This window comes from Cryptomeria japonica, chromosome 10 (assembly GCF_030272615.1).
Source record: "Cryptomeria japonica chromosome 10, Sugi_1.0, whole genome shotgun sequence".
NCBI lineage: Eukaryota > Viridiplantae > Streptophyta > Pinopsida > Cupressales > Cupressaceae > Cryptomeria > Cryptomeria japonica.
In genome coordinates this window covers 205,373,319-205,445,407 of record NC_081414.1, presented here as the reverse complement: position 1 = coordinate 205,445,407, position 72,089 = coordinate 205,373,319, and positions in this window count along the sequence as shown.

Sequence of the window (72,089 nt, the reverse complement as noted above, 5' to 3'; positions counted from 1 at the left end):
ATTAGCTCATGGGAATTTATGTATACAAAAAATGAATATAGAACAATTCGTCGACGATTCATACAAAATTCTCAAAATCATTCTACTCTAAACCATAGAATCAATCAAGTGAGCCTTCAGGATCGACTCTAACCCATATTGTGTCAAGTATTGCCTCATGGTCAGATTCACGAACTTTCCATAAAATCTTGTTATGAGGTCTACCATGATACTTCATCAAATGAATATTTGTTGCAACAACAAGGTTAGAGAAATGAAGAATATGTCTATGTGTTTCAAAGTCCTCGAACAACAAAACATTAGAATTCTTGATAGGGTATCTCCAAAGTCATGTTCTTGTCATGACAATAGACCCTATTGGGTACTCAATACCTCTCCATCAATGATTGTGGTTGTCAATTTTCTTTTAGGCTCAACACAACGACACAAATAGTAATCTGTTCCTTCATTGTTCTCTTCTGCAACAACTGCATACACATGACCTGCATTTTATAAAGTGTTAATTAATACCAAAAATAAAGTATGATGTACAACAAAATGAATCAAAAAGAATACTTGCAAAAAAATTAACTCAAAAAATCACATGAATCCACTAGGTCAGATACATGATCAAAATCCACTAATGTCTCCATCTGGCTCAATTGTAGTGCTTTGGGAATTTTATATGAATCAATGGGAACCAATAGTCTACAAGACCATTTGTCAACCCACTCTTGTGATTCACATTCTTCCCACAAACAATACATGCATGAAGAGAAAAAACATACCATCTGTCTCGTATAAATTACCAATGAACTTGAATTTGAACTCATAAATGAGTGCATGTCACTCGATCCTGTAATTGTACAACAATCTAGATAGTTTTCAATGTTAGATTCAGTGATCAACCAAAAATATCTATGAACCATTGACGTACCTGGATTACCTGGACCCATCGTAGACTTACACCATCGCACAATTGTTTCTGCATCTATCAACTCAGCACCACCTTCATACTTCAATTATTCCCTAGCTAGGGCTCTTTTCACACATGCTCCTGCACCATCGTGCTCTCCCTTACCATGTCCAGCCTCAGTGAAATTCCAAAAATGTTATACACCGCTTATCATATGCATCCTTGTCAACCAATAAAACATCCTTGCACTCTTGAATTGTGCGGTGCAATTATCTGACCATATTAAGTGTCGGTTGTATCGTATGTTCCTTTCCCTTAAACTATCATAGAAAAATTTAAAGTATCCTTGTACAAACTCCAATGAATGAGTATGATCATCACTTATGTAGAAGTGATACTCTCTTACAACCTTTCTATCCTCCTCTGTGCTATCATCTGCATGCATGAATGCTATGTGTACAAAAATAGAAACTTGTGTAGAGTGATAATACATGGATTGCACTTCATTTTGAGGTTGTAGTGTATAATTTTCAGCGAATAAATGATAGAGACAATGGTTCCAAGAGGAAATGTGTCCTTACATAACTTGAATTGCTCATCTAACCATCGAGCTCTATGTGTATGCATTATGTACTCATAAACTAGTTTCTCTTGAAACATTTTCATAAATTGAGATACACATATATCATTTTTCACTAGCTCACATCTCTTCAGATGTTTTCCATCTTTAACTCCATATGTGACTGTCTTGTATTTTTTGAAAGAAACTAGTTTCGTACCAATTTCATGTGTGCTCTCCAAATGTACGCATCTTGGTAAACATTGCAAACCACCACATATAGCACAAGAATCTTCCAAATAAGGCATCTTATAATAAATGCAACCATCATGTCTATTACATAGCACACTTGAAATAAATTCTCTTACTGACTTAGGAGGTGCTTGTTTATTACATTCCTGCAAAACATCATTAGTGTGCAAAGTAGAATAAATATGATGAAAAATATCACAATGCATGGAAAATTCAATATGCATCCTACAAAAACACGTGGTGCGTACATGATTAATCTTAATATAAAAAGGTTTTGCCATTCAAAAAATCTTTGAGAAATTCTTATTTGAGGAAACTTTTAAAGGAATCTTTCATAAAATTTAGTTTGAGTCATATCCAAATAGTGTTTGGCATGTGGCTCATGATTTGTAGACCCAATTTGCCTTCTAACAACATCTCTTTGGTTGGGCGAAACTCTTGTGTTGTCATGCCAAAAATTTTCAATTAATGTTTTTAGTGCATCAACAACAACCTTGTGTTTTTGTGGTAGTCTACCTGAGAATGCCCAAAGAGAATTATTGTTAGGTTCCTCTATTTTTTTCTCGCCTCTTTAATTCTTTACTTAATGTTGTTCTACTAATGTTTAATGACTTACTTGTTTTTCTTATCAAACAATCTTTTTTTATTTTCTTGCTCATTATGGTTGATGTAATGACACGTCGAGTAGCATTAGAATATTTAGTACGTGATTTTGAACCAATAGCATGATATGCATCAAATAGATTTCTCACAATAGTTCTTTCACTGTTACTTTCATATGATCTTAGGCCTAGAATATTAATTGTCTCTCTAAAATTCAAATTTTTAATCATTTGATCAATTAATTGACATCTTGCAGTTTGATTTAAGTTTTTAAAATAGTTGCCATATTATTTTAACCATTCTCCTACAAGTTCGTTCATTCATTTTATTGGGCATTGGCTTCAATATATTCTCATCAATGTCAATAAGATACTTTGGTTTCCAGCGAATGATTCTAGGAGGTGTTAACATTGGTGCATTATGTACATTCAATTCATCAAGTAGAGAAGGTGTAATATGTTCATCATTTAATTGATTATTCAATGCGGTATCTTCTTCAATTGAATTAGGTTCAAACGGTAAATCAAATGTCTCTTCTTCAATTGCATTAGGTGCACTATATTCGTTCAGTAAATCAAATTGAAATGTTGAGGATGACATACCTTCTTCTCCCATTTTTCTTATGTCACGCAATTTCTTCATATGCTGCCTTTGTCTTTCCTTTTGAGCCTCTCGTTGTTCCATCATTCCTCGCTTGTTCTTTCCCATGGTTGATATCGGTTGTACTAAATAGAATCATATTACATATATATGTAAACAAAAGTTCATAAACAAACAAATAACCATAAGTATGCATCTTATCACTATTTTTTGGAATCAAACTATTAAACAATCACAATACTATTGACAAAAACTAATAAGAACCAAAATTCAATCATTTGAAATCATGAAAAAACAAAAAATTCACTTATTTCTATGTATAAAACAGTGATAGAAGTGCAGACATAGTTCCAGTGGGGCCTTCAACGACCTCAAAAACTTCTTTTGAGGTTGTTGAGGCTCTTGGGAAACTAAAACTATGTCTATAAATCACGTATGCACTACATTAATAACCGTATACATGCTGTTAGTCCATAAAAGGTTGACAAGCCCAACGATATTCTTTTTTCCCATTCTGGACTAATAAGTAGCGCGTACGCACTCCTAAGCCTAAAAAATATTATCGCAGGGTAACGAATAATGGGATCAGTACCCCGTACACGCTTACAAGTAATAAGTACCGCATACGCGCTCCTTTGCTTTAAAAAAGTTATGGCAAGGCAGTGAACTAATAGTTTTAGTACCCCGTACATGCTATTGGTAGTAGAAAAGATGTGAATGAAAAGGGAGGGAGGGAGAAAGAGAGAGAGAGAGAGAGGGAGAGGGGGGAGAGCAGGGGGGAGGGAGAGAGGAGGGGGGGTAGAAGGGAAGGATGGATGGAGAGAGGGAGAGGAGAGAGGAGAGGGGAGAGGGAGAGAGAAAGGGGGGATAGAGAGGGAGAGGGAGGGAGAGGGAGAGGGAGGGAAGGAGGGAGAGGGAGAAAGAGGGAGAGAGAGAGAGGGGGGAGGTAAGGTAGAGAGAGGGAGAGAGGTAGAGGGAGGGAGAGAGGGAGATAAGAGGGGGGAGGGAAGGAGGGAGAGGGAGAGAGAGGGAGAGGGAGAGAGAGAGGGAAGGAGGGAGAGGGAGAGAGAGGGAGAGAGAGAGAGGGGGGAGGGAAGATAGAGAAAGAGAGAGAGGTAGAGGGGGGGAGAGAAGGAGAGAAGAGGGGGGAGGGAAGGAGGGAGAGGGAGCGAGAAAGGACACATAACACCATATGACTGATCTCAATTGTGATTATATGAATTATAGAAGAAGAGAATGAGGGAGTGGTGCAGGAGCACCTAGGCCTCATTTTTCATCTAGGTTTGATAGTAAGTTGGTTTTTATTAGTTTTAAATTGGAAAATTGTCTAAGATGTTTTTGAAGTTGTTCTAGGTTGTTTGGATGAGTTTTGAACTCATTGCGTGGTCATGTTTCCTGTTTTCATCTTTTTGCTCAAAGTTACCAGTTTGGAGTTGCCTAGCAAAATATCGTCAAAAGTGAGTTTTTAGTGTGTTTTTGTTGTGAAAAGTTCTTAGACATGTTTGGTGTTTGGGTTTTAGGTGTGAATAATTTTTTTAGTTGATTTGTAGTTTTTGAGATCAACCTTGCATCATCTAGGCACCAATAGTTGTCATTTTAGACATGAAAGTGTCAAATTTGTGTGCTCTTGGACATGTACTTGTCTATATAGGAGGATAACTGATATGTGGAGGTATTTATTCTCTTATTTTTACCATTGTAAGGGTTGATCATTCGAAGTTATGAAGCATTTTGCAAACTTGCACTAGTTTTTACCTTGTTTTCCCTATGTTTTGACTCCATTTGAGCAACAGTCCATACACTTGTTGTACGTGGCCATACTGTTTTCTCATTTTTTAGTACTCTCATGTCTCCTGAATCTTTTCCCTTTGGTGGTATTTAATTTCATCAAGTTTTGAGTTTTGTGCAAAAATATTTGGTTTTGAAAGTTTCACTACCTTGTCTAGGAAATTGGCAAGGATGCTTGACCAACTTGGCTTCTTGAGGCCCTAAATGCTCATGGCTTCCCAAGAACCAGTTGGTCAACTTGTAGGATATGTACATACTTGTTTTGATTTCAAAATTGCAAGTGTAAGGATTTTTGTGGCCATGAAGTCCTAGGTAAGTGTGCCATTTGGCTAGGGTCTTTGAAGAAGTTTGATGCTTTGCTCTACTATAGAAAATGAATTCATCAGGTGGACAAACTTGTCTTGTTGTCCAATATTGTAGATGAAAGCTAAGAGACTTTCTAAGCCAAGAGAAGGAAGGTTGCATTTTCAGTTTGTGTAAATTGTAACAAAAACAATGAGTCACTATTTTGGAGTTTGTATCCACTCAATTGCTTGCTCTCCACCATATATTGGTGTGTGTAAAGCCTGGTTTCTTCTCAATTTGTTTTTAAACAAGGAAAAGGAGTGGTGTTAGATCCTGCCCATGGGTTTTGTGTTTGCCAAGATCAAGCAATGATCTCTTTAGGCAAAGTTGTAACGCCCAGCAGGCTGTCACAGTCATTTATGACTGATTTTAGCATTTTAAATGAAGATGTTATTGCATTCTTCCTCTTCCAAATAGTAGGTATGAAGGACTACAAAAAACCAAGGATAGAGCAGTGATAGAAAGGCACCAATCAGACCTTTGCAAAGGTGTTTTGACAGTGGTAAAGTGCAGGTCAAAGTGTGAAAAAACAGTGAAAGGGCAAAATGTAGTGATATTTAGATTTGACAGTGAATGAAACAATGTTTGTAAATTGCCTAATGCTTTTGTGTAGGGCTAATGATGGTTCTCTTTTGTGTCTAACAACAGACATGTTTACATGATTGAATGTAATTTGTATTTAAGCAAAGATGTGTATGTAGAAAGCAAGAATGGAAAAGTTGTCAATTGTTGCACTCTCCTTATGTGCATTTTGTGAAATCTTGTTCTTTAGCCTTTGAAGGTGTCAATTTGCTTTATTATGGCCTAGTTGGTATGTGACATGGTAGGACTAAGGTTTCCTGACTCACCTTTGAAGGTTTCTTTCCTATAGTTGATTTTGCCATTAAAACCCTTGCAAACCCTCCTTTTGCACCCATTTCTTGGGATAGTCACGGAGAAGGCCTAAGGGACCCTGAGACTTAGAAAATATTCAAGAACTCCCAAAAGGGTGTCCGAATATCAACTTCTTTTTGTTTGGAAGTCCATCGCTGGAGCAGGGTGAGCACAAAACCCCGAAAGGAGGGCTAATTCCTAGTAGCCCGTTTTAGGCCTAAAACTTGGATTTTGTCAAATCAGGTATGACAAAGAAGGTTGTAAAGAAAAAAAACCCAACAAATGAAGTTGAAATAAGTGAACCTTGCATGAATCCAACACATTTGGTGAGTTTGACTCCATAAGTCGGTTTTGTAGCATTTGTGAAGGAATACTAAAATAATGGAGTTGAAGCCCTTCAGCAACCAATAAGTGTTTGACTTAGGGAGGTGGAACAAGGAGAGTTGCTAGGTTTCCTACTAGCTTGTTGCACTTTGATTTTGGTGTCTACACCGTGAAACAACAAGAACCTTTCATTTAGTAAACATTCTAGCCACTTGGTAACCACCTTGCCCTGCCTCCCTATCATAGTGGTATCAGAGCTCAGTTACACTTGGGAAGAAGTAGCAATTTGGCAACCATGGTGACAAATGCAGAGTTAGCAAAGAAAATGGAAGAGCAGGAAGAAGAAAATAGGTTACTCGGAGTGAAGCTAGACCTCCTAGAGCAGAAGTTGGGAGAAGTAGAAGTGAAGGCAGATGAAGCCAACAATAAGATAGAGTGAACAGAAGGCAGGGGTAAGCTATTAGCTATAGAGGATGAAACCCCTATACTAGACCCTGTGATAGAGAATGAACCCTTTTTGAAAGATTTGAAGGCTATGAGTGGGAGAACACTAGAAGGAGTCCCACTATTCAGTGGTAAAATGGACCCAGAAGTGGTCATGGAGTGGATTGAGGGTTTTGAGAACCATTTTGAATGTGATGGTGTGACAAAGGCCCAAAAAGTGAAGGTGGCTAAGTCCAGGTTGAGTGGAGCTGCCTTAACATGGTGGAAGTTCATTTAGGATGAACGTGAGAAAGAGGGCCAAAAGCCCATAGCAACTTGGAAGAGAATGTTGTCCAAGATCAGAGAGACTTACATTCCAAAGGACTATGAAATACAGCTTCATAGGAAAAGGAAAAACCTTAGGCAAAAAGAGTTAGATGTCAGTAGTTACACCGAGGAGTTTCAGAAGCTATGCCTTAGGTCAAATATCCAAGAGGATGAAAATGTCAAGGTTGCTAGGTATCTCAATGGTTTGAGATGGAACATACAGGAAGAGTTAAGTTTGTTGTGCCCTACAATAGTCCAGAAGTGCTATCAACTTGCACTCAAGGTAGAGGAAAGGAGTAGGAAGAAGCAAGAGCAACATAATAGAGGTAGAGGAAGAGGTAGAGATGGTAGAGGCCATCGAGGCATTTTTGGGGGAAGACCAATAGATCAAAGGTCCCAGGGAGAATCTAAGCTTATAGAGAAAAGCGGGGATTCTCAGAGCTAGTCCAACTATAGGGGTAGGGGATCAAACAACCCAGGAAGGGGTCGATCTAGTGGCCCAGGTAGAGGGTCTTACTTCTCCACAATGAAATGCTACAACTGTCAGAAATTGGGTCATCCTGCTTATAGGTGTCTAGAAAAGCCTAGTTCTTCCCATGGAGGTGAAAAGAGAGTGAACTATGTTCAGAAGGAAGGAAGTAGTACAAGAACTCCAACAATGCACCTAGCACCCAAAGATGGTGAGAGTCTAATGATGAGGAGAGTATTGATGCAAGAACCTAACAAGTGTGAAGTGTCTCAGAGAAGAACATTGTTCAGGATCAAGTGCAAAATCTTGGGCAAGGTATGTAAGGTGGTTATAGATTCAGGTTCCACAGATAACATTATCTCAGAGGAGACAGTTGGCAAATTGAACCTACCTAGAATGAGGCACAGTGAACCCTACAAGGTAACCTAGTTAAACAAGGGGCAACATGTCCTAGTTAATGAACAAGCATGGGTAGACTTCAACATAGGTGAATACAAGGATATGATACTATGTGACATCCTTCCTATGGATGCTTGCCATCCACTATTAGATAGACCTTGAAAATTTGACAGAAGGGCACACCATGATGGTGAAAAAAACACATATTCCTTTCAAAAGAATGGCATTATCTACAAAATTCAGTCCCTTAGTGAAGAGATAGAGAACAACAAACCACAGGCACCTAAAGTGTTACTAGTGAATGAAAAAGAGTTCATCCAAACCATGAAAGAAGGAGATGGGATTGGTTATGCACTTGTAGTGAAACCTAAGGAGGAGAAGAAAGAAAAACAAGTTGAGATCCCACAAGAAGTGCAACAAATTCTTGATAACTTTAAGAGCATCATTAGTGATGGACAACCAGCAACATTACCCCCTCCTAGAGCCATTAGTCATCAAATTGACTTTATACCAGGAGCTTCTTTGCCAAACAAAGCAGCTTATAAGATGACTCCTGAATAGAACAAAGAGGTAGCTAGATAGATTCAAGAGTTATTGGATCGAGGATTAATAAGAAAGAGTATAAGTCCTTGTGCCGTACCCATTGTGTTAGCACCTAAGAAAGGGGGCACATGGAGACTATGCACAGACTCCAGAGCTATCAACAAAATCACCATAAGGTACAGGTTCCCTATTCCCAGGATAGAAGATTTGATGGATTGTTTAGGGGGTGCGAGGTATTTCTCCAAAATAGGCTTAAAAAGTGGTTACCATCAGATAAGAATAAAAGAGGGTGATGAGTGGAAAACTGCTTTCAAAACAAATGAGGGTCTTTATGAATGGTTGGTTATGCCTTTTGGACTCTCTAATGCTCCCAGTACCTTTATGAGGTTAATGAATGAAGTATTGCAGGATTTTATCAGTAAGTTTGTGGTAGTCTACTTAGATGACATTCTCATTTTTAGTAAGACTAAAGAGGAGCATTTGAAACACTTAGCTATTGTTTTGCAAAGATTATCTGATGAGCAATTAACCATAAACCTTGAGAAATGTGATTTTATGCAGCAAGAGCTAGTCTATCTTGGTTTTGTTGTGTCCAGTGGAGATCTTAAGATGGATCAATCTAAAGTTGCAGCCATAACAAGTTGGCCAACCCCACAATCAGCCAGTGAAGTTAGAAGTTTTCATGGTCTAACCTAGTTTTACAGAAAGTTTATCAGAGGGTTCAGTGAGATTTATGCACCCATGTTAGATACAATAAAGGGTGGTCATAAGGTCAAGTTTCAATGGACAGGAGCAGCCAATAAGGGGTTTGAGTTACTCAAAACTAGAGTTGCTACACAGCCAGTGTTAATCCTTCCTAGCTTTGATAAACTCTTTACTATTGAATGTGATGCCAGTCATCTTGCAGTAGGTGCAGTCTTGAGTTAGGATAATAGACCAGTTGCTTTCTTTAGTGAAAAATTGAATGATGCAAAGAAAAAGTATTCATCTTATGATTTAGAGTTATATGCATTGGTGCAGGCACTCAGGAAGTGGAGGCATTACTTGCTTCCTAAAGAGTTTGTTGTGTATACAGACAACCAGGCAGTCAGTTTCTTGAATTCTCAAGATAAACTCAACCATAGGCATGTGAAATGGGTAGAATACCTACAAGCATATACCTTTACTCTTAAGTACAAGAAAGGCCAATGTAACAAAGTAGCTGATGCTTTAAGTAGGAGATTGTTGACTATTCAGGAGATTCAAGTTAAGAGTATTGGTATTGATTGCTTTCAAGATTTGTATCCTAATGATGATGATTTTGTAGCTGCTTATAAAGTTTGTCTTGCTTTTAAGAATCATTTCCATAGTCAATATGTTGACTATACATTGCAGAATGGTTTGTTATTCAGGGGAGGACAACTATGTGTTCCTAAAGGTTCCATGAGAGAGAACCTTATCCAAGAGAAACACAATGGGTGTTTGAGTGGCCATTTTGGTCTCAATAAGACCTTAGAGTTGGTTCAATGCTTCTATTACTGGCCTAAGATGCAGAGAGATGTCCGGAGGTATTTTGAATAGTGTATGGTATGTTAGAAGGCCAAAGGTAATAGCACTAATGCTGGTTTATATCAGCCACTTCCCATTCCTTCTAGGCCATGGGAGTGCATCAGTATGGATTTTGTTGTAGGTTTACCAAAGACAAAAGCAGGGTATGACAGTATCTTTGTGGTTGTTGACAGATTTAGTAAAATGGCTCACTTTATACCTTGCAAAACTACTAATGATGCTAGTCATATTGCTTTCCTTTTCTTTAGAGAAGTTGTCAGAATACATGGTTTGCCATCTAGCATTGTATCAGATAGAGATGTTAAGTTTTTGCGTCATTTTTGGAAGACTTTGTGGAAGAAATTGGGTACTAACTTGTCTTTTGGCTCAGCTTACCATCCACAGACAGATGGCCAAATAGAAGTGGTGAATAGAACATTGGGTAATCTACTCAGATGTCTCACCAAGGAGTATGGACAAAGCTGGGATTAGCTCATCGCACAAGCAGAGTTTGCCTATAATGACAGTGTAAATAGATCCACTGGTAAGAGTCCATTTCAGATTGTTTATGGTATGCATCCAAGAGGTGTTTTTGAGTTACATGATGTGACTAACTTGCAACATGTTAGTGGGACAATAGAGGATATGGCACAGTCTCTAAAAGAGATACATGAGCAAGTTAAGCAGTCTTTGCAAGACACCACAACAAGAGTCAAGGCAAGGGTGGATGCTTCAAAGAGGGATGTCCAGTTCTTAGTTGGAGATTTTGTGATGGTGCATCTCAACAAGTCTAGATTGCAAAAGGGAGTTCCTACCAAGTTACAGATGAGAAGAATTGGACCTTGCCGGATTTTGGCCAAGTATGGTCCAAATGCTTATAAGATTGATTTACCTGCTGATGTTTCCTTGTCTCCTATCTTTATTGTTGCAGATTTGGTACCTTTCAAGGGGTAACCTCTAGAAGAGACTCAGAGAGCTTCAGACATTTCACATTCCCTTTCTGATCTATCTCTCCCCTCTTCTTCTTCTCCCATTCCTGAACAGGTACTTGATTCTAGAATCATCAAGAAGACTCGAAAGCATGACTACCTTGAACATTTGATAAAGTGGCAAGATCAACCAGCTTTTGAAGCCACTTGGATACCTGAAAGTGACTTCCACAAGGTTGGTATTCCTCTCTCTTTTCCGCCCAAAGGAGTCACATGACTTCTTTGTCACCGAGGGAGTATGGTGCAGGAGCACCTAGGCCTCATTTTTCATCCAGGTTTGATAGCAAGTTGGTTTTTATTACTTTTAAATTGGAAAGTTGTCTAAGATTTTTTTGAAGTTATTCTAGGTTGTTTGGATGAGTTTTGAACTCATTGTGTGGTCATGTTTCCTGTTTTCATCTTTTTGCTCAAAGTTGCCAGTTTGGAGTTGCTTGGCAAAATATTGTCAAAAGTGAGTTTTTAGTGTATTTTTGTTGTGAAAAGTTCTTAGACATGTTTGGTGTTTGGTTTTTAGCTATGAATAATGTTTTTAGTTGATTTGTAGTTTTTGAGATCAACCTTGCATCATCTAGGCACCAATAGTTGTCATTTTAGACATGAAAGTGTCAACTTTGTGTGCTCTTGGACATGTACCTGTCTGTATAGGAGGATAACTGATATATGGAGGTATTTATTCTCTTGTTTGTACCATTGTAAGGGTTGATCATTTGAAGTTATGAAGCATTTTACAAACATGCATTAGTTTTTACCTTGTTTTCTCTATGTTTTGACTCCATTTGAGTAGCAGTCCGTACACCTGTTGTACGTGGCCATACTATTTTTTCATTTTTCAGTACTCTCATGTTTCCTAAATATTTTACCTTTTGTGGCATTTAATTTCATCAAGTTTTGAGTTTTGTGCAAAAATATTTGGTTTTGATAGTTTCACTACCTTGTCTAGGAAATTGGCAAGGATGCTTGACCAACTTGGCTTCTTGAGGCCCTAAATGCTCATGGCTTCCCAAGAACTAGTTGGTCAACTTTTAGGACATGTACATACTTGTTTTGATTTCAAAATTGCAATTGTAAGGAGTTTTGTGGCCATGAAGCCCTAGGCAAGTGTGCCATTTGGCTAGGGTCTTTGAAGAAGTTTGATGCTTTGCTCTACTATAGAAAATGCATTCATCAGGTGGACAAACTTGTCTTGTTGTCCAAGATTGTAGATGAAAGCTAAGAGACTTTCTAAGCCAAGAGAAGGAAGGTTGCATTTTCAGTTTGTGTAAATTGTAACAAAAACAGTGAGTCACTATTTTGGAGTTTGTATCCACTCAATTGCTTGCTCTCCACCATATATTGGTCTGTGTAAAGCCTGGTTTCTTCTCAATTTGTTTTTAACAAGGAAAAGGAGTGGTGTTAGATCCTGCCCATGGGTTTTGTGTTTGCCAAGATCAAGCAATGATCTCTTTAGGCAAAGTTGTAACGCCCAACAGGCTGTCACAGTCATTTATGACTGATTTTAGCATTTTAAATGAAGTTGTTATTGCATTCTTCCTCTTCCAAATAGTAGGTATGAAGGAATAAAAACAACAAAGAACAAAGTAGTGATATAAAGGCACCAATCAGACCTTTGCAAAGGTGTTTTGACAGTGGTAAAGTGTAGGTCAAAGTGTGAAAAAATAGTGAAAGGGCAAAGTGCAGTGATATTTAGATTTGACAGTGAATGAAACAATGTTTGTAAATTGCCTAATGCTTTTGTGTAGGGCTAATGATGGTTCTCTTTTGTGTCTAACAACATACATGTTTACATGATTGAATGTAATTTGTATTTAAGCAAAGATGTGTATGTAGAAAGCAAGAATGGAAAAGTTGTTAATTGTTGCACTCTCCTTATGTGCATTTTGTGAAATCTTGTTCTTTAGCCTTTGAAGGTGTCAATCTACTTTATTATGGCCTAGTTGGTATGTGACATGGTAGGACTAAGGTTTCCTGACTCACCTTTGAAGGTTTCTTGCCTATAGTTGATTTTGCCATTAAAACCCTTGCAAACCCTCCTTTTGCACCCATTTCTTGGGACAGTCACGAAGAAGGCCTAAGGGACCCTCAGACTTAGAAAATATTCAAGAACTCCCAAAAGGGTGTCCGAATATCAACTTCTTTTTGTTTGGAAGTCCATCACTGGAGCAGGGTGAGCACAAAACCCCGAAAGGAGGGCTAATTCCTAGTAGCCCGTTTTAGGCCTAAAACTTGGATTTTGTCAAATCGGGTATGACAAAGAAGGTTGTAAAGCAAAAAAACCCAAGAAATCAAGTTGAAATAAGTGAACCTTGCATGAATCCAACACATTTGGTGAGTTTGACTCCGTAAGTCAGTTTTGTAGCATTTGTGAAGGAATACTGAAACAATGGAGTTGAAGCCCTTGAGCAACCAGGAAGTGTTTGGCTTAGGGAGGTGGAACAAGAAGAGTTGCTAGGTTTCCTACTAGCTTGTTGCACTCTGATTTTGGTGTCTACACCGTGAAACAACAAGAACCTTTCATTTAGTAAACATTCTAGCCACTTGGCAACCACCTTGCCCTGCCTCCCTAACAGGGAGGGAGAGAAGAAGAGAAAGAGGGATGGGGTATGGATGAAGGGAGAAGGGGAGAGAGGAAGAGAGAGGGATGGGGTATGGAGGAAGGGAGAAGGGGGGGGAGAGAGAGAGGGAAAGGGAGATAGGGAGAGAAGGAGGGTGAAGGGAGGGAGGGGAAGAGATATCGAATCTAGGACACAATATGACCCTTAGAATGCAATATGACCCCTAACAACATCTAAGGGGTCATAGGGTGTCCTAAGGGGTCATATGCCACTATATTATCCCTTAGCACACCATAGGACCTATAACGACACCAAATGGTCTTCTAAGGGGTCATAGAACACTATAGGACCCTTTAGAACCCCATATAATGTTGTTATAGGCCATTGGTATCTTGAGGGGTCTTACGGGGTCACAGGACACCATATGACCTCTTAGGAAACAATACGACCTCTAATGACACCTAAGGGGTCATATGGTGGGCTAATAAAATGATATATTAAATTTAAAGTTATGAATAGAACATCATATAATGAGACTCTAGGCGAACAAACAACGAGGCTTCGCTAAAAAGAAAGTTTAAGAGCTTGACCTAACCCTACTTGTACTGCCTAAGTTCTAAAACATATGATGCTATTAAATTTTCAAGGTTATAAGACTGATCTCGATTGTGACTATAGGAATTAAACACTTTATTTCTTTCATCGGTATGTACCGTTCCAAGCTGTTTGACAAGTGATGATCATCATGTACTACCACTGCCATGTATACAACAAACTTTAATTTCTTTAGGTGACAGGCGTTGTGTAACAACATGGGAACTCTCACATACCCACCACTATCATTCTACAAGACATCATATGTGTTACTCTCCCTCTTTCTCTTCCTACCTGTTGTTTCCTTCTAAAAACATATTGCAGGTACTCTGACTCATCATGTTGCTTTGTTTCCACTATTTTCTACATCTGCTCTGCTCATTAAAAACACATTCAAGAATAATATTGCTGCAGGTTTCCTTGTTTGTCATAGTAATACACCCGTGGTTCAATTTCAAACCCTATTCCTCCTATTCAATATACACACATAAATCCATTAGTCATCGAGACTCCAAGTGAACAAACAATGAGGATTCGCTAAAAAGCAAGTGTAAGAGCTTGACCTAACCCTAAGAGTACTGCCTAAGTTCTAAAACATACGATGCTATTAAATTTGCAAGGTTATAAGACTGATCTCGATCGTGGCTATAGGAATTACACACTTGATTTCTTTCATGGGTATGTATTGTTCCAAGCTGTTTGACAAGTGATGATCATCATATACTACTGTAGACACCCAAAATTGTCATGTCTAATTAAATAAATATTTTATTTATTTAATTATCTAAGCTTAATTCTTCTATTAATTAAATAAATCTTTATTTATTTAATTAATTCATTTATCCTCTTCTAGCCTTATTTCTCATTTAAATAAATACATTTATTTATTTAAATTATCCTTTTCCTAGATTAAATAAATATCTTATTTATTTAATTATCCCATTTCTTCTATTAATTAAATAAATCTTTATTTATTTAATTAATTCATTAACCTTTTCTACCCATGACACATGTCATTCATCTCTTAATTCATACACTACCTACCCCTTTCATTATTTTATTATTTCTTTTACCTACCCTCTAATCATAGCCGACCTCCTTTTACACCTCTCAATCTTATCCCTCCATTTCATATAGTGTCTTCTATATAAGGAGATGTTTCCTTCATTATCAACCCTAATCGTTCTATGTATTCTAATGAATGATCTTAAGGACTTGACTACACTACGATCCTACTTGCAACCACATTCCGTTCTTTGTTGAGCTCTTGTGCACATAAAATCTGAGAGCAAATATATCAAGCAACATCAATGGAGATAGGAAGAATGGAGATCCAAACCCTATTGGACATGTGATGGTATAATCTTTGTGATTTTGTTTGATTTGCATTGTCTTAGGTAATCTTCATATGTTATGGTGGATCTTTGTTGTTGTTAGGCTAGGGTTTTGTGGTTGAATTCATTTAGCCTTTCAATATTATCATTATTGTTATCCATTTTCACCATATACATTTTGGCACGCCCGGTGGGACTCTTGTCCCTTTTTGCATTAACATCTTTGTTGTAGATTTTGTGTTTGAAGTTGCAGATCTGACATTTTCGACAACATTTCTGACATTTTCGCGTCTGCGCACTTTCGGATCGCATTTTTGATTTTCTGGCGCATTTGCGACCTCTGGAATCATGCCTGTGTTATTGGCAATGTTTTATTTTGCAGGTTCTAGGAAAGCGCGTTTGTGTTCTAAAGTCACATTTGTGATGTTTTTAGCCGCGTCTGTGTCCAGAAGCCGTGTCTGTGTTCTGTAGTCGCGTCTGTGCTTCACAGAACCACGTCTGTGTCACCCAGTCGTGTTTGTGTCGAGGGTAACCGCGTCTGTGTTCACCAGTTTCAAGTTTTCGATTTTTATTGATTCGGTTTTTTGGATTTTGCATTTAGGGTTACAGATTTGGTTTATTTTGAGTTAACATTTTCAGATCTAGCTAATGAAATTGGTGCAGCTTGTCTTAAAAGCAAAATCGTTTGGTTGAAGGCCCCTATTTTCACAAAGTCTTTTGGGTTTAAAATTTACCTAACTTGTTTGCTTGCAGGAAGGGGTGGTTATTTCAAACAATCCAAACTACTAATAAATCTTTGTTACAGTTCCTTGGCAAGGGTTTTTGGATTTTTATTGCGTGCCTTGTTTTCATAGACTAGCAAACACTTCAATTGGTGCACTAAAATTGAATCATTGTCTTTTGTGTCTTGAGCAATAGGCTCTTTTTGTTTAATCTTTAGAGGACCTGTCTTCCCGTGTGGTCATTAGGACTACTAGTGAGAAGAGAACGACCTAAGTGGTAGCGAGGAAAACCCACCTCTTCCGAACCATTATAAACAAATGTATTCATGGTGAAAACTATGGATAACGTGTGCTAATTAGTTCATACCGACACTATGTCTCCCCATAAACCCATTTGATCAAATTTATTTGATTAGTTGTAGGGTGTAACCCCTACCGGCTGGGAGCCTTTTGTATTTACAGAGCTGAAAGTGCCACATGTATGGCCACATGAGCGAATGCCCTTACTAGCACCTTTTTGTTTTACAAGCCCAAATCCTTCTAGTTGTTGGGGTAGGAGGTCGGACCTCTGGTAGCGGCCCACACACATACGGTTCTTAGTAGAGATACAAAGTTTGCCACGGGGAGTTTTCGTGGGGACTGATGCTTGGCTGACCCGAGAAGTGAGTACCGAGGGTGGAGCCAGTGAGGTCAAGCATCTAAGTATCCACTCTGAATAGCGTAGCCTTGGGGGTAAAACCCCATGTGGGATCAACAACTATTGTCTTGGCCAGTCATAAGAATTGTGCTTGACTTATGTTAAACATTCAAAATATTCAAGACCGAACAGCAAAACATTGTGTCTTTTGTGTCTTCAAGTGTATGCAAAACATTTTTACATCAAACAACACACTTTTCTTGGAGTCATTTTGAGTCTAGACACTTGCAAACATTGAGTCCTCATCAACACTGTGTCCTCTTGTCACAAAAAATAGTCAAACAGTCAGATTTGGTCACAACAAAATGACTTCATAGATTGGAAAAAATTGCACAAATTTTATAGAAACGCGTCTGTGTCGGACATAATAGCATTTGTGTTGTATAGCCGCATCTATGAAGGGCAGAAACGCGTCTGTGTCCACAAAAATCAACATTACACTTTTCAAAAAAATCTCAGAAATGCGTCTGTGTTGAACAGAGCCACGTCTGCGTTGGGAAACCGCGTTTGTGAAGTATACAAGCGCGTCTGTGTTCAGAATTAAAAAACTGTTACAGTCCAGCAAACAAACACAGTCAGTCTTGGAATTCTTGAGCTTCCTAGGTCATTTTCTCCAGGGTTCATCTAGCATTCAACCTGTCTTTGGGTCTCACAAAGTCCATCATTGCTTCACATCTCTTATTACATTCACAATTGTCTAAACTTGAGTCAAAAGGTCACTTGTTTGTCCTCACTATACTTTGTCTACACACTACATACAACAACACTTTGCTAAGTGGTCCCTCATCAAGGTTTCTTACCTTTGGGTCTCATTTGGTCTTACTTAGAGTCAAGGTCAACTTACCTCATCAAGAGAAACTATCCTCTCTTTGGAAGTCACACCTACTCTACTACATACATACTTGGTCTTACACTTTGGACATTGCAAGTACACCTCAGATTCATTTACATTCCATCCAACTCTTGGTTTTCCATACTTTTTCCATTTTTCATCTAGTCTCACACATCTTGGTCAATACCTAGTTCATGGTTGAAACCCGCCTTCAAAAATGTAGGAGAGAAACTAAAGAGGCTCAAGAGTCCGCAAACATGAGTTCTTATGAGTATGCCAATGATATCTTTTTCAATTCTGATCATACTACATTACCTGACATGGATGCCTATAGAAACATTCCAAATGTTGAGAACATGGACACTATAAACAACAATGCTACACATAATGACAATATGGACAACTTTTCCGTACATTCAGCAGATGTGGAAGAATCCATTATGAATCCCCATTTCAATCGATTGGTTGAGGAAATAATGAGGAGGGATAGACAATACTTTTTACAAATGATGGCACAAAGTGGAGCCAAGATACCTCATGATTTTGACATGTCTCAAATAATGGAAAATAGACCTTTGCAACAACCTCACTCCAACATGGATCAAAGGAGACCTAATAGTGGAGGAAATAGAGGACCACATATGGTACCTGAATCACCATTAGCTTTGCTTCAAAAACCAGAGGTCCCACATACACAGGGTCAAACATATGATACTCACCTTCGTAGACCATTATGGAAGTCTTATGGAGAAAAATATGCTCAATCACATATCAATGCTAAGGATCAACCACCAAAGCAATGGGATATTCAAAGGCATGCTCAAAATTTGGACATAAGGAAACCCCGTATCAAATTTGGGGGCAATACAATAGAACATGACATGCCTGTAGAGTATGGTATACATGCACAAAATAGATATGGTATTCCTCAACATGAATCAATACCAAGTGGTCCACATACGTAGCATCATTATAGACCTCCTCCATATGAACATGTGTATGATCAATATCATCCATATATGCAACATGCTCCCCCTCCAATTGGTGCCTCAAGCATGGGGTATGGTCCAAGAAGTTGATCTCCACCTAAGAGCAATTTGGAACAACAAATCAGGGACTTACAAAAGAAAATGGAGGACATAAATACACCAAAGCCAACATACACAATGAGAGACATATGTCCTTATCCATTTGACAAGAGCATTCCAATGCCTCCATTTCCTACACACTTTGTGATGCCTAAGTTTGATACGTATAGAGGAAAAGGGGATCCTAAGGCACACATAAGACAGTTTTTCACAGCTTGCATTGAGGTAGCAGTAGAAGAGACATATTTGATGAGATTATTCCCACAAAGCCTAGGTGATCAAGCTATGGAATGGTTCTCCCAACTCCCACCTGGTATTAAGTCATGGGGTGATATAGAAGAGGCATTTATTCAACATTTCTCCTACAACATAGAGACAGACATATCAGTCACTACTTTGTGCAATACTAAGCAAAAAGAGGGAGAATCTTTTGCATCATTCTTACAAAGATGGAGAAATCTAGCCAGCAGATGCTCTTGTGAAATTCCACAAAAACAAATGGTAGAAATGTTCACCCAAAATGTTAACAAAGACATTGGCTATGATCTAAGGAAAGCTTGTTTGTCCACCTTCAAGGACGTTATTGAAAAAGGCTTAGCGACAGAAAAGGTCCTAATTGAACAAGGAGTCATTAAGATATTCAAGGAAAACAAAGATGACTTTAAAGGAAAAGACAAGCCAAGATTTTGGAATAAAAACAAGAACACAGTCAATGATGGTGTTGTTGATGCCAACACAATGCGACCCAAATTCATTTTTTCTGGATCAAGTTATACAAACAATCAGGTGAATACTCAAACAACTTCCAGATCACGAAGGAAGTACACTCCATCGGGAGAACCACTTGAGTCAGTTTTCAAAAAGCTAGTGGCAAACAAGGTAATCACAGTTCCAGATTTTCCTCCATATGAACCAAAGGTTAAACCAAATTGGTGGAATGATGATGATTATTGTGAATTTCATAAAAGAAAAGGACATAAAATAGGGAATTGTCATCGACTAAAGAACATCATACAAGATCTCATTGATAGAGGTGACATTGAGATTGAGGGACACTCATCTAATCAAGAACATGAGATGTTTAAAGAACCATTCCCAAAACATGACAAGGGAAAAGCTAAAGCCACAGAGGATCAAACCAACTATACCAGAGCATCTTACAACTATGATTCAACCATCAATCACATCTCGATGGACAATTATGTCTCTACCATTATCATCAAGGACAAAGCGTCTGAGAATTCTACTCGGAGACCCAGGATTGTCCTAAAAGGTCTTGGATCTTCTTCTGAACCTACCTCTGAATGTCATGTTACAACCCGCCGAGGTAAAATCACTTTGCAAGGTGCTCCAAATAAAAACACCGCTTCTTCATCAACCAAACCTGAATATGACCTTGTAGAACAACTAGGAAGACACCTGTGCTCATTTCAATCCTTGAGCTATTACGCATATCTCCTGCTCACAAAGCCATTCTTGACAAAATCTTGAGAGATACTACTGTTCCTACTGATTTGAATGTGGACCAGTTTCAAGCCATGGTGGGATACCTTTCCGTTCCACACTCCCTTACTTTCATAGAAGCCAATGACACCTCCGTAAGTCAGCCACATAATGCACCATTACACATTGAAGCCTTGATACACAAACATCGAATAAAAAGAGTCCTGATAGATGGAGGAGCAGGTCTAAACATTTGCACATCAAGCACTATTACACAATTGGGATATTCTGATAAAGCTGTGAATTCTACAAATCAAATCACCATTAAGGCATATGATGACGAAGAGCGTTCATCCAAGGGCACAGTTACCTTACCTCTCAGAGTTGGGCCAGTTACAAAGGATGTGGTTTGTCAAGTCCTAGATTTAAATCTCACTTATAACATATTGTTAGGACGTCCTTGGATTCATGAAATGAGGGCAGTCCCATCCACATATCATCAATGCATTAAGTTTCCTCACAATGGCGTGGAAGTAACAGTTAATGGTGATCCTAATCCATTCATATACTACAATAACCTAAAATAAAAAATCGAGACCATCATTCCCAGTAATCGTGAGGCTGTTCCTTCATCGACATACATTGATCCTGAGTCGTTAAAACCCTCGACCTCAAAACAAGGTGAGCTTAAAGGCAAGTTTTAGGACAAAGGCATGGGGGAATATACTTTAAATCAAACCATGTACTTACGACAAGTCATGAGTTCCCCAAAAGAATATGGAAGACCACATCCTAACAAACAAATCTCCATCATGATGCTCAAATGGGACCCTACTACCTTTCAAAGATGGGGTGAACTAGAAGAGGAAGATTTATACCAAATGCTTTTCAGGGACAATGAAGAGGAAACACAAGACCACATCAACCTACCATGTGAGAAATATGGCAAAGGCTTCAAAATTCTACAAAAATTCGGGTATGATGGAATTGACTTTCAAGAAGGAACACTCGAAAGGACTTGGTTTCTTAACTTCCAAGGTCCACACCCAAAGGACGGAAGAAGCATTACAAATCAAAGCTACCAAAATGCAACAAGAGGATAGCTATTCCACAGATTCTAACGAATGGGAATGGGGTTCAGACAAGTCTTCCAGTGACTATGAGCTCAATGAGATATTCAGAGAGCCAGATGAACCCATAGAAGAAGAGGAATTTTATAACAAGTTCAGAGTTGGTCAAGAAACAACCCATGAGGATTCCACACAGTCCTTGTCTCAAGATTCTAGGTTGAAATCACATAGGATGAGAACACCTGTCCCATAATGTGCTACTAGTGATGACAATTTGGATTCACTTGCGATCGAGACTGATGAGGAGAGTGCCATCGATGACCTTGATAATTACCTTGACATACCTAAATATAACTACATCTTCACTCTTATCTCCCCTAACTTTGAAGACATTAACGACCTTCCCCTTGTTCACCACCAACTCATTGACTGGGATCATGAAGGACCTACACAGTTTGACACATTCCAAAACGATGAGGCTTTTATTGACTATCTGGGCATACGGGATGATCTTCCTCCTGGAGACCATAAAGCGGGATACACTATAGAACTCAATAGCGTGGCATATTCTGGTGAGGGTGTCAGACATTCCAGTCACAAAAATGTGAAAATAAGAACAAATCAAGGGTCTTATGGCGAAAACCACACTATGGCGCTGTTTGACCCCAAAAAAGTAAAAAGAAAGGACGTATCTAAGGGTGAAAACCTCTCTGAGGCACCCAAAGATGGAAGGCTCGACATTCTCCCAGCATCATATGAGGAAAAGTCATCCATGTTGGTAGAGGAGACTATCAAAACAAACATTGGTACAGAAGAGGTTCCACACAACATATTCCTAGCTCAATCATTGACAGAGTCTGAAAGGTCAAAATTCATAAGTTTCTTCAAAGAGTGACAAATTAACTTCGCCTGGTCATACGCTGATATGCCTGGATTAGATCCGGATTTGGTAATGCATCATTTGATAGTCAAACTGGGGGCAAAACCAGTGAAACAGAAATTAAGAAAAATGCATCCACAAGTGGCATTACTAGTCAAAACAGAACTTGAGAAGTTGTTGGATGTCGGATTCATACGCCCAATCGATTATCCCGAATGGATCTCCAACTTAGTGCCTGTCAGTAAACCAGATCGCAGCATCAGAATATGTACAGATTTCAGAGACATCAACAAAGCTTGTCCAAAAGATGACTTCCCATTGCCAAATATTGACTTGATTGTCGATCTCATAGTAGGTCATGAAATGTTATCATTGATGGATGGATTCTTTGGTTATAATCAAATAAGGATCGCACCCGAGGATCAACACAAAACATCATTTACTTGTCCATGGGGAACTTTCTGCTGGAATGTCATGCCTTTCGGGTTAAAGAATGCAGGTGCGACATATCAAAGAGCCATGACTACTATCTTTCATGATCTCATGCATGTAACTATGGAAGATTATGTTGATGACCTCTTGGGCAAATCAATAGACAGAAATACACATTTGGACATACTTTCAGTCGTCTTTGATCGGTTGGAAAAATACAAAGTAAGATTAAACCCCAAGAAATGTGTCTTTGGAGTAACCTTCGGGAAGCTCCTAGGATTCATTGTATCCAAAAGGGGAATTGGAGCTGATCCAGCAAAAGTCAAGGCCATATTGGAAATGCAACCACCAAGAAACATCAGTCTACTTCGATCTTTACAAGGCAGACTCCAGTCCATCCGAAGATTCATAGCACAACTGGCAGATAAGTGTAATCCTTTTCAACACCTGCTACATAAAAACATCAAATTCAAATGGGAGGATAACAGTCAACAGGCTTTCCAGATGCTCAAAGATTATCTTCTAAATCCCCCAGTTCTGATGCCACCAGTTCTAGATCAACCATTGTTACTATACATATCAGCTACTCCAATAGCACTGGGGGCACTCTTAGCACAACAAATTACTGAGGGCAAGGAAAAATTAGTATACTACATCAGTCGCACATTGGTGGGATACGAGATAAACTACACACCAATTGAGCGTGCATGTCTCACCGTGGTCTTTGCTTCGCAGAAATTATGACATTACATGCTCACTCATAAGACTAAGTTAGTTGCAAGGATAGACCCATTGAAATACCTTCTCAATAAAGCAACACTTACTGGGCGACTAGCCAAATGGGTAATGATCCCGAGTGAATTCGACATTGAGTATGTGGACAGAAAAGCAATAAAAGGACAAGACATTGCAGATCAATTAGCAGATGCTCCCATGATAGATGATGTTCCTCTAAGTTCAAAATTTCTAGATGAATCCATTTTGACAATGTCACATGCAAAGCCATGGCAACTGTACTTCGACAGCTCCTACACACAGCATGGGGCAGGAGCTGGCATCCTCTTTATAACTCCTCAAGGGGATTCTATACCAAAATCATACCGCTTATCATTTCCTTGCACTAACAATATAGCGGAATATGAGGCATTAACAACAGGATTACGAATTGCAGTTCAGTGGAAGATCCAGGAACTTCGTGTTTTTGGGGACTCTCAACTTGTCATTTGTCGAGAAAATCATGATTACCAAACAAAAGATGAAAAATTAATGCCTTATAAACAAATGGTGGATGACCTAAAACAACACTTCACAAAGATAGACTTTGAGCAGATACCAAGAGAGCAGAATCGCACCGCAGATGCCATGGCTACAATTGCTTCCTTGATTGATTTATCTCCAAACGAGACCTGCTATGAGTTCTTGGTGGATAACCTTTTGGTCCCTTCATATGAGATCATGCCTACTGAGACTATATGTGTTGTCGGTCCCGAGTCCTAGTTATATGGTTCCATTTTCACATACCTACGTGACAATACTTTACCTCCTGATCTATCAAATAACCAACGTCGCACTTTCATTCGCCAATCCTCTCGATATGTCATTTTAGATGATATCCTATACCGGCAAGGTCTAGATGGCACTCTTCTTAGATGTTTAGAAAGCAACGAAGCTCAGATTGCATTACGTGAAGTGCATGAAGGGATATGTGGTCCACATGCTAGTGGTCCTACCTTGGCTAAGAAACTCATCAGGACTGGATATTACTAGCCCAATATGGAGAAAGACTCATATCAGTTTGTCAAGAAATGTAAGCAATGCCAAATTCATGGAGACCTCATACATGCGCCAGCACAAGAACTTCAACCACTTGCATCTCCTTGGCCCTTTTGTCAGTGGGGACTCGATCTCATAGGCAAGATTCACCCTCCTTCTTCCAATGGTCATAAATTCATTATCACTGCCACAAAGTATTTTACAAAATGGATTGAAGCCGTGCCTCTCACACAAGTTACTGGAAAACAGATTGCTACATTCATCCTTAACTATATCATTTGCCGATACGGCATTCCTGTTTCCATTATCACTGATAACGGGCGTCCCTTAAAAAATCAAGATGTTCGTGAACTCTGTGACCGCTTCCATATCTCTCATCATTTCTCCACACCATATTACCCCCAAGGTAACGGCCAAGCTGAGGCATCTAATAAAACAATCCTTAAAATCCTAAAGAAGACAGTCGACGATGCTGGTCATAATTGGCATATCCAACTTAATCCAGCACTTTGGGCCTACCGCACAAGTGTCCGCACACCTACAGGAGCTACACCCTATTCACTTGTCTATGGTACTGAAGCCATCTTGCCTATTGAGGTCGAGCTACCCTCTTTACGGGTCTCTTTGCAAAACATCATCAGTGATGAAGACTATAGGGTCTCTCGCTTACAAGAGCTGGAACTACTGGATGAACGAAGACAAACTGCTTTTAATCATCTCAAGGCTTACCAACAACGAATGAGTTGTAGCTACAATCACAAGGTTAAGCCTCACACATTTGAGGTAGGGGACTTAGTTCTCAGAGAAAATCCTAAAAATCAACAAGACAGAGAGAAGAAGGGCAAGTTCGAACCAAACTGGCTTCGTCCCTACATTATTACAGCAGCATATGGATCTGGTGCATATCAGCTCTCAACTACAGAAGGCGAACCTTTGGAGGATCCTATCAATATCATGCACCTTCGCAGGTTCTACATATAGCTCTTCGGAATACCCTAATTCAAAAATACAAAAAAATCAAAAATTTCAAAAATAAAAAAAAATTATTAAAAAAAAAAAAAAAAACATTGAAAAATAAAAAAGAAGAAGTAAAGAGAAATAATTTCGTCCAACGGTGAAAACCACTTCGGTGGTGCCCTGGGCAATTACCATGGTGAAAACTGGGTCACCAGCGCCATGCGTAGAGACATTGCTCCTCCCTCCTTCAGGATTCACTTTCATCCTTTCACTTTGCACACACTCACAACCTATTCGTTCATAATAAACTTACCCATTTCCATCATGGCTTGTTATTGATCTCCCTAAGATTGGTTAGCCATTCATAATAAACCTCCCTTTTCCTCCCTTTCCATCCATAATAAATTGGATCCTATCTGTGGCTAAGGCAAATCCTACATCTAGTGATGGGTGTGGAATTGAGAGCATCACATGTTTCGAGGAGTACAGTTTCTTCCAACTTCCTTCAGTCTATCCGCGCACAATCCGCAATAAAGCAACATTTGCATCACAGATCCACAATAAAGTTTCATCTTCTCCACAATAAAGTATCAGTTTCATGGATTCAGTCAGTTTCAGATGAGACACAACAGCAACAATGGGCTTCAACAAATCAAATCTTTCAACAGACTCAGACAACATATGGTTCAGTGCTATCTATCCTTTCTGTGAAAGTAAACATTGTGACCACAATCAAATAAGACTTATACAAATGACAAGAGACACTAAACTTGAGGATTACAGTGGATGTTGGTGTCGAGTCTTGGTTTTCTTTTGAATTCATCTTTTTTGGTGACATGTCTTTTAGCTTTTCTGGGATGTCTCTGACTAGAGATTCTACCTCCAGGATGTCTTTGACTAGAAAGGCGAGGATGGGGTATCGTCACCTATTTGTATCGGCTGTCTGTGGATTGTCTCTTAGTAATGCTATGACTTGTCCAAGGATATGAGGACACTATGAGTCTAGTGTGAACTGGGGCATTCCTTGTTTGTGATTGTCTTATCTCCATGCAAATAGGTACAATGATTTTCTGGGTCGAACATATGCCTCGATTGTCATAACCTACTTGCCATAATAAAGCTCAATGATGATAACGCACAAGAAGCTCTTTCACTTTCATATCTTCTGTCTTCCATCCCCCTTTCTTGATTGACTTCCATCGTCCTTCTTGAATCCGCATAGCCTGCTATCACATGACTAAGTATAATGACACACCAAAAACACTTGCATTTCATGTAGTTACACCTGCATTACCACATATAAGCATTTCATACATACATATAGATATCACATCCTGCACACAACACATGTTAGAACATTTTATATTCTCATCATGTAAATAGTCATTTGCATTATCATATTCATTGGCATTTTATACATTCACATTTGCATCATGCATACACATATAAACACATAAAAGAACAAAAATATTGCATTGCATCATATACATATTTGCATCTATATCATAAACAAACATCACATAAGAACATCTCATCACATAGGTACGCATGCATATAGCTACCGCAAAAATGAATCATCTCATATATATAATCATAAAGTGTCATGATACAATGATGTCAAAATCATATGGCTACAAAAAGCACCTGTAGGTGTCTACAATACAAAAATGGTACAATACTGATACATAGGGAGCCCTCTATGGCTATGATGAACTCCCTCCCTTGGAGCCGCCTGGCCTCGACAGAATCTGAGCCCCTAGAGGACCCACCCCAGGATCATCCCTCCTGTCTCCTCTATCTGGTGGTGGTGGAGGACCCATAACCCCACCACTCGATGCCTATCTCCTCCGACTCCCTCCCGTAGCTGTCGCTGTACGCGACGGTCTATGGAAGCTCCTCGCCCGCTGATCTGCTGGCACTGCACCATAGTAGAGATCTCACCAGTAGGCAATCTCCTCCCCTGCCTGCAGGACATAAGCATATCTTGCCCCTATATCCTCCGCTGCCTGTCTCCTGGCCCTCAGTGCTATCTCAGCCTCTGTATAGCGTTGAATAGCCTGATCCCGCTCCCGCTCAGTATCTCTGAGCCTCGTCCTGAGCTGATCCCTCTCCCTCTCTAGCTCCTGGATCTCATCTGCCTGGCCCTGGCAGATCTCCCTCAGCTCTAGTAGCTCATCCTCCACTGGGTCAGCCCCCTTCGCCTTTGCCTGTGGCTCCCCCTATACGGGTGCCTGCCCCTGTGCCTGTACCTGTACCTGTACTAGTCTCTGTCCCTGTCCTTGTCCCTATACCTGTCTGGGACCTTGTGTTGCTGGCACCTGTAGTGGCAATCCACCGTGACCCCTCACCACCTGAGCCTGTCTCTCCTCTCCACCCTCCATCCGAGGTGCAACTCGCCTCTCTCCAACTGCTCCCCTCCTCCTCCATCGGCCTCTGCCCCCATCACCTCCACCGTCATCATCATCTCCACCCCCATCTCCCTCCAATGGCTCTCTTGGATCCATCAACCATGGGAATGGATGCTCTGCCCAGTATGCTGTGTACTCAGCATCCATCTTGGCATCCTCAATCTCCGGCCACATATCCCAAGGTACTGGCATCATCTCTACTAGCTGTGTCACTGCCTGATCATATGACAACAAAGGCCCAAACTATGCCTGATCCCTGACTATCCACGCATACATGCCTGAGCCCTGTGGCATCCTCTGGATCCGGCCAAACTGCCTGCAAACCCTGTCCACAAGTTGTCTCTCTAGAACATAGGGTGCCCGCCCAATTAGGTACGTGCTTCGAAAGGTGTAGGGAAGCTCAACTACATCATCCTCCCATTGCTCGCAGCCTAGGTATGGTCTCCATATGACCATGTCGATGTCATCTATCACTCGCTGCCAGTGCTCCAACCTGCTAATCCGTGGCTGTGATGTGATCATATCATACAAATGAACAAAACTGCATCCATGACCCCTACCCCTGAAGTGTATCGGTTAGGTAACTGACAAATGCTCATAGGCCCATACCTGCAGCAATGTCACTCCACAGCCCAATCCTACGGATCCATGATACACAAACTGATGTAGCTCGTAATAGAGGTGTGCCAACACACATGGTCCCCAAGCATATCTAGTGTGCTATGTCACCAGTGTCTCCAGTGCTCCTCCCCAATCCATAGCCAACCCCCGTGTCGCCCTATCCGGACACAGGAACCCACTGATCGCTCCTCCTATCACTATCGACAGCGCTAGCACTGTGGCTATCATGGTGTCCCATGCCACGTGTCCTGCGCTCATCTCCAGTCTAGGGTCCTGGAATACTCATCTCAGGGCCTCCCTATCTCCATATCGATCGTATGGGATCAGCTCCCCATCGATCGGTATCCTCAATATCCTGTATACATCCTCCAGGGTGACTGTCATCTCACCCATCGGCAAATGGAACGTGCACGTCTCAAAGTGCCATCTCTCAGCTAATGCAGTCAGCAAATACATGTTCGCCCGAAACTCAGGCACATACAGAACATATCTCAATCCCATCTCCTCGATGGCAGCTCTGTCCTTGAATGACAACTTAGGTCACAACCTCTGAGTAGATGGGAATCTCTCCCGTGACTCCAACATCGGCAAATACTCCTGTAGTCAAGCAAATCACTCATGTCAGTCATAGTGGCATTCCCTGTTCATCACAAAATGCTACTTTTTATCTAAATGCATCTGACATTCTATCCTAGTGACACTCACTATTCATCATAGTGTTACTATTTATCCTAGTGACACTCACTGTTCATCACAAAGTGTTGCTATTTATCCTAGTGGTACTCCCTGTTCATCACAAAGTACTATGTGTGTGACACTCACTGTTCATCACAAAGTGTTACTCACATTTGCACTCCCTGTTCATCACAAAGTGCTGCTCATACTTTAGTACTCCCTGTTCATCACAAAGTACTCTATCTTGGTACTCATTGTTCATCACAAAGTGCCTTGATCTATCCTAGTCTTCCTAGAGGACCTGCTTCAGTGTATCCTCTCAGCACCTTATCCAATCGACAACGTATGTTCATCACAGAACTGCCGATTTGACCTAGAAGATGAAACTTAACACAAACGCGCTTACCTGACATAAACGCACTCAAAGACTGCACAGACATGCCTGAAAAACACAGACGTGCCTGATTAACATAGACGTGCCTATGCTCTGCATAGACGTGCCTTCTTGGCACAGACGCGCCTGCACATCACAGACGCGGCCGCAATTGACACAGACACGAGTTCAAACGCAGACGCGCCTGGCACAAACATAGACACGCCTTGCGAGCACAGATGCACCTGGCACCAATGCAGATGCGCCTGGACGTTTTTTGACACTTTTTGGACCCTAGTCTAGGTGCATTTATTACCCTATCTAGCATGCATTAATGACAAAATTAAATGCGTCAAAGTACGAGGAGGTTTGGTGGTACTTACCGGCTCTCCTGCCTCTGCTGGCCTCTGGAATCGGCAAACGCGGTCGAATCTGTGAGTGAAAGCCATCCCTGCTGACTACTGCTGCTCAATTTTCGCTCTGCAATCTGCTCTCGTGGATGTGTAGATGACAATGAGGATTTATTTTCCCCCGTGGTCTATCTTATAGCCTACCTTATCCCTCGCCTTTGTTTCCCGAGTCAGTCTTCTTTATCCCGTGACTCTGTCACTTTATCCGGTCAGTCCATTCTAGCCTCTCTTCCTTATCGAGAGATTGTCTGCAATCTTTTCAGACATTTTCATCCAATCTCTCGAGGGGGCATATCATTCCCATCCTGGGGCAACTCTGTATCAGTTCATCTTATCTTCTTTGAAACAACGCGACAAGCCGCATTGTCTCAAAGAGGGGCAAAATGTAGACACCCAAAATTGTCATGTCTAATTAAATAAATATTTTATTTATTTAATTATCTAAGCTTAATTCTTCTATTAATTAAATAAATCTTTATTTATTTAATTAATTCATTTATCCTCTTCTAGCCTTATTTCTCATTTAAATAAATACATTTATTTATTTAAATTATCCTTTTCCTAGATTAAATAAATATCTTATTTATTTAATTATCCCATTTCTTCTATTAATTAAATAAATCTTTATTTATTTAATTAATTCATTAACCTTTTCTACCCATGACACATGTCATTCATCTCTTAATTCATACACTACCTACCCCTTTCATTATTTTATTATTTCTTTTACCTACCCTCTAATCATAGCCGACCTCCTTTTACACCTCTCAATCTTATCCCTCCATTTCATATAGTGTCTTCTATATAAGGAGATGTTTCCTTCATTATCAACCCTAATCATTCTATGTATTCTAATGAATGATCTTAAGGACTTGACTACACTACAATCCTACTTGCAACCACATTCCATTCTTTGTTGAGCTCTTGTGCACATAAAATCTGAGAGCAAATATATCAAGCAAGATCAATGGAGATAGGAAGAATGGAGATCCAAACCCTGTTGGACATGTGATGGTATAATCTTTGTGATTTTGTTTGATTTGCATTGTCTTAGGTAATCTTCATATGTTATGGTGGATCTTTGTTGTTGTTAGGCTAGGGTTTTGTGGTTGAATTCATTTAGCCTTTCAATATTATCATTATTGTTATCCATTTTCACCATATACAACTACCACTGCCATGCATACAACAAGCTTTAATTTATTTAGGTGACAAGCGTTGTGTAACAACATGGGAACTCTCGCATACCCACCGCAATCATTCTATAGGACATCATCTGTGTTACTCTCCCTCTTTCTCTTCCTACCTGTTGTTTCCTTCTGAAAAACATATTGCAGGTACTCTGACTCGTTATGTTGCTTTGTTGACACTATTTTCCATATCTGCTCTTCTCATTAAAAACACATTCAAGAAGAATATTGCTGCAGGTTTCCTTGTTTGTCATGGTAATACACCCGTGGTTCAATTTCAAACCCTATTCCTCCTATTCAATATACACACACAAATCCATCAGTCATCAAGACTCCAAGTGAACAAACAATGAGGCTTCGCTAAAAAGAAAGTGTAAGAGATTGACCTAATCGTAAGAGTACTACCTAAGTTCTAAAACATATGATGCTATTAAATTTGCAAGGTTATAAGACTAATCTCGATTGTGACTATAGGAATTACACACTTGATTTCTTTCATGGGTATGTACTGTTCCAAGCTGTTTGACAAGTGATGATCATCATATACTACCACTGCCATGCATACAACAAACTTTAATTTTTTTAGGTGACAGGCGTTGTGTAACAACATGGGAACTCTTGCATACCCACCACTATCATTCTACAAGACATCATCTGTGTTACTCTCCGTCTTTCTGTTCCTACTTGTTGTTTCCTCCTGAAAAACATATTGCAGGTACTTTGACTCATCATGTTGCCTTGTTGACACTATTTCCCACATTTGCTCTACTCATTAAAAATGCATTCGAGAAGAATATTGCTGCAGGTTTCCTTGTTTGTCACGGTAATACACCCTTGGTTCAATTTCAAACCCTATTCCTTCTATTCAATATACACACACAAATCCATCAGCCATTGACACTCCAAGCAAACAAACAACGAGGCTTTAGTAAAAAGCAAGTGTAAGAGCTTGACCTAACCCTAAGAGTACTGCCTAAGTTCTAAAACATATGATGCTATTAAATTTTCAAGGTTATAAGACTGATCTCGATTGTGACTATATGAATTACACACTTGATTTCTTTCATGGGTATGTACTGTTCCAAGCTGTTTGACAAGTGATGATCATCATATACTACGACTGCCATGTATACAATAAACATTAATTTCTTTAGGTGACAGGCATTGTGTAACAACATGGGGACTCTCACATACCCACCACTATCATTCTACAAGACATCATCTGTGTTACTCTCCCTCTTTCTCTTCCTACCTATTGTTTCCTTCTTAAAAACATATTGCAGGTACTATGACTCATCATGTTGCTTTGTTGACACTATTTTCCACATCTGCTATGCTCATTAAAAACACATTCGAGAAGAATATTGCTGCAGGTTTCTTTGTTTGTCACGGTAATACACCCATGGTTCAATTTCAAACCCTATTCCTCCTATTCAATATACATACACAAATCCATCAGTCATCGAGACTCCAAGCGAACAAACAATGAGGCTTCGCTAAAAAGAAAGTGTAAGAGATTGACCTAACCATAAGAGTACTACCTAAGTTCTAAAACATATGATGCTATTAAATTTGCAAAGTTATAAGACTGATCTCGATTGTGACTATAGGAATTACACACTTGATTTCTTTCATGGGTATGTACCGTTCCAAGCTGTTTGACAAGTGATTATCATCATATACTACCACTTCTATGCATACAACAAACTTTAATTTCTTTAGGTGACAGGCATTGTGTAACAACATGGGAACTTTCGCATACCCACCACTATCATTCTATAGGACATCATCTGTATTACTCTCCCTCTTTCTCTTCCTACCTGCTGTTTCCTTCTGAAAAACATATTATAGGTACTCTGACTCATCATGGTTCTTTATTGACACTTTTCCACATCTGCTCAGCTCATTAAAAACACATTCAAGAAGAATATTGCTGCAGGTTTCCTTTTTTGTCATGGTAATACACCCATGGTTCAATTTCAAACCCTATTCCTCCTATTCAATACACACACACAAATCCATCAGTCAATTTTCTTAGGAGAGCATACATGATAAAAATTAAAGAGAAAGTTGCAAATAAGAAATAAATTCACTTACTTCTATAGAAGTGCAAACACAATTGCAGTGGGGTATGGAGGGAGGGAGGGAGAGAAGAAGAGAAAGAGAGATGGGGTATGGAGGAAGGGAGAAGGGAGGAAGGGAGAGAGAGAGAGAGAGAGAGAGAGGAAGGGAGAGAGAGAGAGAGAGAGAGAGAGAGAGAGAGAGAGAGAGAGAGAGAGAGAGAGAGAGAGAGAGAGAGAGAGAGAGAGAGTATGGAGGAAGGGATAAGGGGAGAGAGGTAGGGATGGGGTATGGAGGAAGGGAGAAGGGGAGAGAGGGAGGGAGAGAGAGAGGGATGGGGTATGGAGGAAGGGAGGAGAGAGAGAGAGAGAGAGAGAGAGAGAGAGAGAGAGAGGCACCTTGTATGCGTTTGAGAGGGGGAGACAATACACTTAAATGTGTATATATATGTTTAATATATTATATATATATATACATATATTATATATTATATGTATATACACATATTATATATACAATATCATATTATACACATATTATATATTACATATATTATATGCATATACACATATTATATATTACATATATTATATGTATATACACATATTATATATAGAATATCACGTACGTGCTGTTTATAGTAAAAATAACACGTATGCACTGTTTATAGGTAAACAAGCACGTACGCGCTGCTTACACCATAAGTAACCTATATGCGCTTTTTAAACCATAAGTACCCCATATGCGCTTTTGACTGTTTAGGCTTGGAAGTATGTCTGGATGACAAAGCTACGGTTTGGAACTTTGATTTCCCTCCATTTCTCTCATTTTTGACATGTTTTATTTTATCAATTTGGTTTATCGACTTTGTCATCATCAAGTTTACACTTCATCAAGTGGGTATTTCTAAAATTACCACCATATTTTCACCCATCTTCTGAGCTTTCTAACCATATAATTTTTTTTCAATTTGAACAACAATAACATATTATTGAATTTCTTTTACTAGTGTCTCCATAATTCTCACAGACATAGGTTCACCATTTTTTGAATAACTTTTGATATACTTATCTAAATTTTTTAAAAATTATATATTATTGTAGTGCGCTTGATTCTTTACAATTTTAAAAAATAAAATTATATTTTTGATTTGTTTAGTGCAACTTATGCTTTGCGCATGAACATGTACCTAATTTTTAGGATGTGCTCGATTGGAAAAATCATAAAAAACAAAATACTCAACAAAAAATTACAAAAAAATACACATCTTCTAGTGCCCACTCTTAACTATCTTTTTGTCAAAGGATTTGTCAAAATATTAAATATAACTATGACTTTTTTGATGCGCACGTCAAACACTATGTTATGTTTTTTCAGAAAAATCAGGGCCAATTTTTCGTGCGCGAAGGATTTGACCCCCTTAATCTTATCCAATTTTGAAAATTTTTAGTAGTTTCGAAGCTAGATTCAAATTACTACAATATTTGTTCTTTGATTATCTTCATATCTTGAGTGGACAACTTTCATATTTTGCCTCCAAGTTCAGGTTCACTTGATTTCAGAAAGAAAAGTGTCCACTTATACCCCCCCTTTTGACCACCATCTTTGTGCATTTACCCTGTGCTTGATCTTTTTATGACTCCTTCTTAGACTTTTTTTTTTTCTTGTCAAGTTTTCCTGACTCTTTCTATCCCTTTGACTGAGTAGCCAACATTGCCTAAGACAGAGATGACTTCAAGATCCATATGGATAGAAGTTTGTCTTGTTCTTGCATCAACAATTCAAAAAATGATGTAAAAGAAGGTATTGTCTAACAAGCACCCATAGTCGATCTATGGGTATGAAAACTAAAAACAAAAGTAGCATATTCAGATCTAAGTTTAAGAAGAGTACTCAAGAAATGTTAAATGTCATTTTTCTCTATGCCACAATCTTTATATTGTGATCTCAAATCATTAAATTTTGTTACAAATTCCTGGATGTTGTCAAAAGACTTAGGATCAAGTGCCATTAGTTTATTATCAAGTTGATGTCCCCTAACTTCATCAATTGGCTCATACAAAGTTTTTAATTTGTGACATGCATCATGTGAATTATTACAACCATCAAGTTGAAACTTTAAACCAAGGGACACTAAACTCCTAATGTAGCCTAGAGATATTGTTTGTTCAATCATCCAAAACATTTTATCCTTAGCATATATGGTTCACTTATCTTTTTTTCAAGATATGGTGTATAACCTTGTTGCATTAAGAAGTTCCATGTATTTTTTTGCAATGTGCTATAGTTGTATCGTGTTAGAAATAGAAACTTAACATTACCCATTTGTGGAAGGAAAATAAAGCATGGAAAAAAAGAGAAGAACAAGCAATATCACACCAAGAAAGCTTCCATTTAATCAATCAAAACCCCCCTCTCCCCACCTCTTCCTCCCCCCCAAATTTGGCACTTTATAAGTTAGTGTGTTTATAATTAAAAATTACCATTAGATGGAGAATGAAAAAATATGCACTTTTGCAAAAGACAACACTCAATTCCAAGCTACTGATCAAAAGTTATAGCTAAAACAAATTCTCGTAAAATGGCCTATTTATTACAACAACATTTTAAAAATTAAAATTGCGTCGTGCCAATAGAAAAAATGGCCTTCCAACCACTCGTTGGAATTAGGGTAGAATATAGAATCCAATGGTGTGATTTGTGATGGGGAATTAACGTGTTATATTAGCAAAAAATAGTCAATAAACTTGGCAAAAAGACCCATAGGTCATAGTAGGGCTATGGGGCAACCATTTGACGTTGCAAATAACAAGAATACACTAAAAAATTGATGAAAAATAATGTTGTAAAGATAAAAAACGCCCCTCCAATTTTTTTTTTTTTGCTAGAGGCTCTAGTGTCCAAATATGGAAAATATTTATATGAAAATAGGGTTTTTTGGGTCTTCTGGATTCAATGGTGAAGTCCTTTTGGCTAGAAAACACCCCCCCAAAAAGATACATTAGATATGAGTTAGAAACCCTCGATCTGTAACTACATCACATAATCTCCAAATCGGATGAAACGAAAGCCAAACTTGACTTTCTTAGCTACTTTGAACTTAATGGTGAATTCAAAATGTCTCTAGGAAGTTTTGAAAAACTGAAACTAGCAAGATATAAATAAGACCCCCCTAAAAAACTATAGTTTTCTCCATACTTTTCTGATTCTCCAGCTCATCCTAAAATATGAGAGAAGAGAATACTCATGTGCTTAAAAAAAAGACAGCCCTACACTCTCATATTTCTAAGAAAATGCTAATCCACAATTCACAACCACTCTGATACCATGTGAGATTTCAATCTAAGAATTTGAATGAATGAAGGAGAGCAAAGAAAGAATCAACAATGATCCAAATAAATTGTATTCAACTCAAGAGAATGAAAATCATATAATGTAAGATAAGATGCTCATATGAGAGTGATGAGTTTATATAGCACTTACCACCCAAGAGACTAAAAACATAACCAATGTGGGATAAAGTGAAATGTCCCTAAGTAAGCTTAACTAAGTGTGAAGAGAGTTATAGTGGATAAGTAGCTAATAAAAAACTAGAAGGCTAGAGAACCCTATTCATACTAACAACTTTTCCACTTGGTCTATTAGTTTTCAATGGAAAAGTGGAAACTCTTTTCCTTTCTTTCTCACAAGAATTAGAGGAAGAAACGACAAGTTTAAGTGTATCTCTTGTTCTAGATTATTTTTATTTTGTAACTCCCATATGTTGTATGTGTATAATCTATTTAAAAATATTACAATCTTCTTCCAATGTTATCCATGTATGGCGTTTTCCCTTTAAGGGAGGATATTCAGAATGGAGATAACATAGTTTTCTTAAGATTGGTTGTAATGGGAATGAGTGATAATGCCATAAAGATAAAGTAGATATAGAAGTTTAACATTACTTATTCATGTAGTATTGTTAGAAAAGCATCCATTGGATTACAAACTTTCTTGAAACAACATTACTTTGTGTAGAAACTTTTTATAACTCGTCATACATTTGTATTCCCAAAGGATGATGGTATGTAATCTCTAAGAAGCCATAGTGAATATTGTGCATTTTCTAATGAGTTTCATCATCATCAACTATTTTCAAATAGGTTATTTTTATAGAATGTACTTTACTATAAGTACTCTATTTCTATGAGAATTGTATCTAGTTTTAGGGGATCCTCATTTCTTTTTTCATTACAAAATAATTGCAAAGATATTTGAAGTTTAAATTGAGTTGAAAAATATTAATAAGATTTTTATTATTGAAAATTATAATTGCTATTACTGAGGGAGTTTAGTTCCTTTGCTGCTTGCCATTCTCTCTAAATGATATTCAACTGCTCCTCAAAAGAAACAAACTTAGAACCTAAATCCTAAGTAGCTGCATTGACCTATATTGATAAAGGATCATAATATTGAGATACTAGTGTATAGGGATTAGATTTTCTTGAGCTTGGGTTGTAATGCCCAATTGGAAATAATCATAGTAGTTAATATTGTATACCATATGTATCGATAAACTTCTAGTGCATGTGGATTATTCTCAACCAAATATGTAATTTAATATCGAATATTGTCTGATTATCTATTGTGTCTCTACAAAAGTAATAAGTGTTCAAAATCAACATTAATACATGTTATTAGTACAAATGTTGCATTCCTTATCATTTGATTGGTAATATTAATATAGATTTGCAATTTTTTAATTTGATTGGTAAATTCAAAGTTTCCCTTTCAATGCACCATTCAATGTCCTTCAACTTAGGTGCCACAATCAAAGGCACCTTGAACATGTAAACATTTTACAAGTCTCTTGAAAAGTCATGAATTTGTCTCTCCATGAAAGCTCTAATAATTAATTACCAATGAAATATATGATAATTCATAACTCAAGCTTGTCTAATTTGTATTAAATTATTAATAACTTGTAGTTATTAGCTCATTTATTAAATTTTAGATATCAAAGTTTAAGGATTTATTTGAATGTAAAGTGAGTGAATTTCTATAAATTATACTAAATTTGAATATCACAAATAAGATGCAGCTCTACTTAACAATGACAAATTTATTTTCCCTCTATACAAAATAGCATCTGATCAAAAAAATAAATTTACATAACACATTGTTTTTCAGTAGATTTTTTGCATTTTTACAACGTTAAGAAAATAGATTAAGAAGATTCAACCAATAGAAATTGTGTAAACACAAAGTAAGGGCACCCATACCCAACTCCGGGATCAAACACAAAGTAAGGGCACCCATATCTAGGATCAACTATCCAATCAGATCCTATCTCTGCTCAAGCCAACTGTGTCTCTGATACCAATTGTTAGTTTAAACCGAGTAGAAAAACATGACAATCAACAATAAAATAGAGAAAACAAAACATAAATGAAAACAAAACAACACATAACACAAAGTTTAATGTGGTTCACCACTAAGTGGCTACGTCCACTAGAAAGAAGGGAGAATTCTTATTAACCAATATCATTTCTACAGTTCATCATGTATGGGCTGCACACAACCATTTATATAAATATATTAGATATGAAATGAAGAGTCTGGGGAAGACAAATAGTCATGTGACCATTGGGCTTCATATACCCAACACTGAGATTGAAGACAATATTAAAATAGACAAAGAATTTAGACCATACAAGCAAGATAAAGAGCCATCCAAGCCATTATCTTCTTCCAATGCATTTGAAAAATAAATATAATTGTTCAGCTATATGTTGAATGCATTGAATTGCTACTGGAGTACGATTTACATCATATGCATTTGCTACTCCTACGTTTTCATTTTCAGTTGTGGGGGATGTCGCAAATCTGCCAATTTGCAATTGCCAAAAGAACAAATCCTTCTATTACCATATGTATACTTGGCAATTGTCTTTGACTATTTGGATGTGATTTTGTGTATATTTTTTTTTTACATCAATAATATGGATGAATTTGACTACTTTTAGTTGTTCACACCAACTGTTATTTTTGAATGTTTAATTACAATTTTGTTCTAAGAAAGTACAATTTTATTCAATTTATGCTTTACTTTCAATATTTGCCGGCCAATTTAGTTTCAATGTGATTTCTTATTTGATATATGGTGTGACCATTCCTAAGAATTTATTTTCAAGTAATCCTTTTTTTCTTCTGGTTTTGAAGTTTTCTTTGTTTCTATGAGCTGGTGGAATATGATGCCATGTGTTGAAGATGCTGAATGTAAATGTTAGAATTCCATTTCAAGAATTCCTATTCTTTTTTTCTTTTGGAGTTAGGCTTTTCTAATTGTTCCTAAATACTACATCTATCTTTTTTGGTGCTTTTCCTATTGCTCATATTGATATATCCAACATTAAAATATCTAGAATTGCAATAAAAGAATATTTTTCAAACAAAAAAAACATAAAGATAACTATTGATTGATTCACCAATTCCACACAACATGTGTAGTTATGTAGAGATTCCATGATTCAAAGGAAAGAAGGAAAGAAAAAGTGCACAACTTTTAATTTAAAATTATTTCCAAATATGAAAACCATAGAAAATACAATGTTCACATCAAATGACAAATATGTTATTTTCAATGGTTTTGGTTACCACTTGAAATCCAAAACATAACGACCTAATATTGATGACTTTAAAACAAAATGAAGTGGGCAAATTATTTGTAATCAAGAAAATGCAAAATATATGACCCTAAAACAATGATGAGAACTCTAATTCATGTGTTGGGACTTTGGGAACACTTTATTGACTAAATTTTTCTCCAAAAATAGTATTTTTTGCATGGAGAGAGGGTAGATATGAATTTGTAACTTTCGTTCAAACCTAGAAGCATGAGAAACAAAGAAAGATACCAAAAACTACCCACTAACTATAATTTTCTTCTTAGTATTGTGAGTAACCTCATAGGCAACATGAATACAATGAAGGAAAATAAAAGAACCTTTAGAATCCAAGAAGACTCTTGCATATATTCATTCTCTAAGTCCTCCACTGTGTCTAGGGCATCCACCTACATTTGTCCTTCAATCCCTTCAAGATGAATGTAGGTTTTGATCCAATCTAGATCTTCATTGTCTTCAATTATCATCCAATTCTATAAGAATTCCAATCCTTTGGTTGCTAAAGGCTTGTTGTCTTGATAATCCTCATCATCTGTTAGAATTATGGGAAGCTTTAGCACCTCTTCACCTATACTATGGAATTATGAAAATAGTTGAGGATGATGAAACCCCATTAGAAAAAGCACAAAATTCACTATTCCCTCTTAGAGATTACATACTATCATTCTTTAAGCATAATTTAATATAATGAAATATCAAAAATTACTACACAAAGTAATGTTGTTTTGAAAAACATTTATAATCTAAAAGATATATTTTTTATAATCTTACATGAATAATTAATATTAAAATTTTATATCTACTTTATCTTTATTTCCTTATCACTTATTCCCATTACAATCAATTTTAAGAAAACTATGTTATCTCCATCCTTAGCATCCTCCCTTAAAGTACAACCATCATGTATGGATAGCATTGGAAGAAGTTTCTAATATTTTATAATAAATTATACATATACAATATTAGTTAAAAAATAAGAAATAATCTGCACCAAGAGATACACTTAAATATGTTGTTTCTTCCTCTAATTCTTGTGAGAAAGAAAGGTAAATAGTTCTCCACCTTGCTATTGAATGCTCTTAGGTCAAGTGGGAAGTTGGATGGAAATAGGTGTCAAAATAGGATCAAAAGAGGGTATATTTTTTCTTTAAAATTCATTGGAAGAAGTTTCTAATATTTTATAATTGATTATATACATACAATATTAGTTACAAAATAAAAAATAATTTGCATCAAAAGATACACTTAAATTTGTTGTTTCTTCTTCTAATTCTTGTGAGAAAGAAAGGTAAAGAGTTTTCCACCTTGCTATTGAAAGCTCTTAGGTCAAGCCGGAAGGTGGATGGAATGGAAATGGGTGCCAAAATGCGGTCAAAAGAGGGCATATATTTTCTTTAAAAGTAAAAAGGTCTAAATTTTGATGTTTAATTCAAGATAATTGTGTTCAAACTGTGAAGATTTATATAAATGAAATTATTTCTTCAACTTTGATTCTAATATCAAATACAAAAAAATTCATAAGAAGGCGTGTAAATGGAATTGCTTCTTGAGCTTTCATTCTATTTTAAAATAAATTAAAAAAATATCAAAAGAGAGTAGGGTAATGAGAAGTGAAATGAAAATCTACTCCCATTGACAATAATGACCATTAATTTGCTTTAGAAAATTTAAAGGTTAACTTAGATCTTTCTAAACAAATATTATATTGACTTAGTTCTCACAATTAACACAACATTGATGCAATCATCCAAATAAAAAATAAATTTAATAGATCTTCATATTTCATTGATTAGAACACCATACCCATGCAAAAAACTAAGACAAAATTGTATGAATGATCATTGAGTGTAGAACTAACAAGTTTATCTAAAACATGCAAAAGTACATTCCCAATAATTAATAGTAAATGATAGAACAAACTCAATTGCAACAAACAAAATATCTGATTTTTTATTATAGTCTCAAGATCCATAATCTCCAATAGATTAACACACTAAATCTTGTATAACCTATATCTATAATGCAATAGAATAGCTTTCAACGAAAAAATAACTTGGCATGCATAAAATACTAGCAAAAATCAAAATATTATGTAATCAAACACTTAGTCTAAAATTATCCCCAAACTCATGCAAGAGGGAGCAAATTGTTTGCAATGAAGAATATACAAAAATACGGCCCTAAACTAGTGGCTAGAAATCCAATTCGCATGATGGGACTTTGAGAACACTTTATTGACTAAATTTTCTTCCAACATGGTGTTTTTATTTCAAACCTAGAAGAATGAGAAACACAGAAACTATTATTTTCTTCTCGGTCATGTGAGTAACCTCATATTCAACGTGAATACAATGAAGGAAAAGAAAAAACCCTTCAGAATCCTCATTTTAAACTTCTCTTATGAAATCTCTGGAAAACTTACTGAAACACCAATATCTACTAGATTAATATTTTGGATTTTCACAAACTTATAATACAAAAATGTTGACTCCCCTGCTGCATTTAGAAAATCCTTGACAAAATTATTTATTACTGGATTAAGGTCTTCTACATCTAGAAATTTTATATATTTGACCTTAATAACCTGAAAAATAACTCAACTTTTTAAATTTATTCTTCGTTTTTATAACCTAGAATTTCAGATTGTATTTTCACTATTATGAATAGACTCCTTATTACATTGAAAATTCAATTTGTTGTTGAACTCAGTGACAATGACTATAGGGGTTTGTACTTTAACTTTGGACTCCCAAACCGAACAAGAAAGTGAGCCAATGAAGTCTTGAATTCTCTCCAAAAATTTAATTGCAGTTGCATGTGTTTACATCGTTTTATCTTTTGATTTGTTCTATGTAGAAATTACTACCTTATTTTCTATAAGTCACTCTTTAGACATATCCTTATTATCCTTATCGACTACGGAAGCCTAAAGAAATTCCTCCTTGCTGACAGGCGTTATTCTATTCTAAATTGGGATGTAATCCTCCCACATAAGAATAATCTCATTAATGTACATGTTTCCATCTTCTCCTTACAACAACTATCATAAATAATTAATCTCATAATCTATTGAATGGTAATCTTCTCCTGACAACAACTATCATAAATAATTAATCTCATAATATATTGAAAGATATTTTTTAATGGATTTCTCGATTATTTATTTACCTCCAACTTTAAGGTCTCTACATATTACAATTGCTTTCAAAAATCTATTTGTATCCTTATTTTTGTAGTCTTTGACAAGTCTTCTTGTAGCTTCGGTGTAGGTCTTGCTGCATAAACTGGGATGATAAAATGGTTGATACAATAAATTTCATTCTTGATCTCTTTATTGGTTATTTTATAATTTTGCATCATCTAGAAGATAGTATTTATTGTTAGAAAATTAAAATTTTCCAAGTCTTCCTACATCTCTTTGTGCACACCTCCCTTGTTAGGAGCAACCAAGAGTAAATGTAGTCCGCAGATGATAGCAACAGAAGACTGACTTGGGGATTGCTTCCCCCAACTTGCTCTTGATGTTGTAGTAGCAGTATCTAGTAGAATTTAATTTTTGTAGATGATTTTGAATTTGAATTTTGAGGGCGAATTCTGCATGGATAGACCCACGACAAAAGAGAAGAATGTTTCCCAAAGTTAGTTTAGAAGTTGGAATGAGTCTAGCTTTTTGCAGTAGAAGACGAGGAATGTTTTTTATTCTATGAGTGATTTAGAGTGTGCAACGACAACTGTATGTTTGTTTGTATTGAAAGGAGTGATTGCTCTAGGCACTTTGTCACTCCTAATGAGTAGTAATTGCTCTAGGCACTTCGTCACTCCTAATGAGTAGTGATTACTCTAGGTGTCAATAGATACAATATGTGCAACATGTTTGTTAGAAAGATTTGAGAAGAAAGATTTGATAAGCTCATTAGTTTGTGAGAGGACTGGGAGAAGATCCATGTTTCTAAGTGTTTGGTAGTAGCTCTAGAATACTACAAGTTATTTTGTAATCAGTAGTTATAATCAGTTAGTTTATTTTATGAGAATGTCTAGTTTGTGTTGTAAAAGTTATTTTCAGATTTAATAGAAATCAAGAAAGAACTTGCATGTCTCTAGCATGTGTTTTGTCTCTTTGGTTTTTTCTTCTACTATGCATTGCTAGTGATTTGAAAATCTGAGTTGCAATCATTGAGGTTTATTTGTTTTTCATATTTAGGGATATGTATTAGAGGTGAGTCTCTACCCCTTTTGAGAATTTTAATTGTTTTGCATGGTATTAGAGAACTGCATTTGAGCCTTTTTATATTTTTGTCTTGGTATTAGATGTTGGGAAAATGGTGTTGTACACCTTGCATAATAATGTTTTATTATTGTATTATTTTATTATTATGTAAGGTGGACATGAAATTATATTGTAAAATTATATTGTATTGTTCCACCTAGGAGCACCTAAATGGACGTGCAACATGTTGAGATTCCCTTGGAATATTCTTGTAACCACTTGATTAGTTGTATTGACACATTGGTATTATTATATTGCATTTATTTAATATTGGGGAATGCAATTGTGATGAAGTACCCAATATTAAATGTGGGTCAAGGGTAGGTAGGAATTTTTTATTTTATTTTATTGTCACTTGGTTTTTGGGCACATGGTTTTGATGTAAATATACCAATTGGTGGTTTTGTGGGAGCTTGTGTTTATAAAAGCAACCGCAAGGGTAGTTGTTTGGGTTAGCCAGGTTAGCATTTGTGAAGGAGGAAGCATGGCATGAGATGTGTGGATTCATGCTTTCTGACATGGAGTGCTTGGTTATGACTGGGTCTTCAAAGGCTTTCTATAGTTTTATTGTAAAGGACGCATTGCTGATAATACATGGTGGATGATGCTTTTGGAGGCTGGGTTTTTCCCTCATGAGGTTTTTCCTAGGATATATCTTGTGTCATGTTTTCATGTGTATGTTGTCTATTCTTTGCATATGGCTTCTATGTGTTAATTTGATTAAAATCTAAATTGGGTTATGTGGAAATATTCATAAAGTTGGATGTAAGTTTCCTTTCATTAGAGCCATTTGGTCTTAAATCCTTATGAGTTTGGGCATTTGTTTTTTTGGGTATTGAGTTTTATTGTGTAGGAGACATGGCTGGAGCTAAAGGAAAGAGCTGGTAGTAGCCACCATACTTTGAAAGACAAAGTTATGATGTTTGGTTAAAGAATATGAAGACCATCATGGTTGTAAATGAATTGTGAGAAATTATGGTCAATGGGTTTGTGGATACAATAGATCTAGCTCAGTTTGCAGTCCTCACAAACCACTAGAAGACCCTGTTGAGAGACACAAGGAGGAAAGATGCAAAAGAACTTAATTTTATTGAGGTAGCCTTGTTAGAGACACTATTTCCTATAATATCAGTAGCTAACTATGCCAAAGAAGCTTGAGAAATCCTCCAAACAACCTACAAGGTGTTGATAGAGTTCATTTGGTGAAGTTCTAGATGCTTCAAACAAATTTTGAGACTCTTCAAATGAAGGATGTTGAGTCTATTTCAGACTTCCACATAAGAGTCTCTACTTTATTGAACCAACTAATGACAAATGGAGAAACCATTGAGGAATAAAGGATTGTGGAGAAGATCCTCCATAGTTTACCATCTAAGTTTGATGTAATAGTGATTAGCATTAAGGAGGCCAATGACCTCTCTACATTGATGGTGGACAAGTTAATAAGTTCTCTTCAAACTCATGGCCAATGCCTAACTAGGTCTGCTACATCTTAGGAGCAAGATTTTAAAGCTCAAGCCAATGCAAGAGGCGGGGCAGAAGAAACAATGCTGGAAGGGAATCAAGAGGAAGAGGTCATGAAAACTCCAAAAAAGGAATTACTAGAGGAGATAGCTTAGGATGAGCCCAAAGCCATGAGGGAGTGAGAAACTCTTACCTAGCTCCAAACAAGGAAAGAAGAACAATAGTTAGAAATAGAGCTATGACAAGAGCAATGTTGAATGCTTTTATTTTTATAATATTGGTCATTATTCTAGTGAGTGGTAGAAAATGAACAATAATCAGTCCAAGTATAATAAAAATATGGTTGATGTGAATGTGGCTGAACGTAATCAGTCCACAGCCTTCATCATGTGCAACATTGGTGAAGAAGGCAGCCCTGAGGTTTGGTATTTGGATAGTGGTTGTAGTAAGCACATAAGTGGTAATGAGAGTATCTTTTCTTTCATTGATAAAAATGTTAATTCTAATATTAAAATGGGGAACAATAGAATATTCTAGTTGTGGGGAAAAGGATTTATTGTGATACACGCCAAGCAAGGTGACAAGAAAGAAACAAAAAATGTTTATTTTACCCTAGGTATCAACGACAATCACGTGATTTTTGGATGGTTGATCCAAAGTGGAGACAAAGTGCTAATGAAGAATGGTGATTGTGTCATTTTTTACAAAGATGGGAGTAAGAAAGTTATTGCAACATTTCAAATTACAAAGAATCAGATGTTTCCATTGAGGATAGAGACATGATTCTCTTCTTAGTTTGTGGTTGCACCTCCCAAGAAAAGAAAATACACAACAGTACAAAAATCAGCCTATGGGATAGTAATTCAAGACCCTCCATACTATGGCATTACAGGTATGGACACTTAGGCTATGCTGATTTAATTTTATTGTCCAAGAAAAAAATGGTAGATGGTTTGCTAAAGATAGTAGAGCCTAGTAGCAAGTGTGAGGCTTTCATTTTGGGTAAGCAACATAGGGATTCCTTTCAATCGAGCAACTCTAGAAGGGCACGAGCAACATTGGAGGTGGTGCATACTGATTTGGGTGGCCCTATGAAAATCATATCCATTGGCAAGAGCCAATTTTTTATGACCTTCATTGATGATTCTAGTTGTAGAGCATGGGTTTATTTCTTGCAACATAGGGTTAAAGCATTTGATAACATTTTATTATTTTAAGCTTGGGCTGAAAGGGAGAGTGGACATGCTATCAACGTCCTAAGGCAAGATAGTGGGGGAGAGTATGCCTCCAATTATTTTGTGTATATTTTCAAGTAAAATGGCATCAAGAAGGAGCTAGAAACTTCTTATACTCTGTAGCAAAATAGAGTGGTTGGGAGGAAGAATAGAATCATTTTGGAGATGGTAAAGAGCATCATAAAGGTAAAGAGACTCCCAAATGAGTATTGGGAAGATGCTAGAACAAAAATTATTTGTTTCGTAGATAGCAGTCCAACCAAGGTGATTGGTGACAAGATCCCTGAAGAGGTGTGGTCAAAATGCAAGTGGATTGTTGAGTACTTAAGAGTGTTTGGGTGTGTGGCATATGCTTATGTGCCAAAGGAGAAGAGGTAAAAGTTGGATGATAAGGGTGTGAACTACATTTTCATGGGATATAGTGTTGAGTTTAAGGCATATAGGTTGTATAACCCCATCACTAGAAAGATCATCATTAATAGAGATGTGGAGTTCAGTGCGAATGAGTAATGGAATGGCTTAGTAGACACCTCTTCATGCACCTCATGTGGACTTCTCATTGATGATGATGATGATGAGTATGTTGAAGGGAAAGATGTTGCAATAGTAGATATGGATATCTCCGAACGACTACCGATAACTCCTAACATAGATTGGTAGTTAAAAAGAGTCATCTTAGAATTCGGTTTCAGATATCTCTAGACAACTCCTGACATAAGAAGGCAGAAAGACAAGCAATCACAAATAGCTAGAAAATTCACTCCAAAGAGCTCCAAACGACTCCAATTTGAGGCTGCATAGTTGAACAATAGCAGTGGTGAGAGTTCAAAGAACACTATCACCTCCCTAATGCCAAACAAGACCAAGAGTCTAAGGAAGATCTACCAGAATGAAAGGTATGATGGTGGGTTTGATGAAAATGTGATTTTTGTATTTTTCTCTCGTAGTGATCAAGTTTATTTTAAGGATTCTATCAAAGAGGAGATATGATGTGAGGCCATGGATGAGGAAAAATATGCAATAGAGAGGAATAGAACATGGGAGCTGATTGATTTTCCTCCCTACAAGAAACTTAGTGGGGTGAAATGGGTCTATAGGATCAAGAGTTTAATACCGAAGGAAGAATAGAGTGACATAAGGTAAGATTGGTTGTCAAGGGGTACAAATAGTAGTTTGGGAGAGATTATAATGAGACATGTGCTCATGTTGCAAGGATGGAAACTATGTCGGTAGTCATAGCAATTGTATCCTAGAATAAATGGAAGGTATTTCAAATGGACATGAAGTTTGTCTTCTTGAAAGGAGTGTTCAAAGAACAAGTATATGTGGAGCAACCACCTAGTTATGAAGTTTCAAGTCATGAAGGAAAAGTATATAGACTAAAGAAGGCTCTTTATGGGTTGAAGCAAGCTCCATGGGCATGGTAAAGTAGGTTTAACTCATATTTGATGAGCAACATTAGCTTTAGCAAAAGAAAAGGTGAGCCCACTATTTACATCAAGGCAACTAATTGTAAGATTATTATTATTGTCTTGTATGTAGATGATTTAGTTTTCACTGGGGGTGGCACTGATTTCCTCATAGCTGATTTTAAAGAGGTCATGCAAAGAGAGTTTGAAATGCTAAATTTAGGTCTCTTGAGGTACTTTATAGGCCAAAAAGTAAAACAAATGCATGACATTATTTTTATCTCTCAAAAAAAATATGCAAATGAGACCTTGAATAGAATTAAAATTCAAGATAGCAAACCTACACAAATATCAGCAATCATAGGTCTTCAGTTGAGCAAGGAAGATTACAACAACAATGTGAATTTGGCCATGTGCAAGAGTTTGGTTGGAAGTTTGATGTACTTGGTAGCAACTAGGCCAGATATAATGCAAGCAGTGACTCTGATTTCTAGATTTATGGAGATTGCAAAAGACTCCCATTGAAAAGCAAGATAATCCTAAGGTATGTGAATGGAATCAAGGGATATGATATTTTATATAATGCAACTAATGATTTTAGGTTAGTTGGTTTCACAGATAGTGATTGGGCAAGAAGTCTACATTATAGGAAGAGCACATAAGATTATGTGTTTCATTTGGGTTCGAGTGTAATCTCATGGGCTTCTAAGAAGCAACCCATTATTTCCATATCTACAACTTAGGCTAAGTATATAACATAAACTGTAGTAGTATGTAAAGATATTTGGTTGAAAAAAATCTTGGTAGACTTGAAGGAAGAACATATATTTTGTGACAATGTTTCACCAATAGCTTTGACAAAAAATCCTATGTTTCATGGAAGAAGCAAGCACATAGAAATCATGTATCATTTTATCAAATAATTGGTTGAGAATGGTCAAATTAAAATGGAGTTTTGTAGATTTGAGCAGTAGCTAGCAAACATTTTCACCAAGCCACTGAACAAGGAAAATGATGCCTAAGAAGAAATTTGGGTATTGTAGTTTTGGATCAAGAATGATTGTGTTTGTTGGCTTAGCACAAAGAGGGGGTGGTAGAAAACTAATTTTTTCTTGATCCTTTTTGCACCTCTGTGTGCACACCTACCTTGTTAAAAGCAACAAAGAGTAAATGCAACCTACATATGATAGCAACAGAAGATTGACTTGGGCATTGCTTCCACCAACTTACTCTTGACATTGTAGTAGTAATGACTAGTAGCATTTAATGTTGGTGGCTAATTTTGAATTTTAATTTTGAGGAGAAATTTTTGTGTGGACAACCCCAAGATAAAAGAGAAGAATGTGTCCCAAAGTTAGTTCAAAAGTTGGAGTGAGTCCATCTTTATGCAACACCAACAAATGAATGGTTTTTGTTCTTTAAGTGATTTAGAGTGTGTGATAGTAGTTGTGTGTTTGTTTGTGTTGAAATTAGCAATTGCTTCAAGCACTTTTTCACTTTTGATGAGTAGTGGTTTCTCTAGGCATCAATAGCTCAATCTATGCAATGTGTTTGTTAGAAAGCTTTGAGCAGCTTAGTAGTTTGTGAGAGAGCTTAGAGAAGCTTCAGATATCTAAGTGTTTGGGAGCATCTCTAGAACGTTGCAAGTTAGTTTGTAATCAATAGTTGTAATTAGTTAGTTTATTTTCTAAGTTTGTACTTTGTTTTGTAAAAATTATTTTCAGATTTAATGGAAAGTAAAAAAGAACTTGCATGCCTCCAAACTGTGTTTTGTCTCTTTTTTTTTTCACTGATGTGTATTGCCAATGATTGACAAATCTAAGTTAGAATCTTATTGGTTTATTTGTTTGTCTAATTTAGGGATTTGTATTAGAGCTCAATCTTCCCCCTTTCTAAAAAAAATCAGTTCTTTTACATGATATGTGAGCCTTTTTATATTTCTACTTTCTATTGCCCACTAGAGTGATTATTTCTCTTTGGTTCTTGTTTGTGCACTAAAATCAACATCTTCCATCTTGTAATCCCTTTGTACATTTATTCTTTTGGTTCATCTACTAGGGAGATGGATACTTGAGCCCTTTGATTCCCTTATTCATATATCATTATAGAGGATATCTTCCTTACTTTCTTCTTCTTTCTTTGGGTTGTCTTAAAGGTCTACTCCGGAATCGATAATTTTTCCCCTTTTAACTGCCCATTTTTTCTCTACCTCATTTCGATGGTCCGAGTCAAGCATATGGTAGTTATCCTTGTTCAATGTCAAATGAGGTATTCTATTCTTTAGAGATTGTATAAGTTCCCAAATCTTCTGATATCTCGATGCCAACATGCTTTCCTCTGCCATTTAGTATGATTCATTGCTTTTAGAAGTATTGGCTGCTTGGAAAGGTTAGGGACCTGAGCATTAGTTCCACCAGAAGTAATCCTAAGTTCCCAAGTGAACCAATCAACCGATAAGTATCAGTAATCATCTAAGGGTTCTGATGTCAGGTGTTTTTAGAACTCAGGAACCTTAACGATAGTTCCAAACCACGAAGGCTAGCCAACCATCACTTGAGTTGGCACAAGGACGAGAGGAATTAGGGGAGTGGTCTTTTAAGGAACTTTGGAAGTAACAAAACTTTGTTTTGAAGTGAAGTTAAAGGCCGATAATGAGACACTATGTTTGGTTTCTCTTTCTGTTGTTGTGTTTGTGTTATGCGTAGATGCCAATGAGTTTTGCATGACTTCATTTGGTGAAGTCTGAGCTTTCTTTCTGGTGTTTGTCCCAAAGTTGAATTATAGATAGCTTTTGCCGTTGAAAGAGAGTGTTTAGCTTGAGTAGGCAGTTGAGTGATTCAAGAAAGTAAGTCTTGAGTTTTGGTTTTTTGATAAGTCTCGTGATTACTCGTGAGAATCCAATCAAATAACAAAGAAAAGCCTAGAGTTCCCAACACACTTCTATTGGTTAAAGAGATTGAATTGTTACCATTTTCGAGTCCCCACTGCCTAGCAAGGAAGTCTCCAGAGGTTATTGCCTATAGAAAGTGAAGAAAGTGTTTTGCTATGGGTGACTAGCAAGATGTTGCTAATCTATTTTCAATCATTTGTTTTATTAGAATATTCTGAAGTTGTTGCTGAAATCAGTAGCAGTATCAATAAATTTGACATATTGAATGTCCTGTTGCCCAAACAATGGAAAACATATGTGCATATGTTTGGGTTTATGAACTCATGGAGAAGTGGGGGAGATGTGTACAAGTCTCTGTGCTTTAGTGGAACTCATATCGTAGTTTCAAAATAGAGATCGCAGATATCAAAAGAAATCATTGTTCTAGATCTACTTTTCTTTGTGTGTTTACGTCTAGCTTTCATAAGCAAATATAACAATATTCAATGGGTCAAGTGTGGCAAAGGAATACATTCTACAAGCATGATTTCCCTTTAACAGTTCATGGGTATTTTCAGCATTCATTTTTAATGGCGTGGCTTCTTGAGAGGAGTTGTGGTCCTTGGGAAGTGTGTATATGTGTGGAAACTCTTACGAAGGATGGACTTGATCTCTGACGGATGTCTGAGCTTGTTTGAAAGAAGGGAGCAAGGCTGTTTTTTGGTTCAAGAAAGCCAAATCAAAGGTGTGAAGCTTGTGGAACTCAAAGCCCTAAGCGCATTGCAATGGACTCCAAGTACTACAGGAAGTTGTGCTGCTGGCCATAGTACAACAACCAATAGCTTGAAATATTTTGGTCGGAGGTGAAAGAATTTGTGTGTCTAAATGTGAAGGCTATTTCACTGTCAAAAATAGTCTTGCAAAAGAAGATTGTTGAAAGTTTAAAGATATCTCTCAAGAGTTTGCTATTTTATTCTTGTCAAATCATTGATAATATTTGAGTAACTATTGGAAAGAGGCCAGTCCAAAGTAATAGTTCAGTGTAGTTTGTGAAGTTAACAACTGTGCTGATGTAAATGGGTATAGGTAATTTTTGGATAAATGTTTGACTGTGAGTTGAAAACAGACATGGTTGTAGAGGAGAAACTCATAAAATGAGCTCTGAGGAATTTAAGCTCTTAGCATTCAATTTATTGGAGAATACATATTAAATTCGGTGCTCTTAGAATTCAATTTATTGGAGAATACATATTAAATTCGGTGCACACTGTAGATAGGAGTTGAAATATTTATTGAGGACAGATGAATGGATGCCCAACGTGAATGGTATGGGCGGCTAAAGTGGGCTCTTCGTCAGATTTGGTCAAACAGTTAATTTATCACTTCTAACAGGATCTTCATCTATTGGAGATTCTTTACTTTTCGCCACCCACAAAAATTACTGAACCTGGAGACTGAGAAATCCTATTCCAATGGCACTATGAAGTTCAACATGAGGATTTACTAAATACTCTGCAAGAATTGTCTGGAACAGAGGTTCAAATGCCTCATGATCCAATGAACGGAATGAAGCACACGTGACAGCAAGAACGCACAGACGAAACCAAAACAAGAATCACCTTCATGAGTTCGAGGGAACCACCAAAGCTGATGCAAGGATCAAGCACTCCAAAAACTGAATGCTTCCAATAACCACCTCAAGACAATCTACGACCTCAAAACTCAAAGAATTGTAAGAACTCTCAAAACTAGAAGGAGCTGCAGAACTGGAGGCTCTGATACCATCTAATATCTAGCAGCCTACGCAACTCATAGAAGGCAGCCATTATAAACTTAATACTCAGTCACACAACCCACAGCCCACAACTCGCTTGTAGCTCGAATACCATGAAAACAGATATGGTTCCAGAGGAGAAACTCATAAAATGAGTTCTGATACCATGAAAAGAAATCACGAGAGAAGAAAAAATATGAGCTCTGAGATTTCATTTCCATTCAATCAATTTATAGCCAAATACATATTAAATGTTATAAAGACTATAGACAGGAGTTCGATGCTACATTAATGATGTATAGGTACAACTTTAATGGTGAAGGCGGCTGGAAGCAGCTGCACGTGAACAACATTGACAACTGCAAGGTATCTAGATATATCGCTCGGTCTGTGCCGACAATGGCACGTGATTAATTTATTCTAACAATATGTTCCATTCTCTGCAAACTCTGCAAAAATGGATGGTAGAGTGAATTGGAAGGAGTGTTATGGTATCAATTCCCATGACATCATTTCATCTTCCTTCTTTCCCTGTTCATTGTTTCGAAGGAATGAAGGAATTGATTGTGTTTTCTTTATTTCCATGTTCATTTTTCAGGTTGAATGATATCTGGAGTAACTTGTTTTGAAGAATGAAGGAATTAATTGTCTTTGCTTTTGTGTGCTTGTTTTAAGCCTACATTGTTACTCAGCAGACTTGAAAATTGAAAAACAAAGCGGTGTGACGGGTGAGAATGTAAAGAAAAAACAATATATTAGACTTTTATGTGCAATATCTCTTATGTTCGCGCCATTCATAAATAATAGTTAAATAACAATATTGTTTTAACCACTAAAATTCAAACCTTGCCTAAATCATTGTGATCATAGATATTTTATCCAAAAATTCTTCCCTATACCAGAATTATGCTCTATATCCTTCAGGTGTTACTAAAATTCTATTATATCCTCCATTGTTCTTAAAATACAATTGTCGACTAGGTTTGGACAATTTTATTTTAAATAATGTACGCATTTTTTCTTTTGAAAAAACAAAGTATTCATAGTCTTCTAAGTCTTTGCCCCAGAGAGAAAGAGTCCCATCTTGAATCCTTTCCCAACGTGGCAACAAACCATCTATGGCAAATTCGCACAAGCAAAACCATCTTGAAGTCTTTGTATATCCCACAAGTACCGCCAACATATATGATGACTTCCATAGAAACACATCATGCACTGCACACCCATTTTCATCTACCAAGCTTTCCACTCCTTGCGGCAATGGCACAATTTTATTCAACAAGCAATAATTCATCAATTCAACACTGTTTTCTTTGACAATAAATGGCCTCAGGAATTCCCAGGAGTGTAGTAATTTGTTCCATTCTCTGCAAACTCTGCGAAAACGGATGACAGAGTGAATTGGAAGGAGAGGCAATAAACACATATCGATTATGTGCTGTGGTATCAATTCCCACGACATCATTTCATCTTCCTCTTTTCCCCGTTCATTGTTATGAAGGAATGATGGAATTGACTGTTTTTGCTTTATTTCCATGTTCATTTTTCTGATCGGATGATATCTGGAGTGACTCGTTTTGAAGAATAAACGAACTGATTGTGATTTTCCAGCGAATTTGGTATTTGTTTTTGTATGAGTTTGTTTTGAGCTTATATTGTGATCCATGAGTCTTAATTAAAAAAATCAAGCGACGTGACTGGTGACAGTGTAAAGAAGATAATTAACTATTAATTACTTGTACTCGGTTTACATTCTAGCAAAGGCAACATCAAAGAGAGATTCTTTTTAAAAGATGAAAAAAAACTAACAATAGATATATAGGTAAACTATAGTGAATACGAATATTTGATTGTATGCTCATTTATTTCAATTAAGAAATTGTAAGAAAATTGTTATTATTATTAATAACATTTGATTATATTTTATATATAATATTTTTATAATTATGATGAAGGGTAATATATTCACACTTAAAGAATGAATGGAAGAATTTTGTTAATAACAATTAGAAGCATTATATTTAAATATATACAAAACAAAAAAATGAATTTGACTTGACAACTACACAGCTGAATCCTCATAGCAATATCATAATTTGGAAAATATCTCCTACTTATAAAATAAAAATAAAAATGTATACACACACACACACACACACATATCTACATCTATCTGTCTATCTATATATATATGCATTGTTTTAATTTTATAGTTTATAATTTTCATTATTCTTGATTGTACTAATAAAAAATATTAATATGTATACATACATATATATGCATTGTTTTAACTTTATAATTTATATTTTTCATTATTTTTTGTTGTACCAATAATATGTAAACATATAATAAAATTAAATAATAGTATAAAAATAGTTTAGAGAAAAAATTATTAATTGTGGGGTATTGAAAGTATCCCTACATAAAATCTACTTTTTTCTTCATAAGAAAGAATATAAAATAAAATTATAATAATAATAATTTTTGTATTCTCTAGATGTTTTATTTATTCAAGAGGCAAAAGTATTTATAAATGGCTTCCTCAACATTTCCAACTAGGTTGTAAAGTTTGGTTTGTTTTTTAGTTTGGAAGTAAGTTGTATGGTTTGCAATGTTCTTTTATTTGGTATAATCCTAACTTTCATTACCTCTTGGATAACTCTATCATTTTATCTTTGTAATGGTCTTTTTATTTTATAGTTTTTATTTTTTTATATGTAATGAGTTGGGGCCTTCTTCCCCTTATTTTAATAAAAAATAATTATTACAACTTATTGTGGAGGGGTCTGTGTCAATCCATTGCTGCATATGGTAGTGATGGGGTAGTCTATCCTTACGATTCTTGTAGTATCTCTCCATTTGAATGGATCTATCATATATATTCCATGTGGATGATTCCTTCTAGTTTTGACTATAGAGAATTTTTTATTCTCACCAATGTATATGCTTTGATCCATCTTGCTACTAAAACCCACCTCTGAGCTCATATTAGATATGTTTGATTTTTAGCCCCATTTTTTTCCTAGATCATAGCTGGTTACTTCAATGCTATCATTAGTCTAGAGGAAAAGATGGGGGAGTGGATAGGGTTAAGTCATCTTCTTTGGTGTTTAAAGATAATGTTTACCCCATGAATATGGTAGACATAAAGATTGGTAATGGCTATTTTGCCTAGAGTAATAGGAGGTGCCATAAGGAGCCTATTTTAGAGAGCATAGATAGGTTTTTTATCTATAGATTTTGATTGGCTACAATTGGTCTAATATAGGTTTTTTATTTTCCAATATTTTCAAAGGGTGGCAAAGGTGTTATAGTTAGTGTGAATGGCACAACTAAGTGTATCATATTTATTTGGAATAGTTTGAGCTGGGAAGGGATGGTCATGGATGAATCTCCAAGTTGCGTTACTGTGAGATTGAAAAATCTCTGAAATGGTCTAGGTTTCCACGTCTCTAATGCCTATGCTCCTAATTTGGAGTAGGATAGGGTGAAGATTTGGGATTATGTGTAGGATTTGAGGAGTGGGTTAATGGAAAAAGATTGGATTGTTTGAGTTGACTTCAATGCATTGCTCAATCCTTCTAAGAAGCAAGTGGATAGGTCAATGTCAGGTTCTGGAGCTGAATATTTTAGGGATTTTAGTGAGGATTAGCTCTGGCTAATATTAAGCCTAGATTGGAATGGTTCACTTGGAGCAACAAAATATTGGGAGGGGATAACATTTGTTGGAGGTTGGATAGATTCTTTGTCTTCTAAAATTAGCTATTGGATTTGGATAGCTTCTTTTCTTTTGTGACGATCAGTTTATTTTGAATTTAGTAAGAATCTGAAGCATAAGGGGATTCCTTTTAAGATGGACGTCTTTTGGCATGAACATCTAGACTTTCACAATACTCGCAAGATATGATACTATTTTCTCACAACAACTAATAAGAGAGTTGGACCAGATGGGGCAGTAGAAAGATGCAGTTTATAGGGAAGATTGAGATCGATACCCTACACAAAAATAAGGATTTCAAACTTATGTGGGTGGGCACTTGGTTAGATGCCATCCCCCTATACATCTATTATGGTAAAAATTCCTAGGCTGCAGCTCCGCCACATATCAACTAAATAGCATAATTAAGATATCCTACCTTGTTCCATTTTCATATTAAACACAAAAGAGTATCTATCCATCCCTAAGAGGTGCAAACAATCTAGGAGGTATTCTACCTCCAACAGAAGATACTTATGTTGGTTCATCTTGAAATCTTGAAAATGTCACAAAAGGCACCCAAGCAAGAAGCTAATAGCTAACTCACAATTCAAATGCTCATGCATCGGTGCACTAACAACATCAACTCCATTGGAAACACATAACTAGAGATTCTAGTGCTGCAACATGGGCTATGATACTAGATGTAATGCCCTTCCAAGGAGCTCTGAAGGACATGAGCAATATATACGAGGAATGCATGGAAATATTTCTTTTGAAGTAATTAAGTGTCATCATTTTTAACATATACAAGTATAATTCTCACCTTAAGATAATGTCAGCTAATTGTTAACCAACATTGCACATGCAGAAGCCAAAACACTCGAACTCCATTCAAGTTAACTATGTCATTACTATGTCATTCAACCTAGCACAACGAATGAAAATAATTGTCCTAAGAATCTCCAAAAGACAACTCAAAGTTAAATTACAATTTTGGGGATGAATCAACTTGTAAACCAAATGTGGATGAATCAACAACCTCTTCATTCAAAATCTCATAAATCTTAAGATCTCTCAAGATTCACTAGTTAGTCCAATTGCTTCTTAAATAGAATAGTTTCCAAGTGAAAATCATAGTCAAGTCCCCTCATCTTAGTTAGAGAACAAGTTGATAGGAATAAAGAGGAGAAAAATCCTCATATAAAAAACCAACCATCAAATGATTTTAAGGTTATCACTTAAATAGATGCTAACTAAAGGAATGCACAAAATTGATGCACCCCTGTTTACATGTTGATGCATTTATGTAATTGTTGATCTGATCAATGTAAAAGTTTTGTGCTAGGTTAGTAGGATTGGTCTATTTTGTATTTTTAAGGAGAAAGAATGATGATTTTAGATATTTAAGGGTTAGTAGTGAACCCCATTTTTTTTTAAAACTTTGTGGGGATTATAATGGTGAATGTTTTTGCAAAAAATTTTCAATCTCTTTGTATTAATATGTATAATAGTAAACTCCATGTTTATAGGTTACTTACAAAATATTTTTTGAATACATTATAATTAAAAAATTATTGGGATCTATTAAAAAAATTATTAGTGTTTAACATGAAACTTATAAATATTAACATTAAAATATATTTTAATAAAATAAATACCAACCCGTGTTCAATTTCTCTCAAGTACCAATCATTTGTTGAAGACCAAAAAATCGTAGATAATTATTATTTTTTAATGGGACAAGAAAAAAATCATTCTTTCTCATGCCATGAAACCTATTAATATTAACAAAAGATATCATTAGTCATATGGTGTGCTTGTTGTAAAATATTTGAAACATTCTAATGAGATTATGTGTCTATGTCTCTACGTTGAAGATTTTTTATTATTTATATATAAGATCACCTTAAAAATATATTTATTTTGTAAGTTTTCATGTAGAAAGATCCTCTACAAAAAGAACTATGAGTCCGCTTTAAGTTACATTTAGAACTATCTCTTGTGACTTCTAAAGTTTCATCACACAATGTTCAACTATACATTCTTTCTTCAATTGTGCTAACTCCCTAAAATCATTCTTGAAATCCTTCATGTCAAACCTTTTAATCAAAACTAATTTTGGTTGGTTATTCGACCATATCCTTAGGTTACCATGCCATGATACAATCACTAATGAACCATATTTTCTATTTGTTAAAAACCTTGAAATTATAATACAATCAACCATTGTTTATGTGGTGTTTATATTGTAAAATAGAATAACATTTCAAAAAGATTACACATCCATATTATTCGATAGAAGTTATATTTTATTTGTTTAAAAAATAGTCTTAAAAATATAAACTTGTAGAGAACTTTATAAAATTTTGTCCCAAGACCTCTCTATCTCCATTTAAAAAGGGCTAACTAATTTTTTTATTTTTCTCTATGTGTTTCTTTTTAATTGAAGACTTATGTTGAATGATATTCTCAAGACTTTCTCTATGGTAATATTGTGGTAAAAAATATATAATATTTTTTAAATAAAATCTAATGTATTATCTATGATAGAAATAGACATGTCTTTATTTTATGTATTATTTTGGAAAGGAAAGATAACAAAGTACATCAAATTTTGTAGTAGATCTTATATACACATTTCACTATATGTTTTAAAATCACAAATGAAAGAAGTTTTTTCATTTTCATAACCTTTCAAGCCACTACACACAAGAGAAAACTATAACTTCTCCAAATTTGCAAGCTACTTTATGCCCTAAAATCTACAAACACTACAACTTATCCATGGAAAAGGTGGTGATCATCACCCATCCTAGACTTTAAGCAAGTCACTTCCAATCTAGGAAACAAGTTTACTCACAAGCTCAACCATCTATTACATCACAAAAATTAGCTTGAAAAACATACACATGGACACCGCAACCAAGGTTACACATGCACTTACAATTTCAAATGGATTCACTAAGGTGGAAAGGGATTGACTAACTCTCCCAATGGAAAGGCACCTTAAATATTTCTCATTAAACACATCCTCACTATATGTCCATTTTACTTCCACATTTTCTTCTTTACACCCATGACAGTTTCACATATATAGCACTAACCATACACAATAAGTTTCTTCTTCTCTAAGGTAGGAAAATTACTTTTCATATAATGTTGTACTCCAATCAACCCTTACTCTAGGGATTCTCCTCCCATTGAATGTGAAGTTGACCTTCATAACCCATACCCAAGACATTACCCAACAATATTATCTTTGAAACAATATACAAGTGCAACATCCACAATCTCATACTTTTACACAAACACATTAAAGTAAATAGAAACAAAAAGAACGAGGCCTACCTTCACAAGCCTTCAACATGTGAATAACGAGTTGAGTGAGAGCTCATCTCCAATTCATTCTCCCAATTTTTCCCAAATCCAAGCATGAACTTCCCAAAACAAAACAAAAGTAAGTAACTCCAAAGTCCTCCAAAAAAGGGAACCTCTTCTTCATTTGAAAATGGGAGATAAATATGAATTCAAGATTTGAATCCCTTGAATGAGGGAGCGATATTTGTTACTTTCTCATTCATCTATCAAACACATTTTAACACAAGTTCTCACACATGTGTGAGACATTTTGGAGATGGGAGTGTACTTTGACACTTATTCCCACAAATCTTACACAAAGGTGGCTCATACATGTAAGCCCCTTGTTTATTTCCCAAGTCCATTAATGCACTTTCGAGAGTGAGAAGTCGCTCTTCGAAGCCAATAGATACTTAAGTTTTTGTTATCTTAAATGCCCATTTTATAAGGGATAAGAATAAAATGAGACCATAAAAAAGACACCTAACACCTATGTATACAACCCCGAGCATAAAAAAATATGAAATATTTAAAATAAACTTTTTTAAGTCCATTAAAAAATGCATTAAAGAGAGGATAAAAATTAAAGATTAAAGTTTCAAATTAACCCCAAAACCCACTTAATGACTTCATTGGCCTAACAAAATAGTCATTCAAAACCACATAACATGTAAAATATAATACAAACAAGACTATGGTACTTCCTAATGAACTATGGTCTTAGTTTTTGAGTTATTAACAATGGCTTTTTGAGGGATCTTTGATTCCATTAGTCATTCAATATTAACCTACACACTCATTTCACACATTAATTCATCCAAGAAATATCATAGCCAAAGCTATCTAATTTGAACAAGCTCAATCACACACATGCACACACTCCTACACAAACCAAACATGATACCATGAGTATGAATTTCTTCTTTTCAAATAAACACAATCCTTAAAACTTGTGATCATCACATGTTAAAAGCTATTTTTATTTGATTCATTTTCCATGGGTAAAATCACCATACTCTATTTATTTTAAATGTTTAATTATTCTAGGTTAATACTACATATCAACTAAATATTATTGCATCCCTCATTAGCTTTAGGTGTATAAAATTATAGAGGCTATTCCTCATTAACAATCTTGCATCACCCAAAAGTATTGTTTAGTTTTTTAATAAGGTCTAAAAATGACATGGTTACTATTTTTAGTAAGTTAGCATTTGTGCACATATGAACTTGAAAACTTACCCCATGTAGAAAAACTAAATATAAAGTGAATGGTGAAACAATCATCTCAATATCAGGTGGCATGAGAGATATTAAGGTTATTATTTTGTTGCCCCAATTTTGAAACATCCAAAGTTTAAAATTTTGCATTGAAGTGAATGTCACATGAATACTTAATGCATACTTTCTTAGCTCAAAATCTTGGCTCAAACTCTCTATTTCTAAACCTTGTTGCAAGTTGTTGAACATCTATATATCCATCTGTACACACACACACATCCATACATCCATACATACATGTACATATACATATAAATACATACATGTATGTATGTATGTATGTATGTATGTATGTACCCGAGTATTATCTTCTTGACATAAATAAAATTTCTAGATGAGTGTGTGGTCATTTAATTATTTGCCATGCATAATTAAAATATCCTATTTTGCATAATATTTAAGTGCTTATTTAATTATTTGACATACACAATTGTAAATACTAATAGCATAACTTAATATATATTAACATAAGATAGTGATACCCATTTATTTTGCATGGTAGGGTCAAATAAGATTTAAATACAAGAATACCACTTTACCTGTATTTTTAAAACCTACTTGAGAACATATATAAGTGTTCATGACCCTCTGTTTTCCTTCATCTATTTAGTCTCAAATTCAAGTCTCAAATTCAAGTCTCTAGTTTCTAGTTTAGGACTCACAAATGAAACTAAGGTCTTTGTGTTTTTGGTTAATCTATTTCTTCATGAAATCTTTATATATATTTTTCATAATTAATATAATTAATATGCACTCACCCTTTACCCCCCCACCCCCCCAAAAAAAGAAACGTATCAACTTTCAACTTTTGTATATATACAAGAATAATACAATACTCATTTATATGGAATAATTATTTATATCATTTGTTTCATAATAATTGATATCATATATAGATATGAAGAATATGATTCAGCTTAAATTGAATTTATTTAATCTCTATTATAATATAAAATCACAATTTGCTAGATTGACCTTATTTTTAGCAACAACATCAGAAATCATGGATCATCCCTTCGCACTAACATCCAACTTTTGTATATTGTTATTATCTAACCAAACTATGGATGAATTCCCTAAATATGATGTGTTGTGGTTGTTGATGACTTGGTAGTTTGATTATAAATTATTTACCTTCGACCTTTGGGCACTAGATTTCATCTTGCTATATTGAGATCTCTTAGCCTTGTCAATATTACCAATAACTAAATTTTTTTTGGATAGCACTTTAGGTTTCCAAATTGTTGTTGCATTTGGTTTACTTTTCTAATTGTCCTCTATGTGATCTCTACCCCGACATCTTAAGAAAACCCATTTTTCTACTTCTATTTTAATTTATTGAATCCAATAAAACTGTTCTGCAGATAAAATAACTTCCTTCGAAATTTTCCTTACAATGGCAATCTATAACCTAGCATATAAATATGAATCACCCCCTATGATTTATGCATCTATATTCATCAGAGTGCCAAGTGATCTTGCAATTTTTTGAATACATTCTTCTGACCAATTCTCTATTCCTCTAATTGTAAAGATGTATCTAAACAGGACAGTTATAAGGAGATATTTTGATCCGATTGAAATTAAGGTACCTCCTTTGCATGTACAACAAATGATTACCCATCTTCCATAATCCACCATGTAGAATTTTATCTCTGTCCTTCGATGAAACAAATACAACAATGAAAAATAAATTCAACTTGACAATTTCTTCAATCTTCCAATTTTCCTTTATCCACTCCCTAATAGTCTTCATATCAACCCTAGGTCAATGAATCGGAAAATGAAAACCAACTCTTGAAGCATCCCAACCTCTTCCTCACTTTCTATATGTATTTTGATGGTTTGTAGTGAAAGATGGCTTTCTGTCGGACACCCTTTATTAGAAATATTGTCTTCATTTTCATTATTATTCTCTTTTGTGTGAATTTGATTTTGAACATGCGAGCTCTCCATTTTATTTTTTTAGGTCTATGATGCAAGTATTATGTTACCAATGATGATATAAGAAATAAATGTACATATTAACTAAGTTTTTTTAAATTTGATATTTAAGAAAGTTTTTAATCTATTGAAGAGTTTTTTAAATTTTACCAATTAAAAAAGTTAAAATGATAAAATGAGGGAACTGCTATATTTGAAATGAGCAGTGACAATGAAAATAACATTAGCCACAAAAATGTTAAAAACATTAAGTATCAAAGAATTAATTTTTTTTATATTCAACAATAAAAGGCATATAATTTATATAAATTAAATTCAAATTTAATTATACAATTACCTTGACTAAAAGTTCAAAAAAGTATTTAAATTTTTTATTTCATTCCACCCTCGCCAGTCACGTTGCTTGGTATTTTTTCCTTTCACGTCCACTGAATCACAATATAAGCTCAAAACACACTCATACAAAATCAAAAAATAATTCACTAGAAAATCCCAATCAATTCTTCAATTTTTCAGGCCATGTTACTCAGCATAACATCCAAACTAAGCTTCATGGTGCTAACCTCGATATTGTGAGGTATTTCAAAGGGGGGAAACCCCGATAGAATCAGAAAGTTTGGAATCAGATTGTGAAAGGGGGACTAAAACCTTTCCTAGATAAGCTTCATGGTGCTAACCTCAATATTGTGATGTATTTCGTCAAAAATTGGAAGGAGAAAGGCATCATTCTATCTTGTTAAAATGTGATTATTAATGAGGGTCTGATTGGAAAAGTTACGGGCCTCTCTACTGAAGGTATGAAATTCTTTTGTAATAGGAAGATTTTTGATGAAATAGTCAAGAACTTCCCTAAATCAAGGAGGAGAGGGAAGCGCTGGTAAAGGTTTTGAACAGTTACTTCAAGGTCAACACCATTAAAAATCTCTGGAGGGAGGTTCAAAGGGTGGTGATGAAATATATAACTGTCAATGAGAGATTTACAAGGGTGTATGGCTATCACTTCATCCTTCTCAACTACTTCAAGTATAGGGTCATGGTTTCTTTCCCTTATTATCTATTATGTTCTCTTAAACAGTGTATTTTGGAACACCATAAAATTCCTAGGAGTGCCCCTTTTTTGCATGTCGGTCTTATCCAGCTCATTCATGAGGACTTTGCTAGTTTTCCTGCTCCATCCAATCCCATTTTGCCCCTGAACTCTAATGGGTATGACACTGAAATAAATGTGTCTGAGGTAAAATCTGATGGGGATTCAGACTGGGAAGAGGAAATTTGTCCTCCCCCTAAAAAGAATCCTAAAAAGTCACCTTTGAACGGGCCTTTGGGTAAACCGGGAACCTCTGTGAAAACCCTCTCCAAGGCTAAAAATAAAATGAAAGACTCTTCGAAAAAAATTGGTATCTTACTCTGAGGATTCATTGGGAAACCCTTGTAATACTTCTTGTTCCTTTGAAGATTCCCTTTTCTCCCACCTTGCTACTGACAGAGAGAACAAGCCGAGATTTCTAAAAGACCTCAAACTAGATGATCATTACTTTAAATTGGACAAAGAATCTCTTGATGATGTGTTGGCTATTGCAAGGAATAGTGCAGTGTACCTTTTTTAGGGTTTTTAAATGGGCTTATCATGAAAGCAATGACCTTAACCTAATGAACAGGGCAACTACTAGTAAACTGGAGTAGTTGGTTGATAAAGAGCAGGCCCAGAAGACCGTAGGGGCAATCTGGATAGAGGAGGAAAAGCTATCCATGGTGGAGTGTCTACAAAGAACAATGGAACTTATTGATAAAATAAAAAAAGAATATGAGAAGAAAATCTTGCAAAATGAGGGGGAAGTTAGCAAAATCAGGGAGTCCATGAATGCAATAATGAAACAAAGTCACAAGATCATCAAGAATTTTGTAGCTGCAATGAAGATGATGGTGGAGAAACTGGAAAAATCCTAGCATGGCTTCCTAAATGTGGACCTTGATGCTGACAAAGAAAAAGACTAGAAAGAAGATTCTTGCTCGTCCAAGAGAACCAAAGCCAATCTGAAAAGAAAGGCGGAGCCCTTGAATCAGGAGCTTCAGGACCTGAAAAGATTGGCCCAAGAGATGAATAATCTAGAGATTGAGATAGTTGAGACTATTAATTAAGTCTTCAGGTTAATGTTTTTATGGTTTTACTTCTTGCTGTCTCTTTGTTTGGTCTTTTGTCTTTTTGTATGTTTGACAATTTTTCTGTGTTGGTGATCTTAGACTGCTTATATTAAATTTTCGTCTGTAACTTGGTGGTTTTCGGTCCCTATAAAACCTTCTTTTTCCCTAATAAAAAACATCCTAACTGAACATCTAAGATGGAAATAGAGCGAGAGTACAAGGGAGAGGAGGAAGATGAAATGATGTCATGGGAATTGATACCACAACATGTACTACATGATATATTACTACCTCTCCTTCCAATTTTCTCTGCCATCCATTTTCGCATTGCAAAGAATGGAATAATTTGCTTCACACTTGGGAATTCTTGAGGCCATTTATTGTTTGAGAAAATAGTATTGAATTGATGAATTATTGCATGTTAAATAAAATTGTGCCATTGTCGGAAGGAGTGGAAAGGTTGGAAGATGAAAGTGGGTGCGGAGTGCATGCTGTTTTTCCATGCAAGAAGTCATATATGTTGGTGGTACAAGTACTTGTCAAGTGTAGATGTGGAACATTTTCTGGGAAGATTCACACATGAAAATTTGTGATAGATGATTTGTCACCATGTTGGAATAGGATTGGAGAGGAGGCGTTCTAGAAAAGACATAGAAGACTACGATTAAAAACATGAATACATCATTTAAATTGAAATCATACAAGCATAAGTGATGCAGGACAATCACTATTATAGAATAGAATTTTATTTGGAAGGTATAATATCTGTGATCATCAAATTTTAGTGGTCACAACAATATTATTACTTAACTATCATATAGTAATCCTTAATAATAATGAAAAATAAAAATAAATGATTATCATTATAATTTTATCTCAACGTTATAGTACAAATAAGTTAATAGTATTACATTATACAAAAAGGTGTTATATAAAAAAAAAAATTAATAGTGTTACATTATAGTGAAGGATTGTACGTGTTGTTAGTGTTATATTATGCAGAAGGATGCTAATAAAAATTCTTAACTTCAATTATGTTAGAGCAACTCTAATATAAAATTAGCCTCATTCCTAATGGTAACATTCAAATAGTAATAAATTTAATGGTAATAAATTTAATGCTTTGAATATGTGATTTATATTAGATAATTAGCAAAATAAATGTAATACTATCACTATGTGAATTATATTAGATAATTAGAGAAATAGTAATATAACAATCAATATTAATATAATTAATCTTGATTGTTATGCATTTGTTACCAAATAATCTAAGTAAATAGTTATTCTAATTTGAGAATAATATAGATAAATTGTATATTAAATTAATTAGACAATTTCTTAATTATTTTTGAAGTAAATACATACTTTATTTTATTTACTTCATGATTATTTTATATATGCTTTTCATCAAATTATTTTTAATAATAAGATTTTTAACTACTTCTATTAAATATATTAATTAAATTTAGAAGTAATTATAGATAGTAGTGAATATAAAACAAGAGATGCAAAGCGTCAAATTCCTGCCTATAGTTATTATTAGATAGAGTGGTTATTGATAGATAAAGTAATTGGAAATTGACATTAAATTAACTATTAAATGCAACTTGCATTGAAATATCAAGTTGTTATGTTTTGGATTTCAAGTGGAAACCCAAACCATTGAAAATAACATATTTGTCATTTTATGTGGACATTGTATTTTGTATGGTTTTCATATTTTGAAATAATTTTATATTACAAGTTGTGCACTTGTTCTTTCCTTCTTTCCTTTGAATCATGGAATCTCTACATAACCGCACATGTTGTGTGGAATTGGTGAATCAATCAATAGGTATCTTTATGTTTTTTTCGTTTGAAAAAATATTCTTTTATTGCAATTCTAGATATTATAATGTTGGATATATCAATATGAGAAAAAGAAAAGCACCAAAAAAGATAGATGCAATATTTAGGAACAATTAGAAAAGCCTAACTCCAAAAGAAAAAAAGAACATGAATTCTTGAAATAGAATTCTAACATTTACATTCAACCTCTTCAACACATGGAGTCATATTCCACCAACTCATAGAAACAAAGAAAACTTCAAAACCAGAAGAAAAAAAGGATTACCTGGAAATAAATTCTTAGGAATGGTCACACCATATATCAGATAAGAAATCACATTGAAACTAAATTGGTTGGCAAAAATTGAAAGTAAAGCATAAATTGAAGAAAATTGTACTTTCTTAGAACAAAATTGTAATTAAAGATTAAAAAATAACAGTTGGTGTGAACAACTAAAAGTAATTAAATTCATCAATATTATTGATGTAACAAAAAAAATATACATAGAATCACATCCAAACAGTCAAAGACAATTGCCAAGTATACATATGGCAACAGAAGAATCCGTGCTTTTGGCAATGGCAAATTGGCAGGTTTGTGACATCCCCCACAACTGAAAATGAAAACGTAGGAGTAGCAAATACATATGATGTAAATCATACTCCAGTAACAGTTCAATGCATTCAACATATAGCTGAACAATTATATTTTTTTTTCAAATGTATTGGAAGAAGACAATGACTTGGATGGCTCTTTATCTTGCTTGTATGGTCTAAATTCTTTGTCTTTTTTAATGTTGTCTTCAATCTTAGTTTTGGGTATATGAAGCCCAATGGTCACATGATTGTTCGTCTTCCCCAGACTCTTCATTTCATATCTGATATGTTTATATAAATGGCTATGTGCAGCCCATACATGATGAACCGTAGAATTGATATTGGTTAATAAGAATTCTCCCTTCTTTCTGGTGGACGTAGCCTCTAAGTGGTGAACTACGGTAAACTTCATGTTATGCATTGTTATGTTTTCATTTTTGTTTTGTTTTCTCTATTTTATTGTTGATTGTCATGTTTTTCTGCTCGGTTTAAAACTAATAATTGGTATCAGATCCACGGTTGGCTTGAGCAGAGATGGGATTTGATTGGATAGTTGATCCTAGAAATGGGTTCCCTTACTTTGTGTTTGATCTCGGAGTTGGGTGCTTTTATGTTATTGACAAACAGGTTGAAGTTTCAGATGATGAGGTCGAATAAGATGATGAAGCCGAATCAGTTATTGAAAAATTTCTTGGCAGTTTAGACTCGATAGAGAGTGATGTCCAAGTGGAGGTTGAAACCAAATGTCATTGGTGCGATGGTTGGAAAGAGGAGGGGACTTTGGTTGAAGAAGAAGAGGGTTTGCTGTATTCGCATTGGAAAAAGCACAGAAACAACTTGAGAAGGATAAATGCTATGAGGTGCTCTAGGGTTAACCACCTCCTCCTCAATGATAGTTATTATCACCCTTTGAATTTTAACAGTATCTCATTTGAATATATGTTTTAGATTCTTGGTAGTGCAACACCCGGAAATGGGAAATTTCCAACTAATGAAAGAGATAAAAATTCTCTAGTTTAATGGCTTATACTCCATTGCCCTATGTAGCCAGATGTAGAGAGGACAATAGGAGGAAATGAAAGGTGGAAACAAAATGAACCACATTCCACTTAAATGCACTACCTCAAATCCCTTAGACATTTTTTGGAGATCGGTTAGCCCAAAATAGCATTCAATTCGCATGAGGGAAGGAACAATATAGAAATATTAGTTTTCACACATAGCATCATATAATCTTTGGGAAGGACTATTGTTGTATTATACCCCTTACTCTCTCTCTCCTTATATCACATGTCATGTAAAATTTCTCATAATACAAAAGCAATCATAGTCATTCTAAAAATTAGATTAAAAGTTGTCCCCCACCTTAATATAATTATTTATTTTAATCTATTATTACTTTTGTAAAGACTCACAAGATAACTAATCAAACAATACTCTATATCAAACTACATCTTTGAGTAAGAATGATACACACTAGAAGTTTATCAATACATATCATACATAATAATAACTACTACAATTGTTTTTACTCTTGCATTACAACCCAAGCTCAAGAGCCCTTGATCTCTATAGACTAGTATCTCAAATGTGATCCTTTATCCATCCAGGTCAATGCAACTGCTAAGGATTCGGGGTCTAAGTGTGTTTGAAATTTTCTATCAAAAATTCTATTTTGCTAGGCCGTTTGTTTGAGCAGATGTGCACAGATCGTGGTCTGCTAATATATTGTTTTAATCGGACGTTATGATTAGATCGAGCTCTCTTTCTTGAACAGATCTGTCCTATCTGTTTATTGGTTGCAGCGATTTGAAACGAGCTGTCCTATCCGGGCATCTGTCCAGTTCTATCTGAAGGCTCTGCAATACACCATTCTTCCAATTTTGGTGGCCCGTATAAGATTTTATTGAGCCTTAGCCATATCATTATTTGGCAGTCTAAATAGGATTCTCATCTAGTAGTGGTTTGAGTCATCTAGGATATTCGTCTAGCAGTGCTTGAGTCATCAAGGATTATCCAATAGTAATTTTAACATATGTAATACATGTAGTTATGCGAGTCATATTTATTATATTTAGTAAGTTGTTCTCAATTAGAATTCTGCAACTCAGTTGTTTTAGGTTGCTCGAAGTCATGCTTTAAATACACTTTTGAGATTGTTGTAACTAATTCATGAGAATCAATACAAAAGACAATTTACCCAAGGTTTTTTACTAATATTTTTACCTAATTTTTTCAGATAAATCTGAATGTTATGTGCTGTTGTTCTTCTCTGAAATTTCTGCACTAATTCATTTTTCTTACAATATTTGTTATCGCCAGTGACATGAGCTCTGGAGAAGTTTTGCCAGCGTCATTTAAACTCAGTCCATGGAGTAATACTTTTATACGACATCAAAATCTTTGCCTATCGGATTATATTTTGGTGACCTGGTTTTAGCGTAATCTTGTATTCTCTATTGGCAAGGTGGAACATGATTTTTAGTAGGGATCCTTCTTCCTGTACGTTAGTGGGATCTAAGGCATTGTATTTATTGTATTTGCTGCTTCATTCTTTGCATGCTCGGTGTATACACTGGCAAGGCAGACTGTCATCATTCTTTCATACCACATGTCTTGCATTTTTTCTTACCTGGCACGACACATTTATACCAGCTTGAACTCTCATTTCCTTGAGAGATTTTTTCTTTCGTCGGAGGTATCTTTCATTGACCAATATTGAAGATTTTTTCTCACCCGCGCATCACCAGGAGGAGTGATCGAATTCATATTTTGTCATCTCATCTCGCTATTCAGTGATTCTAGAATTATAGTGTTCGCGAACCAGTTGCGTTATTATCCACTTACAAATCTTTGTTCCAGTGAAGCTCAGCACGTTAGGGTTTCCAGTTCCTGCACAGGCTCTCTCTCATGCCCTTATCTCATTGGTTGATTCTCTGCAAAGTATAAAGTCTTGCAACAATTAATCAATTTAGGGTTTCCTTGGTACGCTATACAAGCTTCTTGTGGGCCATTTGCAGCTTCGATTGGCATTGTATTTGGGGCCCTTAGTTCCCCATGCTATGCGCGGTGTCTTCCTCGGCTATTTTTATAGCTCGACGATCATTGTTTATATTGTAGCTCGCGAGGCCAAGGAAAGTTTCTAGCGCAGGGTACGGCGATCTTGGTGTTGAGGTGTATATACACGACTCGTAGATTGTGCATTGTTGGCATTGTTTCGGTAGTAATTTGGTGCCTTTGAGGGATGAGAACCTGCACACTCACTGGACTATTGTGCCCTATTCAGGACTAGTTTTTTTGGCCTAAAATTCTAGTCGTCATTTTCACATATTTTTTCTTTTTTCTTTTCCGAACTGGCTATTTGGGAGTGCGGGGTCATTTGGCGATCAAGCGCTTAATCTAGGCAGTGGCTATCCATGCAGATAATGCCCTTTTTATAAAGTGAGCTTTATCTGCTTGGGTAGCCACTTCCCTTAATCTGATCCCTTAGTATTTGTAGGGCGGGAGGTTGTTTTGGTGATCAAGGACGTGATCCAACGTAATATACATCTTGAGCTTCAAAATAGGTGTTTTTTTTTTCTTGAGTCTAGGATATTAGTTTCTTATGTGCCATATATAGTTGGAAAGCTGATTTTGTTTTCTTTGTCGTGGTTTAGGTTAATTCATCAGAGTTTTTTGTTTGCTAGCTCATTTTGCAGCTTGAAGTCATTCCTTGTGAAGGGTTTCCATTTCAGTTACTCAAATTTTCTAGGCTTATAGCCTACAGTCTTTTGTATATTAGGTAAGGTACATTATAAGACATTTATAATTCAATCCAAATTTCTATTTTGTCATTTTTGTTGTATTTTTGTGATAGCTCTATCTCTAGATTTTGAAGAGTTGCTATACTTCATAATGGGTTCTACATTCCATCATTCTTTGATCTTGGAGAGGGGGAACTATAGGGAATGGAACAATTTCATAATCACTCATCTTAGTGAGCTTTAGTTACTACCATATTTGCATTGTACATGGGTACCTAACATGGTTTAGTTGTCGAGACCCACCATCATATCATATTGCATATTGCATTATTTTTACCTAAGTTGCACTTAAGGGAGGTGTTAGAGTAAATTATTATTTACTTACTTAAGTTTTAACTTAGGAATAATAGTTTCAATTTATCATTTCCTATGTGCATTATTATTTATACTAGGTAGTTGTATTTAACCTACTCTACCTACATGATCAAAACACATGTCTCATTCACTATCCTCTATTTTCTTTTGCCTTGCTCGTATAAATAGGCTATTTTAATCTTTGTATCATCAAGCAATCAAGTATTCTTTTGTATCTCTCTCTCAAGTTTTTGGTTATCTCCTCGCGATTCCTATTTGCTTTTGCCAAAAAATTGCTACGTAAAGTAATATTGTTTCAAGAAAATTGGATTTTTTTATAATAAGACATGAATAATTAATGCTAAACTTCAATATCTATTTTATCTTTAGTTCCTTATCTCTCATTCCCATTACAATCAATTTTAAGAAA